This window comes from Ammospiza caudacuta, chromosome 4 (assembly GCF_027887145.1).
Source record: "Ammospiza caudacuta isolate bAmmCau1 chromosome 4, bAmmCau1.pri, whole genome shotgun sequence".
In the NCBI taxonomy this organism is placed as follows: Eukaryota; Metazoa; Chordata; class Aves; order Passeriformes; family Passerellidae; genus Ammospiza; species Ammospiza caudacuta.
In genome coordinates this window covers 27,450,725-27,522,813 of record NC_080596.1, presented here as the reverse complement: position 1 = coordinate 27,522,813, position 72,089 = coordinate 27,450,725, and the positions used below count along the sequence as shown (strand labels likewise).

Below are 72,089 nucleotides of genomic sequence, written 5' to 3'. Positions count from 1 at the left end.
ACACATTCCTTTGGGCTCCAAATCTCTTGGAGCTCTCCCCACAGCCTGGCTGCTGGAACACACCACGCTTGTTTGGCAGGCACCAAACTGAGCCTCAGTTTGTGCTGTAGCCCGAGAGGGGATTCAATAATGCTGAATTTAAAGTGATTAGAAACAGCACTGCTGTCACAAGGACACAAATACTGAATTACTGCATCTCTTTGAGATGGGCTGAATTATGAGTAGTGCTTCACTAACTGATTCATGCTGGAAACCCACATTTACAAATTACATTCACCAATAAACTCGGCTTTGGTGTGGCACAGAAGTTATTGCTGTTACCTGGGAAATGTTTTCTGCTTTGGCTTTTGTTCCTGGGCATGGTCCACACCAAACAATGAACTTCCCATATCAAACAGCTTTCCTGAAACATATGCTACCAGAAAGTTTGTCTGGAACTTGCAATGGCGGATGACTTTTTGACAGGTAATAGCAATTCAGATCAGATGCAGACAGATTTAGTACCTAGAAGCTCGCAGTTTATTAAGATCACCACTGATTTATTCAAGCACCCCCCTCTCTTTTCAGCACCATTGAGAAATGAATCACTTGGCTGTGGTGCTCAGGGCTTATCCAGCTGCTGATAGCATGAAATGCATTAGCTCAGCCCAACTTTGTCGACCTCTCAGCACTTCTGAAGGACCCATCACCACAGCACCCAGACACCACCAAACCTGACATCTGCATTTAGTGCACACCAGAGAAATCCAACCATTTGGAGCAGTTACATGCTTCAAACTCCTCAGGCTTTCTAAAGCACGTTGTCAGCACTGTTCATCACACCTATGGAAATTATGTTTCTGTGACACAGAAATATATTCCCAGTACAGCTGTTCTGGGCTGTGCCAGCTTTAGACAAGGAAACTTGCATTCCCCTCCTTAGGTTCCAGACAAAAGGACAGATCACGCCCAGATATCTGATTTTAAATCCAGGCTGGTTTGGATAATGTTATTGGCACATGGCACTTCCACCAGTCCTCAGTGAAGGGAGCAAAGATTCACTGTAGGTCCTGTACTCAGCTCTGGCTGTTCCCAGACAGATTTCCATCAAACCTTTTGGAAAGTTAGACATTCACTTTCTTTGCAACTCACATCTGTTCCTATAAAGAATTAGTTATGCATGGATAGCAGCCATATGACCTCCAGCTAATTTTCTTACACCTTTCCCAGACTAAACAGAGCTAGGGAAGTGTGGGACATGCTTGGAAAAGAGCCATAGAGGGCTGAGGTGAAATGAGCACGGCAAATGCAGACACTTAAAGCACTTCTGCCTGATTTAACCCAGAACTGGCATTGCAGTTATTTCAGAATGGCCACTGAAGTGGCTCAAGGAGAAGAATGGCAGAAGGTAACAGATGATATCATGCCTTGAAAATAACCTAAAGTCCCACACCTGCCAGCAGCTCCTCTGAGACCCCAGCATTCCCTCCTGCTGTGGGCACAAGCAGACAGCCAAAGCCAAGTGGGACAGAGCAGTGGTGCTGAGTCCTGTTCCACCTGCCAGTTCCTTCCAGCCCCCAGGGACTTTCTCAGCCAGATGCAATTCTGTGCACTTACTGTCAGAAGTAGGTACCATTAGGCTCATGTGGATACAAGTGTCTGCTCCAATTTGTCACTTAAAGTCTATTTGGGATGCTGCTCTTGCTTTAAGCCATTGAGTTTTTCTTTTATTATTCCATATGCCAGTAAGTGGAATAACTTCAAGCAGGAACCTGAAGGCTCCTTTGTCTCCTTTGGAGCAGGCAGCACGGCCTCTTGCTGAAAACAACAACCAGACTTGTTTTAGCAGTGACTCTCAGACTGGTTGGGCTCCCTGCTGGAGCGAGCAGTGCCCACACCAATGCTCCTCGTGTGCCTGCCCCGGTGAGTCACAGCCACATCAATGCCCACAGAAAATCCATGGCAGTCCTGCCACCACAGAGCTCTGGGTGCTGCCTTTCCCATCCTGCCCACCCCCCTCTTGCTGTCCCACACTGTGGATTGCAGTGCTGGGATTACTCCATGCCAGCACCCATTCCTGGATGACTGTGCCTCTGCCAGGCTCTGTGTCCCAGCACCCACTCCTGGGCTGACTGTGCCTCTCTCCCAGGCTCCGTGTCCCAGCACCCATTCCTGGGTGACTGTGTCTCTGCCAGGCTCTGTGTCCCAGCACCCACTCCTGGGCTGACTGTGCCTCTCTCCCAGGCTCTGTGTCCCAGGTCCTGCTGTGGCTGTTTGAGCCCCTGGTTCTGGTTCCTTGTAGCTGACAGGAAATACAGCTTTGCCAGCTGTGATCACTCCTCACTCTCCTGCACTGAGTGAGAGAGGAGAGGAAGGATATGATGTTTTTACCAATGTTCATCCTCTCTTTAATTACATGGGCTGCTGCAAAGGAGTCATTCTTCTGCCAGAATTTCCCACCCATGAATGTCTGTCTATCCTTTAATGACTTTAGATAGAAGACGTGGATTCCCTCTCTCGCTTATAAATAGTGGTTGAAATCTTTAGTAAGCCAATATATTAAGGAAAGAGGGCCCGCAGTGTTTCTGACAAAGCTGATTATAGAACATCAGAATGAGGATACACCTCTATTAAAAAAGTTTTATAGGGAGTGAAGATTTATAGAGGTGTTCTGCTGATTCATGAGGAGTAGATATGGAAATGCATCTCTGGCAGCCACTCAGTGATGAAATATGTAGCACATAATGCATTTGTCTGTAAGACAAATACGTGTGTTGGCTGATTAAAAAAGATATACAGACTTCTGCAAATAAAGAAGCAATTCTTCTCAGGAACAACCCAGCTAATTGTAAAACCAACAGGAAACAAAATGTGCCTGTTGAGTAACTACAATTTTTGCTAAACAGGAAACTTTCAGTATTAATTTCTAATGTGCTTCATATGCAACCTCAGTATGTGATGACCAGTGTAAACTCTGAATACTTGAAATGCACCACCCTGCTGGTTCTAGGCCACTTCCAGGGGTCTGTGTGGCACAGCAGGCACACACAGGTGGGTCAGGGCTTTTTCATTACTGTTTTTTAAAGTCACTGTTAGAATCTGTCAATGTAAGAAACAATTTCTTCAGCAAGAGCAGCTCAGCTTCAAGCATTCAACAAGTGATAAATGAAGCTTTTCCAAACCAGAATTGCCTACAGTGTTGATAAGGCAGTATGTGAATGCTGATGGATAAATGTCATCTGCCTGAGTATGCCAGATTTCAGCTTGTGCTCACATGGAAATGATTTGCATTTGTCCAGATGTGCTGATGTCACAGGCCTTTTGGAGAAGAAAATAGAAATGCTAAAAAACAGTTTCTCCCTATTTATGTTTTAAAATAAATTACTCAGTTGCTCTGTCAGGTTCAGAAACTTGAAGCAATTGATGCTGTTGGGGAATAATATCAGGATATAAATCATCAAGCTTGTAATGTAAAATTTCTGAAGTCCTTTGGCAAAAATAAGACCAAATTGTGTGATGGGTTCAGGCACAAACTCCTGAGAGATGAGGGCTTTGAAATCTGTAGATTTCCCTGAGACCTGGTGGTTCCAAACATTTTCTCCCAAGTTTAGCTCTGCTAAAAGGAGAGATAGTAGATCTGGATATGTCTTAATTCAAAAAGGAAGATGGGGTGATACCTCAGGACTGACAGTATTTTGGATTTTTCCCTGGTTCTGTCAGGTTAATGGAATGCACAATGTTCAAAGGATGTTCTGCTTTTCATAAATCTTTTTTGCATTTTCTCTTCCATCCCTTAAGAAAAAGGAAGGAGAAGATAAATGGCAAGAGGAAAGGAGCATTTGTTGCTTTGTGGTATACAAAAGAGAGGGGAAAAAAGAAGCGTAATGTGGAACACACAGAACATGGTTGTTACCAATTTCTGTGAAGTAGGAGCACTAATTTTAACAACTGCTACATGAACCCCTCTATGTTGTTCTCTTTGCTCATCCATAACCTCTTTTATCTTGTTAGGATGGGATATAAAAACACGTGGTGCTAACCAAAACTACAGAGCAGCAGAGCTGCTGCATTACACTGCAGTCACTTTCCAGTGAGGAACTCTGAGGTAGCTGCAGCCTTTCAGGGAAATTCCCAGTGGCAGAGCGGGCAGCAGAGCCTGTGCTCCTGTACTGGGGATCAGTGGTACTGCCCACAGGGAAGTACAGAGGGGACTCTTTGCTGCTCCTCACCTCTCAGACTGAGGGGACAGTGCTCAGCTTGGAGCCAGCCCGGGAGGCTGTGTGAGGACCATTCCTGCAGTGAGGCAGAGCAATCCCAGGGCAGTGCCAGCTTCTCCCAGGAGCTGCACCAAATCCCTGCTCTGAATATCCATGGGCACGGGACCAGGCACTGTTCTTTCAGCACAGGCAGCCATGAACTCAAGTTATGCATTATTCTGACCTTTCTCATCCTCTGACATCACATCTCCCCCTTCACGTGCCCAGGAAGCTCTTGCCTGACCCTCCCTCCCTCAGCCATGGGCCAGGGTCACCCTTTGAGCTGCACTGCCCTCGGCAGCTCCCCCTGAATTTGATCCCCAGTGTCCATTTTGTAAAGGTCACATCCAACAATCCTGTTCTCTTCTAAAACCATGGCAGAGTCCCCCTGCACAGTTGTTCACCCATGACTTCATTCAACCCTGGAACTCTCCTCTCCCTGCTCTTGGGCATGAAGGATCCTTAGGATCAAATCCCCCTGGGCAGTGTTTAAGTGGCAGCTCCTGCCCTAAGGAGGGCAGGACAGGACAGGGCAGAGGAGGACAGAGCAGGACCAAACCCCTTCGGTGCATGGGGGTTTCTGCATCTGATCAGAGAGGTCACACGAGTCGGGTGCAAATACACAAACCCCAGAATTCTCTCATACTGAGAATTGGCTGTTCACATGGTAATTCTTCCTCAGCCTCTCAGTAGTGGGGATTAGAGGCTGGGACTTCCTAACTGCACAAAACTAGCTTTGTTATACAAAATATTTTAGGTCCTTCATTTAATAAAGCTTTACTCTCTTGGTTCATCTACTCTGAGAACACTGCATCTGTTCCATATCCCTTGTTGGCATCCTCTAGATAACATGAAAATTCAGCAGCAGCAATTCCCTGTGTCACACTTAGGGTCTCCTTTCAATTAAAACATTAACACTGTGCCAAAACCCAACAGAAACCTGGAATAAGATTTCAGTGGCATGCTTCATTTTTTGCTACTGTGGGCCCTTGAATCCTGCCATGCTCCTGGAGCCATCCACAAGCACTGCCCAGGATGGAGCCTTGCTCAGTAACTGCATCCTCTTTTTTTACTTCTTTAGCCCTGCAGTGATTGGATGGAATTACCCAGCCTAATTATTATCCTGCAGGATATCCTACAGGAATCTCATCAGATAAAGAAATTGTTTTACACCATAAAACATTAACACAGCCCAAAATATCTGAGCCCAGGGCAGAGGTACAAAGCCAGCTGTGCCTGCACAGACTCAGAGGGCTTTGGTTACTCTGCTCTGCTGAGGAATAAACATTTTCAGTTGTATGACCTGAAATGGGGAACTAAGGGAAGGAGATGTTGATGCCACAGCCAATATGGATCAAAGCTGAACTCACCATTTGCATGATTCCCCTTACACATACAATAAGAACAATTGAAAGAATGAAATCCCAAGCTCTGAGGCATTGAGAGAAGGTGGTGTACAAAGGTTTCTGTATAATTCCAAATATTCCTTGTAATCAGGGTATAGTAAATAGTTGATTGAAAGCAACAGCTAAAACCTTTTGTTTTTCATAACCAAACCTTTTGTTATTCATACCAGAACTACGCCCAAGGGATCTGGTGTGCAGGTGAAAGATCAGCTCTAAGCCTGTTCTACTTGTCTTCCAGAGCTGACAATGTACAGAACACAGCTCTACAAATTAATGGGGCTGATCCTATTGCAGGCTCTCTCATCAAACTGCACATTAATTTCATAACAAGATGCTGCACCTTTGGTAAAACACAACATGCTTTTTATGTGACCACTTTTGTGTGCAATGCCAGAATTATTTGGAGAACAGCAAAAAGGTTTTTTTAGGGTAGAGAGAGGCTGAGAACAAATCTCTCTGATGTCACTCTTTTAGAAGTTGTCCTTCTGTCAGGTATGGTTAATGCTGGAATTTTGAGCACAATAGTTCACAGTGCTCTGATGGCTACCCAGAAAGGACCAGAAAACAGAGGTTTAGTGAAGTATTTGACCAGGCAGAACAAAAATAGCCAAAAGTATTCAATGTAACACCTCCACCCACAAAGAGAAATCCAGTGGATTTCTTATATATTTCTCATAAAATCATAGGAAGACACAAAGGAATGCAGAGACAATCACAGGCAGCTAAAACCCATCAGCCTCAGAGACAGAACCAAACCCAGTAATGTCTCTTCACCACCTCACCAGTGGACTTTGCCATCAAGTCCTAAATGGGGAAGATTTGAGAATAGGTTTAAGTTGAACAATCTGTACCACAAGGAAGAAAACCTAACCAAGGTTTGCAAAGAACATTTTTATATCCATAATTCTGTTCTAAATATCACTTCCCTTACAACTCTTACTTCACTGCAAAGTACATTTTTCTCAAGTGGAAATAAGAAATTAAATGGGTATTCTTACTGAGAAGATGGTTTGCTATCTGTTGAGAAATCTGGGCTATAATTTACAGAAAATAGGTTACCTAATAAAAACTCATTACAAAAGCAACAGGATTGGAAAGGACCAGGACAGGTCATTTCTCACAAGGAAGTGATCCATTACTGATTCCAATGATGTTAAAAAATCAACAGTTCCCTTATTTTTGCCCTTCCTAGGCTGACAGATTGGTAACACTTTTTTCTCCCACCTGTGCTTCCAGGCCCCAGCTGATGCTGAGGGAGTTTCCCTGTTTCCCTTGGAAGTGGCTCCCACTTTGGTGGCAGAGACTGGACCTCTTTGTAGGGAGAGGTCAGAGTTCAAGTATCTTGAATTCAAATGACCATTCTAAATCCAAACTTTTCCTATTTTGGTCATTCCAGTCTTTTCAGACTGATGGAGACCCTGGGTGCTAAAGATTGCCTTTGTTAGTAGAAGCAGACTCTATAAGCCATGGTGCTGTTAATATTTCCAGTTCTCTTGGCTTTCTTAATATCATTCAGCTATTTCTGTTCTCTATGGGTGCCTTACTCTGCTTGATTCTGTTTCACTTTGAACCTCCACTGATGCTGAGGGTTTCACACATTTTTTATCACACTGTGCAAAATGCTGCTGGAATCTTTGTGCAGACTCTCTGGTGACAGAAAAAGGTTATTATTGCCATCTCCCTTGTATTGTGTCTCCAGAAATCCGTGCACATGCTGTGTAGCCACCCATTCTGCACTGGAACCTGAAGAAATCATTTTGTTGTACTGACTACAAGAGCACTTTCTGAAAGAGGTGTCTTTCTAATTGTCCATTTTTAGAGCTGGTGCACGCATAATGCAGAGCCTCCAGGAGGGGTTGCAGTGATTTGCTCCAGTTATCTGTGCCTCAGCACTGGGGCTGCTGCCTGGCACAGAGGTGAAACCATCCAGGCTGAAAGGAAAAGGCTCTGTCAGGTTGGAATGTAGAGAGCAGAGAATTTCATTCACTGAGGGCAGGGATGGAAGAGCTGCATCCACACTCTCTTCCAGTCACTCTATTTCTCTGTTCCTGACATTCTCAAGGATCTTAAACCCACATGGAGCTTTTGTGACCCCAATCCTCCATCTATAGAGGCAGAGAACAAAGAGTGAGCTGGCTTTCCTCCCCTCTGAACAGTTTCCATACTTCCATTAATTCCATCTGCTTTCTCTCTGCTGTCCCACCTTCCCAACAATCTGTGCCAAGGATCAGCAACTGCCCAAATTAAATGGCCACTGAGTGCCATTACTCAGAAATATTTCTGTGTGAGCAGCAGGTTCACCCAGGGTACCCCAGCCAGCCCTGCAGCCATTCCCCACCGGCACACAAAGAGCAGCTGGATATTGAGACACATTTGTGATACCCATTACTGCCCAAAGGCTCACTTTGGAGAAGCTGGGGAGACTTGTGCCTTGCAAACAGGATTAAATGGAAATGATTAAATAAACCAGAAAAAGAAAAAGCCATCTAGTGAGTCTGTTGGCTTACTGTGCTCCATATTCCTAAAAACTCACTTTGCAGTCAGGAAGGACACAGGGGGTTTGAATCATTTTCTGCCTTTACACCTTCCCTACCACCAGAAGTAACACGGGGATGTTCTTCAATAAACAAATCTGCTCTTTACTCTCAAGGTTTGTGTACACTCTGAGTGCACTGGTGACATCAGATTTTTCACCAGGGAAATGAAAGAAACCAACAAAACCAACAGCCCACATTGCTGAAAACCCAAGAAGCTAAGCTGGTCACGTCTCTGAAATATGGTATGAGCAAAAAGAGAAATACAATAAAAATCCCCATCCAGCACAAACTGGGAAGTGATGGAACGAGGGCTTTCCTACTGAGTCTGTCTCCAGTCACCACCCTTCTGAGCATTGCCCATTATCCATTCTGCACCGAGGAGGCTCTCAGGCCAAAATTTAAAAGGTGACTGACAAACACAGGAGGCCAAAATGAAGCAAAAGAATCACAAGCAGAGCCTATGGAAGAAGCCTTCTGTAAAACATGAGGGAGCCCTGAGCCACATTGGATTAGTTTCCTCTTTTTTTCCTCTTTAATTCTCTTATAGTAGACAATATTTCCTATCCCCCCTCTCCTGAGTCTCTACAGCATGCAAGCTCTGTGTTGGGATGCAGACAGGCTGAGAAGTGCAGCTGTGCATTAGAGTTGCTGAAGCTGGGAGGCACATTCTCAGTGAGTAAAAAGCACACTTCCATAAATGACACACAAAAACTGCCTTCCCAAACCTCACCACGCATGAAACAGATCCCTGGATCAGTCCCATCTCCAGCCCTGCCCATTGCTGTGCAGGCCTGTTGGCAGTACAGCTGGGGACACAGCTGGGACACAAGGGACACTGTTCCCATGGTCCCACAAAGGCCCCAGGGATGCAGGCTCAATGTTTGTCACATTCTGCACAAGCCTGGGGAAAAACCTCGAGCCCATTACCTTCACTCTTCCAGGTGCTGTCAGGCGGTTAGAGCAGGGCAAAGCTTCCTTCCACCTGCAGGAGCAGCCAAATCTCTTTGGGAGAGCAATCCCATCTCCACAGGCACCTCCTGCCTCTGGATTCTGTGTATCCTTCCTTCCAGCAGTGAAATACCTGCAAGGGACACAAACAGCAATTACCTCTTCTGCAGGAAAAGCCCATCCTGCCCCTCCAAACCAACCTGTCCCTTGCTCATGGTTTAGCTACTGTTACTATTTCCATTAGAGATTACCAATGTTTCCAGTAGAGATGGGCTGGAGACAAACCAGGATCTAATTATTAATTATATTTTGACCTGTAGGCCCAGATGGGCAGGAAAAAATGCTCACTCAAGAGGAGTTTTTCCTTAACTCCAGCAGACCCTGGATTTTCCACTGAATGTTTTCATTTTCAGCTGCAATCACCAGAAATAACATTAATGACTTTTAGAGGCAGGGCAAGTGTCCAGCTTACATGCTTATGCTAAGAAAAGACTGAGAAAAATCATGGCAAAGCTTGATAACCTGAGGGGAGAAAAAAGCGAACAAGCTCAGGGGTGAGATCTAAATCAAATATAAAGCAATCCAAATTTTCCATTAAAGCCACTGTGGAACTGGGCATTTCGCAAAGGTCTTGATTGAAAACCATGGCAGAGTTAATGGGTTTGACTCAAATGATCCTCAGCACTTCAATAAGGAGCAAGGAGAAAGGAGGCCCATGAAAGCAGAACTTGAAACATCAATGCAAAACCATACAACAGAAAGGAAACCATTTCAATTGCTCTAGGAAGGACTATAAATTGCCTTGTTCTCAAAACTAGAGGGAGACTCAAGAGTGCAAAATCTCATTAGAATTTCAGCACTGGATTTCTTTTATAAATGGCATATCAGTAAGATTTACCAATATTGTCTCAATATACTGAAAGCTTTATTATTTATACTTTGCCAAGTAGCATTTTTCTAATTCTTTACTTTTAATAAAAAACAGTAGAGATGTGTGCTGAATCGAACGCTAATTAGCACATTCATATCTGTCAAAAATTCAATAACTTTTGTACTCATTTTTGGGTTCTTTTGTGGTCAGTTTAATTAAATTTTTCAGTTTAATTAAATTATCAAATTTGTTGATAAAATAAAGGAGGATATAAAAAAATTAATAGCTTAGGCTAGGTTTTTCAAAGGCAATTAGTAGTTAGAGCCCATTAAACTAAGGAGGGAATCAGATCAATAATTTCTAGGGCTTTTTTAATGCTTCCCTTGAAATTTTAGTATAATCAGGAAAGGACAAAGAGCAGTCATGATCCAAGAGAATTTCCTGGGATCCAGGGACAAAAAATATTGTTGAGGTGCTGAGAAACAGGAGTTCAGAGCTGCTGAGGCTGTTGACAGCTTCTTACAGTGGGTGCTCTGTTTCAGAAGCTGGGATTTCAAGAGGAGGCAAAGTGGGTCATAAATGCTACTGAGAGCTGAAAATTAGGAGATGAAAACCACTCCAGAGCATTGAAGTGTGGTAGGTCTGATTACAGCAATCAAAATGCTGTCCCATTTTGCTACAGTTTGTCTTGAACAGCAAGGTTAAGGAAAAAAAGCCCAAAAAAGAAAAGCCATGTGATCCTAAACTGTGAGTATGCATGAATGTTACAGCCCTGCCAGGGACTGCATAGGCAGCTGGCCCCAAAGGTAACGTGGGATTTATCTGGGTTTGTGCGGGCAGCCAAAGCCACTCCTGCTGCTTCAGCAGGCCCTTCCCTCCTGCCCATGCTCTGAATCCCTGTGGGTTTGGCACTGAGCCCTGATTGCTTCCCACCAAACATCTGCACAACCAGTTCCATCCCTGACATCACCCCGAGGTGCCTCTGTGTGTGCACTGGCCTGGCCTGCCTTGGCACGTGGCCAGGGGGACAGAAAAGGGACATTTGTCCCCTCATGACCCTGGGCAAGCAGAGTGTGCTCAGAGCACCTGGGCACGGCCCCCAGTGGGAAACCTCCTGGCTGAAGACAGCTCCAAGGATCACTGCATAAACCTCTGCAGCTGCCCTGCAGAGTGCAAACAGCCCCACAAACACACAGTGACAGTGACAGCTCATCCAACCAGCCCCCACTGGCTCTCCTGGAGCAGCAGAGGACAAGAGAACAAACAGCAGGTAACAAAGGTTGGGTCCTGCCCACCTTGAGCCCAAGTGACTCCCAAGGGCTGCTGCCAGACACGAGTCCTCTCCTCCTCCTGCCAGCTGACTCTGCAAGCTCATCCCAGTTCATCTGGGAGCCGCTGTGCTCATGAACCGGAGAGGGCTTCCACAATGAATCAAGTGGGAGATATTAAAGGCACTAGAGAGCAAACAAACAAACCCACAAAGAAAAGAAAGAAACCTGAGTACCAATAGCAGTACCCAGTGCAGATTAAAAATACAAACAAACAAAATAACTTCATGTGGTTTAAATCCTAATCCTCAGGGATGAGTTGAGCACCAAGGTGCACAGGCCTTGTTTATTACCAGTGAGCTGAGAACTGAGAACACCCTTCCATTTCTTTGAGCAGCATCATATAAAGCCTATTTTCAAGAGTGAAATGAATAATGGGATTGAGATAAACTCTGTGCAAGGGGAGGTACTGGGCAGTGCTTCTGAGTGCCACAGTCTGGGAGAATCCATGGAGGCATTTCCATTCACATACCAGAAAGCACAGAGAGCATCAGCAGTTGCTGTAATCCCCTCTCCCACAATGACCATCACTGCTGTCCTCTGTGCTCTCCCCTGCTCACACTGCCTCCCTTCCCTTCCCTGCTGGAAATATTCCATCACACAGCTCCCTTAGGTGCACAGCAAGCAGGGATGTTTCCATTTTGTACTTTGTTGCAGCCATTTTTTCATAGAAATCCTTTCTTTGGGATTTGTTCATCTTCCGGGAAGCTGAGGCCCCAGAAGAAGAATGTAAACAATTGTTATCAGCTGGTGTGGAATGCAACAGGTGCAGCGGTGATTGGGCTTCTGTGAGTGTTTGGATTTGCTGACCACTCACAGGACAGTTGTCCTTGCTTTCTGCTGGACACAGAACTTTGTTATTCATTCTTTTCTATGCTATTCTTAGCTTAGCAAGCTCTGCAACTTCTCTCTTTATTCCTTTTAGTATAGTAATAATGTATTATATATCACATATCAATAAATCCAGCCTTCTGATCATGAACCAAGATTCTCATCCACTTCTCTCACCCTGAAGACCTCATCAGGGTGCTGTAATAGTACTTTAGGAATTTCTGCAGGTTTAACAGTTTTAAAACAGACATGAAGCTGCTCTTTGTGTTTTTTCTTCAGCTGTGAAAAGTCTTTAAATGCCCCAATGTGCACCATGTGACCCACTGAGCTCAGTTCTTTAGTGGCACAGGCCCTTAAATGTGAACTCAACAGATACTTTAGGCGAGGTGTCAGCAGTGCATAAGCAACAAGCTGACATAAATCCTGAGGAATTTAACTTATAAAAAACTTTAATTCCTTCTTTACTCCAGAAGGATCTCTTGAACCTTTGCACCAGCTTTACATGGCTCCTTAAGCTACATCAGCAGGATGTGCAGCAGCTTACAGCAATTAAGTCACAAGCAAATGTATGTAAAAACAGTGTAAGGACATTTCAAAAAATGGACTTTGCAGAAAATCACTACATTTTCACTGGGGTGCATCACCCAGCATCACCATCAAATGTATTACACTAAACCAGCTGTAGCAAAAGGAATCAAACCCAACCACCACCAGGGAAAGCAATTCTATTCATCATGAACCCACAGGGCCATTTTAAACAGCTTTTCCCAAACAGCTTCCACAGTCCTTAGAGTCCCATTTGGATCTCAGCTCTGTCACTCTGCACTTCCATCTCTGTATTCTCAAAATAATAAGAATAAAATTCTAATTCCTGGGGGGAAAAGGGGATTTTTGTTTCACCCAGGCTGTGAGTAGCATTATCCCAACCTGAGGTGAAAACACCAACGAATCAACATTTCCTTAACTGACTTCACTGTAATCCTGGTATTGCACTGACCCCTGAGGAAGGGAACCTTTTTCACTGGCTTCAGCAGCAGCAGCAGCAGCACAGGAGCACCTCTTGGTGTCTCTCATGAAGTGGAGAGAGACTTCCTGCAGGTTTTCAAGCACAGAGTTGAGGTCTGCCTTTAAGAGCAATAATTACAGATGGATGAGTATTTCTTCCTGAGGCATACAGCATTTTACAATGGAACTTCATGAAGTAGCTCTAAGGTATTTCCTGCAACATATTTCAATAAAAGAAAACTTAAGCCACTAAAGGTGTCTCATGTAAGCATTGAGGATTTAAGGAATCACTCAATAGCATGAAGCTATTAACCATCCTGGAGAATTAAAATGTGCCCCTATGTGATGAACCAAAAGCAGCAAGTCATTTCAAGTCTGCAGGATTGATTTTATACATGTGACTGAAATCTAATTACAGAAACATCAAACTGTGCTGTAACCTAGCCCAGACTTCAAGACCATGAGCACACCTCTGCAACAGCTTTTATTTGGTCTATTTGTTACCTCCTGGCAATGGTTTGAGCCAGGGAGGTTATAATGTGGTAGTTACCCCCAGGTAAAGGCACAGCATAATGAAATTAGCCATTTTTTAGTTTTATTTCATTGCAATATTCTGCTGTACTGAAATATTAGGAGGATCAGCATGACTTAATAGAATTTTGCTCAAGCACAGCTTATTGCATAAGAGCAGTAGCAAGCAAAGAGCCCTGATACCAGACTAAAGTGGGCACAGGTTATCTCTGGGTGTCAGGTATTAATTGGGAAAAGTTATAATAGGAAAGACTTAGAAAATTTAAAACATTTTCTCTCTGAAACATGTCACTGGAATGTTCTCTGCTAAAAGCAGCTGCAACACTGTGAGATTAAATAAAACACAAAAGGGATAAAAGAATTACCAGGTTTCTACAATCAAAGTCCAACGGCCACAGGCACCAGGGCTGGCACAGGAAATCCCCTCCCACAGCTCCAAGGACAGGCTCATCTCCCCTGCAGTGCACCCCCTGCATTTCCCCTCACTCTGTTCCCCCCCTTGTGAGCACCTTTTGCTCGGACATGGAAGGCACCATCTGATCTGTCCTTCTGCACTGGGAGCTGCTCTGTCTCATGGCTGGGACAGCAGCAGCTTCTCTGCTTAACAGCTTTTCAACTCTGTTTCTACCATTTTTCCATCTACCTTTCCTGCATCGTGAGATTTCCAGTACAAACAGGACTCCTGCTGGCTACTGGAAAAGTGAAATATCATTAAATAATTTTGCTGGATAGCAATCAACCACACTTCTCTCACCTGTCACTCTTCAAACATGCAAGTAAAGTAGAAGTATTTGGAACAGAGATCCCTTGTTTTTATTTTCTTTTTTCCCCCCTTTCTCTTCATTGTGCTTTATTGATAGGTGAAAGGCTAATTCAGTCTCAAGACTGTTGTGTCCACCCCAACTATTTCATTGCAATAAATGACATTGCTGTGAATACATTTTAATTAGTCATTTCATAGTTGGAATTGTGCAATTGGAATAGTGTAGGCATGAGGAGCTATTGAAATAGTATAAAAAGGCATAACGATTTTCAAAAGCTCTGTGGGAATAACACAGGTAAAAAAATCCCCTGCTGGCACCTGTTTTCTGTGTCCAGTGTATCATTAGCACCTCACATTCTCTCTGTATTCAGCAAAGGCTAGATCACAGGTGCTGCAGGATGCTCCCACAGTGCTGGAGATTTTTCCTTCTCTGTTTGCTGTTCCTTGCTGAGGTCATTATAATGAAGACCAGATTTTTACTTAATTTGAAAATTTTGTTCTAATTGACTGAAAGATGTTACAAAGAAAAATGGGAACAAACACCAGAGATTCAGAAGGATTTTCCTGACTCTCTGGGCCTGACCTGGGACTCTTTCATGCAATGTGGAGTAAGTGAAGTAGGGCCTAAGAATAAAAAAATCAAACCCTTGTCATGCCTGTTACTGCTGAAGGCTGGCAAGGGCTCTGAGGAGTGAGCAGAAGAAAAATCTTGAAAGAAGCACCAGCTCATTTCAGATCTGAACTCGAACTTGCAAGCAAGATGCTGGGCTAGAGGAACTTGGTATAAAATGAAGGCTTTGAAACTTGACTAATTCAGAAAACCAGACTTTTCAAATCCTGTAAAATTAACAGATTACAAAAGCAATTCACTGAACCTGCCATGCCTTTCACCGTGTATCTCACTGCAAAGGCTGACAGCGTCTCTGCTTCTCCTCTTGCAATGCAGATTTGGCCTCGGCCTTACTCATCCCTCTTTGGTGTTCAATTGTTCCACCATTTCTCCTGCCTGGCTCTTAAATTTCTCCAATCCTACTCATCAGCTGAGAGGAGCAGGACTGACAGAGGAGGAGCTTGCTTGGGAGTGACCTCCTCAGCACCCCTCCCTGGCAGCAGACTGCTGGAATTATTTACCTGGGCATGGCTCTGGGCAGGAAGGTGCTGTCACCGAGAGCACCAAACAAACAGGAGTCCTGTTTGCAGAGAAATCTCAGGATAAATTATGTCCAGGTGTCATGGGATCTCCTGCCTGAATCCATCAATACTAAGGGCTTTGGAAGAGGAAGGGAAGGTTCAAAGATGGGGACTGGGAGTTCAGAAAGCAGCCAGGGTACCTGAAATGCAGCAGCCCTAAAATCTGGGGTCAAAAGCAGGGGAAAAGGCAAAAATCATAAAATAGTCCCAAGTATGAACACTTAGTCAGTGATGCAAGATATGAAGACTGTGAGTATTTGCCTGTGCTTTTCTACAGAATGCTTGGGAGGAAGTCTGAGCAGCCTGCACAGACTTGAAAGGAACATGGAGTAAAGCAATTCAACAGCAGAGAGTTTAAAAACTAGAGAGGGGTGGATGAAGAGTTAAGACATAAAGTCACTGTGCAAGGACCTTGCCAACTCTGCATTGGATGCTTTCTTGGCTATCTCAGTTCTAAAAGGAAGAGAAGCTCACTTAAGTTGCAATATGGAATAGAGTCCAGTCTGATTTGTACAGATAAAGCTCCCAAATGCTGTGTATCACTGAGGAAATCAAAACACAAAACCAAGTTCTTCTGGGAATAAAAAAGACTGAAATCAAGTAATAAAAAAAAATTATCCCCACCTGCTGCCTTGCAGTTGGTGGAAATTGAACATCTTGGATGCATCTGTCCACCCTGGACAAATAATTGCTGTCTACCATCCTAGGGGAAAGCCAGGAAAGCAGGGGAGGGAGATCATAATCCTCAGAGCATTCCCCTCCTTTTCATGGAGTGTACTCAACAAAGCTGTGATCACTTAGAACCCCTGATGAGATGCCTCCCCCTGTGACCAAAGCTCAGTTTTTCCCAGATATGGCCATCTTAAAAAGAGCAAGGAAATTGTCTACTCCATTTATATTGCTGAAGTCTGAGTGAGAACAGGTCCTTCCAGCTGTTCAAGGAAAGGCAGAAGGATGCACCACGTGCTCCCCACCCCCCTCTTTGCTTCACTGGGCTCTCTGTGCACCTCAGTAAGAAAAGAGGCTGAGTTCTATTCCTTCCTCATGTTCCAGAGGGGAGCAAGCACCCAGGACTGCACAGCAGCCTTACAGAGATTGCACTCTGCTCCTACAGAACAACCCCCCTTTCTCCTGGTACTTCCTGAATGGAGGAATGAGATGTGGGTGCTGTGTGGTTGAACAGAGGGAAAACACTGCTGAGACACTCAATATTAGCACTACACTTTCTGGGTCTCCAAATTAGGATGCAAAAGAAGGATGCAGTCCCTGCCTTAGCCAATGTAAAGGGAACATTTTTGCATATTTTTGATATGTGATCTTATCAGCAGACAGCTTTTTCTTTTCAGTAAAATAAATCCTTGTAATTCCACAGTACAGAAATCTGGCAGTACAGAAAGGAATCTTTATGATGGCTGAAAGTCTTTGCACAGCACATATTGCAGCTTAGGATAATTATTTATTACTGGTGCTACCATTTCTGAGCTGAGCCTTTAATGCACTTGTGGCTAGTGGGCAGAAAATGAGCAATCTCTGGTGACAACAGCAGAAATGCACTTCTTCCCATGGCAAGTAACTTTTTCAAGTTGCTGTCAGGCTGTAATATTTTTCTCCTCCATGCAAGAGTATTAAAATGAAAACTCTGGATATATAAATCAGAGTAGGGTAAGTGCACTCCTGTGCCAAGAGGGAACCAAATGAATCCTGGGCATGTTAAAGCTGAGAGGGGCCTCCTAGATCATCTTGGTATGCCTCCCTTCCCCTGGCCATGAACAGCTGCTGCTGCCACTGGAGCAGAATCCTAAACAGCCCAGGGATGGGGAAGGAATGCCAGGCTCTTCCCTCCAGCTGCTCATTAGTGCATTAACATTTTCTACAAGCTATTTAATACAACAGTCTACTTCCTATTTACTTTTCTATGCCTCTCTGCTTTCTCCTGGACCTTTATCAATTACTCACATCATCACCTCTACAGTCACAGTGAACTTTCCCTACATAGGTTACTGTCAGACTGACCTTCCCTCAAGAGAGCCTTTTTCTCCTAAAGCATAAAAAGAACTTCCTTTGTTCTGGTTTCCGTCCATTACATCTTTTAAATACCCAATATATCCTCAGCATCTTTAGAGTCCCTACAGTGCAGGTATTTATAGACAAGCACATCCCTCCCTCTCTGCTCCAGTATGGAGGCACAGAAGTGACAGCCACGTGACAAACAGCCAAGCTGAGGAACCACGTGGGAGCCTTTCAGAGCCACGAAGAGGAATTACCAATCCCCAGTGGCAGCATGTGTGCACACACACAGGTGTGCCAAGGCAGAAGCAAAGAGAGCAGGGAGTTGCTGCATGACCAATATTCCTCCTTCAGGAATGGCTCTCCTAAGGTGCTTTCAGAGCAATCAGATGGATCTGTTGGGATAAATTTCATTTATTTCCTCTTCACAGAAACTATCACTCTGGGAGTGAAGTAAGTCACATGAGGGGACCCCATCCATCTCTTTGCCATTAGGCCCTGCAGAATAAAGCCTCATGTTTCCTCAATTTAGCTGCCCAACCTTTAAACAACAGGGTCTCCTTGCCTGCCTGCATTAGCACCTGAGGTTTAGCTATGCCATGCTTCCTTACTGGCTGGATCAGGAGCAGAGACCTGCCAGTGCCCGGCAGGAGCTTTCCCTCCTGGTCTTTGCCTTTCCCTCTACGTCTTCTCCAGCTGCAGCACCCAAGTAATCCACCATCACTTCCCTTACATGGAATTCATCATCCAAACATGGCCCTCCTTCCTCCTGGTGTAATGGTACCTGTGCTTTCCCTAAAACGGCTTTGCAGAGCCCTTTGTCATCTTGAAAGAAATCTACCACAACATTTTACACTCACAGCTGACTGCATTTCCTGGCTTTCCAAAGGGAAAACTTTTTACCATGTTCCTTCTCTCACCAATATCCTTGTTACAGCTTTTAAATATCTTCAGACCCTTTACCTGGCATTACCTTTCTGCCTCCTGAACACCAGAGTACCTGCCTAGCAGGTTTTTTTTTGAAATTAACACTTTTAATGCTGGTAGTATAAGCTTAGTAACAGATAAAACTCACCAAAACATGTTGGAAAAACAAAAAAAGTTCAGTAGGTTTGGAAGAAAAGGCTAGCTGAATCCTCATAGTAACCAATTTAAATATTGCTAAATATAAAGTTCTATCCACTATAAAAACTTCAGAGGATGGTCTCCCATTGGGTTTCAGTTTAGTTCAGGTCTGTCATTTTCAAAGACTTCTTTTGCTATAGTTCAAAGCTCCATAAAGTAGGTGCAGAGATGGCAGCATAGCAACCACCACAAAGTGAGTTTAAATACAGAGAAAATGAGCTTTTAGCTTTCTAATAGCAGAGCTTTCATATTCCTATCTTCTTGCTGGCTTTGAAAAACCTGTTTCTATTTCAGTGACTTGGTTCATTCTATCAGTACAGAAAGCTGCATGGCATTACTGAACTGCAATTAAATGAACCTGCTTTATGTGAATATTCTTTGGTCATGGACAAACAGAAAACCGAATTGTCAATGGTGAGGAACTAATTTCATTTTTAAATCAAATTATCATTTCCTTGAAGCAGAAGAAGGGTGGTTTTTTTGCATGAAGTAGAATTTGTTCCCCGAGTGGGCGCAAGAATAAATCTACTTTTTCCTGCTGACTCAGGAAAACCAAATAAACCCAAACATTCACCACTGTGATTTTAAAAATCAGTTTTGAGGTTATATATTTGCCCTATCTGCACAATAATGTGAACTCTGTCAGAACAGCTGAAGGACCAAGAGTTCAGAGTTTTGGCACCTTGGTGACTTTTCCTGTTCACCTGAACTGAGTTTAAAACTGACTGGCCTTGGATTTCCACCTTTGTTTGAAAAGATCTTGGTGACTGGAAGATGGATGTGAAATGCTGATTTAAAGAGCATCTCCAGCTGGTAACATCTGCACGCCCATGCAGGCACACAGCCTGAAAAACAGTGGATAATAATCAATGAACACTTTTAAACTCCAATTTTGCATCTTTGTTAGGCTTGAAGCCTTTTGCCTTCTCCATTATTTTTTTAATGAGGGTGATTTTTCCTGCTGATGTATTAACTGCAATGGACACAAGATCCCATGGGAGGTATCTCACACCAGGCACACTCTCCAGCCTGGATTTATCCTGGAATGAAATGATTTCTACCCCACAGCAATCTCCCTATCCCCACACTGCAGTTACTGACAGGGTATCTTTGGTCAGTGCATTTTCACCTGCTCTCCCTCCTGGGCAGTCAGCCCCACACACACACACAGGAAGACACTAAACCTCTAATAGCCAAACTTGGTTCCAACCACACCAGTGCCGATTGTGCAGCTGGGTGTGATCATCTGGGAATGCCAGAGGTGGCACAGACGTGTCCAGGGCACCTGGATCTTGTTAGTCCTACTGCGGTGCCTGGGAAAGGCAAGGGTTGGATGGCAGGGCCACGAGGCAGGATGGAGAGCTGCTGGAGTGCCCTCAAATGAGCTTCCACCTCCAGGCTTGTGCACAACGGAATAATTCCCTACTCTTACACCCTGAACACAAATCTTCACTTCCTCTCCTGCCTGTTCCATACCCAGTTTTCCACAAAAAGTTAACGTGAGAAGTTCTTCAAGAGAACCCCACCACTGAGAAGCAGCAAACTGCTACCACTTAGACATAAAACCTCAAAACTTGTAACTCCAGTCCATCTTTTGCATGACTAAGCTTCTAGGATGCACTTTACTAGGGAGTTTTCCATTTCTAACCCAAACACCAAGCTTTCCTCTTCCAACAATAACTCTGCTGGCGGCATTTCAGTAGTTCTAGAAGCGGTGTTGTAATTCTTCTCACCAACGTGTGCAAAGCCTCTCAAACTACAGAGCTTTACAAAGAACCTAAAATTCTTACATCAGGGGATTACTCAAACACCCGAGGTTATGCAAATTTGCTGTAATTATGCAGAGCAGAGCTATGGAGAACATACTCATGTCCTTACTCCACGCCTCATTCCTGTTTGATTGGAGACAGATCCACTGCCATAATCAGGGCTCGTATTTATGACTGACATCAGCTTTCAATATATGCTGCTTACTCATCTTCATTTTCCATAAGCATTCTGCATTGGAATGTCATTCCCAGTGACTTACTAGCAGCAAAATAACAGCAACACAAAGAACAGCTGTGTTGGATAGTTATTGATTATTGAAAAATGTGTTATTAAAAATGTCAAGTGCTCATGTCATTCTAGAAAGCCTCAAATAAATTTATCAGAGCTCCCTTGTAACTGTTCTTTTGGGTCTAATGTAAGTATTCTTGTATTCACCAATAAAGGGGTGAGTTGGGAAGTGTTGCTTTTCCCTACTCTGTGCTCCATATTAAATCAGGATCATACAGATTGATGGCTACAAATGCCATAAGGTGTCATCAACTCACTTTTAAATAATCCCTGAATGTGTGAATTAATGAGATGCAAACTGCACAGAAGTGCAGAAAAACCCACTCTGCCAAATCTCACATTAGTTAAGAGCTGGAAATTGTCATTTACAGAGCACAGACCCCTGCATTAACTGTGAGTTTCCTGTAATTCTTCTCTTTCATTGCATCCACCCATTTTGGGACCCTGGCTAGTAGAGCCAGCCACATCCTGCTCTTTCCCACTCTCTCCAGATTCCTGAAGTAGCAGAGAGCAGAAAATGAGACGTATGGCCCCAGAGAGGAGGCCCTGGCTGCCAGCACAGACTGCCACATCAGCAACAGGAGAGCTCCTAGGGATGCATGTGGATGCCCAGGAGGTGACCTGGCTTCAGGTAAAAAACCTGGATGGAAAACTGAATTCAGAGTAAAAACCCAAACTCACTCATACACCCAACTATTTCATAGCCCATATTCATGTCCTGGACAAAAGCTTGGGGTTTTTTCTACTCCTTTTTGTATCTCTGGTTTCTGCTTCTGTTGGTTACTTTTCTTTCCTATTCTGTGAAGAATTCCAAGATGCCAGCAACAAGAAGCTGCTGTGAGGCTCCCTGGAGCCTCACACTGGGAAACAGTCAGTGAAACAAGGAGTGCCAGGGATTTCAGCCTCACTGACTGAGCTCCAGGGCTGAGTACAACATTTACAGCAGGGCTTGTCCTCAGTGTCACTGCTGGAATAGAGATGTAATAAAAATAATTTAACCCACCTCTGTACTTCCACAGCTTAGGCAGGTTAACTTAGGAGAGATTTCAGACAGTAAATAAGTATAGGAGAGAAATTTAGGATATGAACTTGTTTTAAAGGGGCATGGATCTTGCAGTGTTCCAACTACCCAGCGGGTTGAGACAGATGGAAATCAGAGCCTTGTGCTGAACAACACAACAAAACCAGAGAAGCACAAAAGAAAAGCATCACTATAACTGTGCCCATGTGTCCCACAAGAAGGAAACAGGGGATACAATCAGAAATGCAGAGGATTTCATGTGCCCCAGACACATCTCTACAAACCCTGTGTCCACAACAGACATCACAAACTTGGATCCTTTTTCTTATGGGTTTGTCTAAGCACCTGTATTAAAGGAGGGCTCACACTTGCCGTGACCTGGTTACTGAACAGAACACTGTAAGCCAAAATGGGACTTTTCCCCCTACAACCTACAATTAGGGAATCTACAAAATAATTTCCTTCACGTCTATCGAGGCTCTGTGATGTGGTTTGGCGTGCATTACTGCATGTGTTAGTCACAGCCTGGCTGAAGGGAAATGCACCATCAAATTTACTGTAACAGCGATTTTCCTTAAGGTACCTCAGCACTGATGAATTGGCAGACCCCTAATACAGGGCTGAAAGCCATCTGTGATACAACATTGCCCTCTATGGGAGCCCAAGGTGTAACAGATTTACAACAGAAACACGGCGCTGTTGCTCTCTGGTCCTGCTCATTTTTTTAGCATAGTATCTACTTTCCTAAAACACTTCTCTTGAACATAAAAGCTTTATGCCACCAGGAGAAATCAACCTACTATCCTCTCATGATGTAATTTTTTTCTTTCAAGCCTACCCTTCCAATTGTAACAGATATCTCCATTACTAGTATTTAGCTTTCATGTGATAATTTCAGTTCACAAAAGCCCTGCGCCAAGTGTGTCAGCATTTCTGTCACACAAAGACCATGAAAAAGCAAATATTAAACCCAAGTGCACACAAGGCAGTAGCCTCAGCACTGGTACGAACAGGCAAACAACATGTGGAGTATTTCTGAAGTGCCCCAAACTCTTCAGGGAGCCAAGATGCAACTCCAGAATATCATTACAGATATTTTAAAATGTAACCTGCTAAACATTAGAGCCACAAGTAAAGCAGGAATGAGCATGATAAAGAAGTACAATGGTTAAGTGTCAAGTTCTTATTCTCTTGGAGTGCTCTCTGGATTATTCCACCCATATTTTCCTTTGCTTATTTTAATTAAGTCACCTTTGTTTTCTTTCCTGAGAAAAATATATTTTAAAAAGAAACCTCAGTCAAAAGATGGCTGGAGGGCAATGATCACTGGGCCTTGTTCACACTGAACTGTATTGCATATCCAAAACAAAAATCCAACCATTCCTTCTGGCACCATCCTGACATTTTAGGGTTAGTGCTGCAAGTCTGTAAGCAATTCCTACCTCCAGCAAAGGGAATTAATAGCAGTGAGACATTAAAAGCATTTCTTTAGCTTATTAACTCTGTTCTAGCAGATGTTGCAGAGATTTCACATCTCTAGAGAAGGCCAGTTCAAAGGAGGTATAACATCATGATCTTGATTTCCCTTGTCAGACTAGAGCATTTTCAAGTCTTTAGCCTCCCACTTGCTGAACCCAGGTCTGTGTGGGTTTTTTTAATTTTATTTTGAAGCATAGCCTAGTCACATCAGTCTAAAAAGACCTTAGGGCACACTTCCATTTCCCATTTCAGGATTTCCCACCCTACTGGAGCATGAGCATGAGGCCTCCTCCTACAACACCAGATAAATAAGAAAAATTATAAAAGGATGACCTAAAAAACTAAAATTTGCTAGGAGGTAAAACAAAACCCTGAACAACAGGATCATTTATTACAGCAATTCCAGAATACCAGTTTGGGAGTGTGTCAGTAATGGATTTTTCACTTTGAGGGTTTTTTGTTTTAAATTATGGGATATAAAAAGCTTTGCTTGAGTGAGCTAACCTAGAAAAGAGTCATCCTTAGAATGCAATGGAAGCTTGATATCTAGATGGCAAGGACAGAAGAGCAAAAAGAGAAAGATAAATGTTCTTTGTAGTTCCTCCTTTGAAACTACCATTCCTCTCCTATTGAGATGCTAAAGCAACACCCCCCACCAAGGCAAGCCACCCAAAAGAGTGCTAGATAGAAATTCAGAATCAATTCTCCATCTATGTCAACATTCAAATTAGAAAAATTGAGCCATTAAAAGCATCGGTGCTGGAAGAAAATTAAAATCATGCACATCCATCCCAAACATTTCTTACAACTACTGTCTCTAATAATTACAATGGAATTGGAATTCCTACTGAAACAGCTGCTATAGAAAAATAATAATATTTTACCTAAACAGCAATGCCACCAGAATTACATGGCAACAGCACACCAACGTAGAAACCACGTCAGTATTTGATGAGGAAAACACACTGGCATCACAAGTCATGGATGGCCATTTGAACTCAATTCAAAAGGAACAGAGAAATATTAAAACCTATTCTCTTTCCTCTGGCTATAGAAGGGGTCACAGCTGCTCTCCCCAAGTGGAGGCAAAGGGAGCAAACCCATCCTCCCTCCTCTGCTGCAAGGATGGGTTTTACAGAGCCAGAGTAAACAGAGAATGAGAAGCCAGGGCAGGGTGGGCTTCCTTCATGAGGAAGGAACCACAAAGGAAGGGATTCCCTCTTCCTCCTTGGATGCTGGTGGCGTAAGAACTCCCCTTACTAAACCTGGCCAAGGGAGATCATGCTGATGCCCCACAGCTACAGACTCTTACTAATGGCTGGGTTTTCATCTCCCACATGTCAATATCAGTACCAGGCACAAACAACAGAATCATGTGGACAGGCTCTCCCTTGAGCAGAGCTCTGCACAAAACCTCCCCTGCTGAAGGACTATCCACAGCTACTTATTCCAGCCCACACTCTGCCAGGCTCCATTGAAAGGACTGCATTTAGCTTTTAGTGTATAAATAAGTGTTCTGATAAATAATTAATAGTAGCTGCTGGCCGTAAAAGAAGCGGCTGTTTGGAAAGTTAAAGCAGTCTGTCACAGACATTTTTTCACAGAAATCCTTTCTTTCAGATTTCTGCATTTTCTGGGAAGCTGAGGGCCCCCAGAAAGAGAATGTAAACAATTGTTATCAGCTGCTGTGGAATGCAATGGGATGCACCTTGATTGGCTCATGTTCCCATGTTTATAATTAAGGGTCAATCACAAGGAACAAATTAGGGACAGAGTCCCTAGACACAACTTTGTTATAGATTCCTTCTTTCTATTCTTAGCTTTAGCAGCCTCTGCAACTTCTCTCTTTATTCCTTATGACTTTAGTATAGTCATAATGTATTATATATCATATATCAATAAATCCAGCCTTCTGATCAAGAAACAAGATTCTCGTCTTTCTCTCACCCCCAGCGACCCCATGCAGGGCGCTGTAATAGCAGTCTGCCATGAAATATGCACCCACCACCTCTGTGCTCTACTTCCAGGGGCTGTTCCAGCCAACATCTTGTCCTGCAGCCCACCAGGCCCACCCCGGCCTCGCTACCCCATGCTGCTCTCCATGCAACCATCATCCAGGACCTGGGCCTGCACGGTGCCATCCAGAGAGTCCTCTTTGGGAACAACCTGACCTTCTGGCTCCACAAGCTCATCTTCATCAACACCATCTCCTTCCCGTCAGGGGAAAATCTGACACTCTCCCTGGAGAGGTACATTCCCGTGGACATCGACGTCTTCATGGGGAAGGAGGGAATGTCAACAATGTGAAGGTAAGGCAAGAACTGGGGGATACCATCCCAGACATGGGTGCGTGCTAATGGGGGTTTAAAAGGAGGCAAAGCTTGAAAAAGCTGAGCAGCTCTTTTTCCTGGTAAGAGCTGGAAGTGCACAAGTGCAGCCAGCAGATACATAAACCACAGCCTGAGATTAAAAGCCATTTTTCCCACATACATACAGAGATGCACTCATGGATGTGTATATGCAGGGGCATACACATGTTGCACATATATAATATCGTGCACATATATAATATCTTCTAGAGGCCTGTTCTGTATTATTTCTCTCTCTATTGCTGTCAGCCAGAAGAGTACAAGATGGTTGCCTTTTAAAACCTCACCATCATTGCATTTAAAAAAACCAAAAAGAGCAAAAGGAAAAAGAGAGCCTGAAGAAGTCACAGCCCCAGCATGACTTTTAAGAGTTAGCAGGATAATTTTCATTACCAGACTAGCAGGTAAGCATTTAAAGTTAACAGTTACAGGGTGGAAGCACAGCATGCACTTGAGCAAGTGACATAACCATCTGACAGAGTGAAAGGCCCACAGGCTACTCACTGGGGCCTCTTCCACGCTTATTTTCCTGATTTGTTATATCTGGGGATACCATTAAATTTGTTCAGGGTAATTCTCAAAGGTGGGTGCAGCTTGGAAAGAATAGACAGAACTCAACAGCATGACAGTTATTTCTTGCCATTTTCCACATGTGGGAATCATAGTCAGAGATTAATTGAATCCCTAAGCATGCAATATCACATTCTCCAGCATTTATTCTGGAGGGTTTTTCCTGCAAATACCCAATGCTTTCAGGAACAATAAGCAAGCCTTTTGTTTTTAAAAGGAGATTTCTATTTCATTTCTAAACCCTTATTTGCATTTCTAAAATTTCTATATTCATCTGCCTCCTCTCCAGACCACTGGGGTAGCCAAATACCCAGCAAGAGCAGTAGTCTCACATACAACTGAAACAATTTTGTACATCAGAACACTTGGGGTAATCCCATTAGCCACACCAGGTGTATGAATGCTCATCAGAGCTGATTCTGAGCACCAAGCACTTGGGAGTGCCTGGTGCCTTTGAGATCTGAGCACTGTGCACAAGCCCAGCAATCAAGTGCTCTCTCTCTGGAAATACCCAGGGAAATGCTCTGAGCAAGGGCTCGTACACAAGAGGAAACTCACTCCAAAGGCACTTGTGAAGCAAGTTTTTCAGCAATAGCTTCCTGCCTGCACCTTTTTGAGAGTGTCTTTCTGACATGGTTTGCTGCACTAAGGAAGCCTTCATGTTGCTGTTCCACAGCAGTTCAAGGGCCCCCACTGCCAGCAGAGCAGTGTCCACACAGGGACACTTGGAGATTCAGAGCTGAGCTCTCACTGCAATCACCTCATTATGCAGGAAAAAACCCAAGTCACCCCCATTACTGTCCAGCAGTCAACAACATTGCCAGGCAAACCTTTCCAGCTGTGCTTGGCACAGCAGCCACACTTCCGTGCTCATTATAGGAGACACAGCAGAAAACTCCACATCCAGGGGCTGCGGTAAGAGCTGGATGCTGTTAAAAGCATTCAGAATCATATTTATGTGCAGCATGCCTTTATCCATCTGAAAACCAACCTGCCCACACTGCTGAATATCTAGACAATAACAAGGAAAAACATCTGCCTGGGATTCAGACCTTTTTCATTTCTTTTTCTTCAAGCAATGCATGGTGAGCCTTCTTTCGTTCATTATGTTTGAGTCAGGGTACAAAAGGAAGCTTTCATTTTTCCCACATTTCTGCAGTGCCCAATTAGCAGCCCACTTTCCTCACAAAAACACCAGAAGTGCCACTCACAGGATAAATCCCCTCCTCACCTCACACAAGTAATCACACCACAAACACCAACCACAGGCAGAAATCTTCTGCAGGCACAGGCTCAGAACCAACCTTCCCCTCAAGCTCTCTTTTGGGGACAATAAAAAGTTTATCTCCCATTTTTAGGTGAATGTTTCACACATAAATCCACCCTGCAACTTGAGCACTCACAGATACTCTGTCCTCAACATTATGGATTTAATTTCAAACCTGGCAGAGATTTGTTCCTCGGGGTATCTCACAAACACTTGCTATACAACACAAATCAGTCTGTTCCTACAGACTGGACATTCCCAGCTTACATTAACCCACAGAACAGAATCCTGTTAATCAGCAGCATAACACTGAAAGCAGAGTGCACTTTGGTTAGCTTACAGAAAAGGGTAATTACAGCCAGTTAGAGAACAATCTCCCAAGTCACTGGGGAAGGAGGCAATTAAGAACCAGCAGAGCTGCCTTCACCATGTAAGGCACAGCAGCTTTGCTTGAGAGGCAAAAATAACTACTTAGGAGGCTGATATTTCAGTGATGGCAATCCTTGCCCTGCCTTTGGGAGGAAGGGCTGTGGCTGCTCACAGAGAGCGGAGGTTTAGGGACTCTCTGCTAGGCTCTCCAAAGGTGCCATGCCCACCCAAATCCCTCAGGAATGCTTTAATACCCATCCAGTATCCTGATAACAATATTGGCATGTAACAGTAATCAAACAAGTCAGCCTGTGCCTGTGTAATGACTTTCTGCAACCCAAAAGTTCTTATTCCCTCACAAAGCTAATTCTCAATTAGGTGCCTCAGGGAGATATATATATATATATATATATATAGACACACACACACACTTTTATAAAGGGTGGCATCAGCTACAGAAACAGAGATTAGAGAACAGGGTTATTATGGGCTCTGTTTACCACAGAAGATCTCCTAGTCCCTGGTGTTGAAGAAGTTGTGCAAGATCATGTCTGGCTAAGTAATTTACAGGAAATCAGCAGAGCCACAGAAAGCTGTTTTTCCCAGCTTTGTGGAGTTCTATCTTGAGCCTAGCAAGCCTTTGCAAATGAATTTCTCCCTTTCCTGCCTGCCAATATATTATCTCAATGCTTGATCTTTCAAGGCAAAAGAATTCTTCAGTTAATTTGCAGAAATAGTGAATTTGTGCTCTTGTAAATGATCCTGCTTCCCAGCCACATGAGTCCAGTATCACTGGCATCAGTGATTTGGCAAAAAAACTCCTGGAAATGTTTTTTTATGCTGTCTCTGGGAGAGCCACACAGAAAAAACACAAAGCTTACACCCTTAAAGTGTGCTTTTAACTGAGCACAAAGAGGTTTGCATTTCCCAAACAAGGAGTAAGAACTTGCTGAAGTATTGCTATTTTTCCTGTTGCCATAGTATGAGCCAGTGCAATACTTACTCACCCAGGAAGAGCTCCACGCAGCCACCAGAGTTTTCCAGCACCTTTCACAAATACACCTCCTACTGTTAACTCAAAAACCCTGCAAGACTACAGGGTAAGCTAAGGCATCTACCCTTCAATAAATAAAATAAACAACAAAAAACCCCACTCCAAATGAAACAAAAAGCTTTAGCTTTTTACTTACCCTCCTCTCAGCTCCAGGATTTAGACTGCAACAAACCTTCTTCTGGGTGGAGTCAGGAACCACCTGTTCCCCTGTCTTATCCCACTCTCCCAGCTGGAGCTGCTGAGATAATCAAGGAGAAACTACCTGTCCCAACCCCACCATATCCCAGAGCCCCCTTCCCTAAAAGCTCCATTTCCCCTTTTTGTAACCCCTCTAATTGTCACTACAGGGATGGGAGGATCCTGGGACTTTCTGAGCTGCAGTAAAGTGATGGAGCCATGCTTGGCAATGTCATTTGTTAGTGCTGACTGCAGGCCTCCCTTCTCCCTGCAGCCTGTCTGCCTTCCCCTGCTGCCTCCTCCTCTGAGCTCCACCTACCTCAGTGGAAATAACAATTTGTCTCTGACACACCCTCACTGCCACAGTCTGCACTTTGTCTTTGCCCTTCACCATCATTAAAATGCCTGGAACACTTAAAGCCTGTGATTTCTGGCTCATTTTAGTGTTTTCAAGACAAAAAATCATATTGCAGTTGCATCTTTCCTGGCAATTCTGAATTTAAAAGTACTGGCACAGCAGGGAGCTGAGCTCATCTGCTCCATCTCTCCAGCATATGATTATCCCTGGTTTTTGTGCAAGGACAGCTGCTTTCAGGTGGAACTACTGGAAATGTCTGGGCCACACCACCAGGTATGGCAGAATGGTCAGTCCTGAGATAAAACAGTCACCCTGATTCCCTTTCAATCATAATAAGCCCCTTCCAGTAAAGTAACCATGGCCATGGCAAGCCCAGGAAGAAGGTGAGCACAGGAACCCAGAGCAGACAGCCAGGCATTAGTCACTGAGGCTGGGTGCCACTTCTGTCACCTTCTGAAGCACTTGAGAGTGACACAATGAAGTGGAGTCTGCAGCTCCCATTTTTGGACAGTCTCAAAGTCCTTAAAAATTAATTCAAAAAGCAGCTGAGAGGCATTACATGAAAACTTTAATAATCTTTTTTTCAAAATGGGAGTGCCTGCTCCGTTCTGCTTCATCAGAGATGACAGTTAATTCAATATTTTCCTTGTTCAGATCTCTTAAATCACCCAATTCTTTCTGAAATTATTTGAGTGTTGAAAACTGCTCAAGTGCCTTGTCAAGACACATCAGACAGAATGTTTCATACTTCTTTTGTTTCAACAGGGCCTGTTCTTTCATTCAGAACTTCAGTAGCAGTGTAGTTTAAAACCACAGTTCCCTTGCCACCAGCAGAACCTGTATCCTTCTCCTTGGCAGCCTGATGGATTGACTGTCTATCCAAGGACCCTTCTGAATAGATTTGGGGTTCTCTCATCTGCCAGCTTCCCACTCAAAATTAGGGTGTCTTGACAGTGTTTCATAGAGTCTTGCCACAAAACACATTCTGGTGGCCCAAACTTTCTACCTCTTTAATTTATTAAACAATTATCTCCCTAGCAAGATTTTCCTCAATGTTTAAAAACTCACTTGGTACTCTTCTGTCCCAGGCAACACACTGTTTTTTGATCTGTAGGGTTCAATTTGGTATTGTTTGTACAAGCACCACAGAATTAATCTCAGAAGTTTGAGGGTTTTTCCCCCAAGGAAAAAAGTCTAACATTCCACAAAACAACAAATTAATTATTTAAAAAAAGTGAGAGAAATCATCCTTCATTCTGGCTATAAGAACTCAAGAGAACTTCATTTTGAAAAGCGTTTTAAAATTTGATGTTTTAAAAAATGTCACAATACATTTTATAATATAGAAATTCCAGGTCAAACTCAGATTTCTGGTGCTCACATACTGTGCCAAGCTGACTTGTATCACATTTCTCTTCTACACTTGTACTGATTTCCTGGATTTGTACTTATTTCTCAAATCCTTTCTCCAAACTAATTCTGAAGTCATAGGTTATATCAAAATGGAATATATTTCCACGATACACGTGGTACTCTATTTAATTTAGCCTCACTTAGGGAATCCATAGGAGCCCAAAACCACATCTGCTTAATATCAACCCCTCCAGAGACCTGCATTAACCTGAGCTTTAAAACAACACATATTAGTTTAAAAGGAGCCCTAGAAGCTGCTTCCTGCACAGAAAACAACCCTCTGAAATGATGGAATGGCCTTGTAGAAGGGCCAAGCAGTGCAGACTGCAAGAGCAGTCATAATTATTGCCTTAAAAGCACTTGAAGCAGCAATAAACACATTAGCAGGAGCCCATCCATAATGCAGCTCCTTCAGGAGCAGCGTTACTTAAGTGACTTTAAATAAGCCTTTGTCATCCAAATGGGAGCAGGAGGAACACTTGGAGCAAAAGCTCAATTCAGCACTCTTGCCATTATTCAAATGATGTGCAAGTGGCAGTGCACAGGAAAAGGGTGGGGACAGGGAGGGATGCACAAACAGGTGAGAAACAGAAAATCTCCCAGAGAAAACGAGAAATTTGAGACTTCAATTACTTAGCAATAATTAACCAGGAGTTTTCTGTCAACCTCTGTGTCACAATGAAGCATAAAACCAAATACTTGACTATGTCTGGTTTCAAATCCTTAGACATATCCATCCACCCCTATAGCTTTATATACATATCCTCACAGAAATGAAGTCTTAGGGCCTTTGTCTTTTCTGTGAATATGGCCAAAGATCCCTTCAGTTACTGCTTTTACTATCAGTGTTCTACACCTCCACCTGTCTTCTTTCGATCCAGGCACAAAAAAAACCCCAACAAAGTACTACAGAGTTTTTTTCACCTCATGGGAAATTCTAATATAAGACTATTTAGTAACTACTTAGTAATAACTTTGTCATTTTGTGTCAACAAATTTTCTAATGTTAAATATGGTAATTTATAACTTAAATAGTCACACACATTTTATAGAGAATATCTTAAGATATTAAGTTAAGTTAGTTAAGAATTTCTCTCCAAAAATGTCAGGGAGAAAACAAAACTATTTTTATTCAATTCCATTAAGAATTTAATTTTCAGTGTTTACCAGAAAATTAAAGGACAAGCTAATAAGAACTTCCTGCAAACCAGAGTATTAGTTAAAACACTTCATGGCTTTCTTTAGGAAACAAAGCCATTGATCAAGTATTTTTTTCCCCTTCAGAAGCACAAATTTTACATGTCCTTTACCAAGCCATGAAAATTTTCTCTAAATATTTGCAAGCCTTGCTCTTGTCTGTGTTTCTGTTCTTTCTGCTAATTACCAGCACTCTCTTAGTCTGCTGCTCCCATTTTTCATCCCGACAACACCCAAACACAAGTGGGATCTGTGATGTGGGACACACTCAGCTTCTCTGGCACATCACATGCCTGCTACTTTTAACACTTCTGACTGGAAAAGGATGAATCCCTTATGTCAGACTTGAATTTTTTAATTGATGCCATCATTTAATTGGAATTTTAGAATTTAGTTTTAAAAAAACACAAACTAAATCTATTAAAACTAATACCACCTTCCCAAAACTTTATAATCAAGATATGGAAAAATTCAAAGAGTTAGAGGTTAGGATTTTAATTTTCCCTCCTCCTACTTGTTTAGCCATTTATCCTTATACTTATAAATGGGTGGAAAATCCTTCCAAAATGGCAAAGTGACAAGGCAGAGGAAAATGCAGTTTACATTCCTGTTACTTGATCAACCTGGATTGCTCCACTGAAACAGCTTCCTGTGGCAAAATGTTGATTTATGAAATGTACAATGTTTCACTGGAATATGATTCAAACAAAATTGTGTTCTGCCAGCTCATCTGCTCTGGCAGACTAAAGGAAAAGGGGGCAGTTTGTAGAATATTTAAAAAAAAAATAAATTCCAAAGACGATAGTTAAATGTAGCCTTGGATTTGCTGCTCTTCCAGAAATTAAAAATTACAAGTAATTCACACTTTGCTGAGACACTCCTCTAATACAAGAATTTCCCAGGAAATGGATATTTCAGGTTTTTGCTGCCTCTTCATTTTACTTAAAAGACAGAATTATTAATGGAGCTTTTACATTACATATTAAATCTAAAATACATACACTGAGGCAATTCCTAAAAGCTGTCTCAATATTCCACTTGAACTGCTGGGATTGAATCAGACTCAATTAAATCCATTGGCTTCAGCACCTGTGTGTTTTTCACCCCAAAACATCAGCCCTTCAAGTAAAAAATGGTATAAAAAATGATGGAATTCACATTTTTGACAGCAGACTCTATTTGCCTGCCTGGCCCAAACCTGATGAAATATTGGCTCTTCAAGCTGTCAGTGATTCTTGATAGTACAAGTGCTTTTTTTGGTGGAGACCCAATTGTTTCTAGAGGGCAGGAGGCTGGACCTGGGGAAAAGCAGCCTGGTGAACAGCAGGACAGGGAGACAGGCTCAGGGGATGAGGATCAAAGTGCTTTGTCCATTTCCCAGTAATATTTAACCCCTGAGGGCCACAAGACTGGAGACCTCCTTTGTAATAATATTTACTGTAGGTTTTTCAACAAATTAGCACAAACGTTTGGGAATTAATTGAATATACATGCATAAATAAGCATTAATCTATATGAATCTATAATTAATAGATATTAAATACTCTATAATCTTATTGATTTACGAGTTCCAGGGACAAGTGTGAACTGCTGAGGCTATGCTCTGCATGGTTAATAGTAACAATAACAACAATAATAATAATAATGCATTACATTTAAAAAATAGGTTCAGCTGCAGAATGTGAATTCTTTAGTAAAAAGCTCTGCAGGTCTCTTCCTAGTAACATATCCCAAGACTTATGTGCATCATAAACAAACATGTCCGTGGTATTATAAAGTGTAATTCCTCTGTATTTGTTATTAGGAAAGGGAATATGTTTTCCCATATGCTTTCCCCTCCTATTTCTGCTGTAACTGGGCACAGCTCCCAGTACATTATCAGGAAACAAAACCCACCATCCCTGCTGTAAACATTGCAAGGTGAGTGTTAAAGACCAGAGGGAATTTTGGGCAGGAAACCTGTGCCTGGAAAGAGCCCACTATAGGATGGCTAAAACCACCTTTCTGCTCTTCAACTGCTCAAAGCCAGCTGAGATTGCACCCACAGAAATATTCTGGATTGTTCATTTCACTGGTGAGCTAACACACGGGCTGTGCAGAACCCCAGATGAGCAGAGAGGAGGTAAACAAGGGGAATGCACAGCTCAATAGAGAGCTTGAGGTATAAGGAAGGTTTTCCACAAAGGAAAAATAGCACCCAGCTTTTAGCTCTTTCTCATCTTACAGCTGCAAATTATTTCCAGGATCTGGATGTACACCTTGCCAAACAGTCCTGTTGGGCTAGCAGAGCATTACCCAAGCAAAGCCTGTCACAGCAATTCAGTATTTGTCATTTCCAAACAGCTATTCCCATATAAAATAAAATTATAGCATTACCTTCAGCTGTGAGAGTAATAGAATTTCTCATTTCCACTAGAAATGAGTGGGAATTTAGTGTAACAACTATAATTAAAAGCTTGATAGTTTGCTGAACATATTTTTCCCAGTTTAATGATCCTGTTTTACATGAATTCATACTTTACAATGCAAGTAGCTACAGTTTTCAATGGGAATATTTAGAGGGAAAAGTGCTGTCTTTAATGATTAAGATCAAAAGCAAGTAGATTTAAAAGTTAACTGCCCCCATAATGCCACTTTCTGGCTGCCACCAAAATCCATATGAATGGCTCTGAAACAGCAATCTGCTTTAAGCAAAAACCAAACCTTCCTCCCCGACCTTTCTGTCTCAATTTAGCACTCTTGGCATTATTCACAGGATGTGCATTGTCTTTTTTAAGACAATGCCATGCAAGTATTCTATGTGCGGGTGAGATCAGCTCTCCTCCCTGTTCCCAAGTGCTGGAGACCTAGTACCACAAGGGTTCACAACCAGGGTGCTCCTGTATATGAGAAGAGAGGAAAGCCAAGAGTTTCAACTGTTAGGAGACCTAGGAAAGGATGGCAAACTCTGATTTTTCACTGGGTTATTATTGCCATCAGCCATTATTACTCTTGAAAGACGCTGCTCCTCTAGGGTGCGCTCAGGGAGCTTGGGAGCAGCTGGCTGGCTGCGGGCACTCACACAGAATCACAGAATAACGAGGCTGGAACAGACCTCTAAGATCAGTCACACCTATGCCCTAACACCTCAACTAGACTATAGCACCAAGTGCCATGTCCAGTGTTTTTTTAAACACACCCAGAGATGGTGATTCTACCACTTCCCTGGAAGGAGCATTCCAGTGTACATAGAAAAAGGCTGGAAAAGCCAAGTAAAAGGGCTTCCTGTTAGCAGGAGTTTCCTCCCTAGGAAGTTACTGCATAGACAGAAGGATTCTATCACTTTTCCACAATTACACTGCACCACTTGAATTCCTCAAGGGTGCAGGTTTGAGTTTTTTGCCAGGTTCTATTCCAGAGTGATCTGAGGAACAGCAGTACTTCAGTTTTGATCTGAGTGTAATTTTCCCACATGTGGTGAGACTTTTGAACCTGAAACATAGACAAGGATCTGTGCATCAATTCCCAGAATGAATCCATTTTTGGTTTAACTGAAGTTTTCAGGGATCACCAGTCCCTGTCTGTGACCTGCAGGATTGGAGTTTTGTTCCCCAGAGAGGCACCTTCTACCTCAGCCTGGACCGCCCATCCTTGGCATCAAAATCACACAAAGTCATTCATTTGCCTTCTCTAAGGATTTGATAACCTCTACACTTCCCTCAGCCAGAGGTGTTTTGACCTTTAATTAAAAGAAAAATTTGCTGTCTTCCACTCAGAAGGCAGCAAATAACGAACTCATTAAAATGAAGTGACTGTTCAGGCCTTAAGAGCAGTAAGAGCCAAAGTCCCATTAGCAGCTAACAATCCAGAACATAGCACATAAATATACCTAATACGGCAGAGCAAAATGCCTTGGCGCATTAAATTTGAGCAGAATCAAATGTTTACAGTCAGTGATGTCTGGGACATGAAGTTTTAATGCACTTAATGAAGGAAAGCAAATTGCTTCTTATTAGGCATGAAATGTTCCTAAAGAAATCGCCCCAAAAAGTTTATTATGTAAATGAGGGATAGAATTAGAATTAACAAGGACATAGTAGAGAAATATCAACTTCTTCCTAATAGATGCACCAATTATGAAGAATAAAGACACAGCAAATTCAAATTTAGAAAAGGTAATTATATGGATTAATGTAAAAAGCTACTGAATGCAATATAATGAAGAATCTGTACCTTGTGAGTGTCAGAGAGAAGCTTCACTGACAAAGCAATGGATTAATTAATAAAGTTAAATCGGTGAGTTTTGAGATACCAGGCAATTAAGGGCTTACCTTAAAAAAAGCCCTGTCTTTGCTTAGCCAGGCACAGAGACATGCCCGTTTGTCCCTGCACAGTGTGCTCCACGGCTCCTTCCTTGGAAAGTGCTAATTAGTAAGCATGACCTATTCAGCTGTCCAAAAACAACCACCTGTGGGTTCAACAGGGAATGCTCGTTGAACTTCCACAGGCAGGCAGTGGGGACAGGGGTGGGATGGAGATCCCTGAGTCCCCAGGGAAGGGGGAAGCCAAGGACAGCAGGCAGAGTGGGAATAGCTGTGTGGCACCTGGCCTTGGAAAGGGATCAGCTTTCCAGCTGTTAAAATTCAATAGCCCTTCTCCACCCTGCAGAGCCTTCAGAATCAAATCAAATAAATACCTTCTGCCTCCCATGGAGCCTGTGCAAATTCTAGGAAGGTTTCTGGCCCTGGGTGCCAGGGATATGCAGCTTCTCCACTCTTTCATTAAAAATAGGGAAGGCAGACCCTAATAACCTAAAAAGTTGTTCCATATTAAGGGTGTGGAATACATGTGTGTCCTTCCTCCAAACAGACAAGCAGTGACAAAATAAGTTTGGACTGCCTTAGCTGACAATATCTTCTTAGCATTAAATAGAGGGGAGGTCATGACAACAAAATTGAGCTGCCTATTATATGACTATAATAGGTCTAGGTAAAAGTCCTTTCTGCCCACTTGTCTGTCAGACAAACTGCTTAGACAGAACTGACACCCGAGTTGGCTCAAAAAAAAAAGCCAAGTGCTTTCAAATGATTACCTGTGCAGCAAAGGCGTGCTGCTTGACCAACAATTAGATAAACACACACGAGAGACGCTAAAGATCCACGTTACCCATTTTAACAAATACCAGCCTGTCAGAGGTGCTGGTAATGTACATCTGCAGAAAGCAGGCAATACACACATAAATAAAATCTAACAACCAGCCACTTATCCCTGTGTGCCTAACATTACAATAAAACACTTCTTCCTCAAACTGGGAAAAACAGGAAAAAATAATTCAGGGTTGCACCCTTTTTCTCTATGTTGTTTAAATGGAAGCAATCTTGCATTGCTGAAATACTTTTACTTCTAAAGCACATGGTACTCTGCATCCTCCCACTCTCCAAGCAAAGAGCTCTGGCACTAAAACTTCAGAGGTGAGTGCCCAGCAGGTGATGATTACAGTGGCACAAAATGCACAAACCACAATATTAAATTATGAGCCCCGTTCAACCACCTTAAGAAATAAGAAGTCCCTCACAAACCACAGAACTAAAAGCACAAACCATACCCAATAAAGCTCCTGTCTGAGCACAAGAAACACTCTCAACACCTTTCCAGCAGATGCCCATGACCCACTGAAGGAAAGCAGCCTCCTCCCATCCCCTGACAGTGCAAGTCAGGGTCAGCTGTGCATGGGAACCATCAAGTGATCATAAACCTTTTGCTTAAAAATATAAGTTAATGAATTGAAATAAATCTGTTGATTTGACACTCCAGTCAGGCCCTTGCTACTAAGAGGGACACTCGCACTGTGCTTCCTGCTCTCCTCACCTGCTGCTCACCAAACCCAGCAAGAATCACTACAGAAACACATGAGTTTTATCAAGTAAAATAATGCTGTGTAAAACACACATGTAAGTAAAATAAGTATACATTCATTCAGATAAAGATTTTATCATCTTAGCTGCAACCAATTTTTTAAAAGCCTCCAACTCCTGTAAAACACAATTTGTCCTGAAAACAAAAAACAAACTTGCATTGTTCAGTGTCTGGGCCACAGCTTAACAAAACCTGCTTGAGACAAAACACTCACGTGCCTACTCAGAGTCCATGACAGACAATCACACACCCTCATAGAGCAATACCTTGTGTGACACCCCTGCAGGATTCTGCAATACTTACCATCAACACTTACCATCCCAACGCATCCAGCCTCCTGGCATTTGTTTCACCTCCGTTTCTCCCTCTGTACACACCTGTCAAATTTTGTCCAAACCAAAAGGTATGACACAAGTAAAAAAACCACACCGTTTGTGGAAGAAATCTTTATTGCACGTTTACAGCACATGTTGACCTTCACAAGTTTTCAGCTGACTGAATTCACCTTCTTTCTTCCTGTTGTTTATATGTTCTAAGCACGTTCCCACAATTACTTTTAAGTGTTCTTGAACACTGATGGCAATCCCAATTGCATTTCTCAGTGTTTAAATTAACATAATTAAAAATAGGAGTGACTGCACATGGTGTGCCTCATGGGCTGCCCAAGTAAACAGTGGTAGTGCAAATCCACTAGAGATTGCCATGCACAAACAGAAAACTCCACTAGAAATGCATATTATTTGCTCTTCAACAGACGTTAAACATTTTTGTTCTTGCAATATTGTGTCCAAATTACTGCCAGAGCACTTAGCTCATAGTAAGTATTTCTGCTACTCTGCCTCAAATATTTGGGCTACCCAGTGCAGTACTCTAGCACATCTAGGCCTACAATTTGTTTGCATTCTCCTTTACAACTACAAAAAATTTCAAGTCAGAACAAAAATCTTCATTCTTGCTGCCCCAAAGGGAAATCAGCACGAAATTCCTGACTTTAATTCTTAATTGAACAATGAAGACCATTCACGCTTTATAAAACCCCAGACAATGAACACGGACAAAAAAAACCTTACTCGATACTCCAAAGGAAACCCAAGACCATCTCTCCCTGTTTACAAACCTGGCTGAGTTCCACAGCTTTCACCAGTTACATGTGAGAAGCTTTTTCTCTCCTAAACATTTTCTATATTCACATAAACTAGCCAAAAGTCTCAGCTTGTCTTTTTGGGGTTTTTTTAAAGTTTTCCTTGTCTTAATCAACTCTTATGTAGTAAAACTCATAGAATTAACCAAACATATTTGTTATGCAGCCATGTGGCACAGAGCAACAAACCCCTCAGTAATGTGTCAGTCATTGTCACTAACCTTAATTTTTTTCCACAGGAAAGCGTTTGCAATCTGCTCACTGCACTGCTGCCTCCTCCAGCACCTCCTGTTCTGCCCTGCCCTTCCACAGGCCTCGAAGTGGGAAAAGCAGCTCCGTTTTCTCCTCAGAAGCAACACAACCACAGTCAGCATATTTTATTGCCTTCCCTTAATCACGCAGTCCCCAGAACCTGTTTCTCCCCCTGCAGCCCTCACGGCCTTGATGTCCCTTTCGGTCCCTCGGGAGCATTTTTTATTAAACAAACGGGCACCTTTTGCCACCTCCCAGCATTGGCACTAAGTTTTTTCAGGAACAGTACAGTTCACCAGCCGTGCCTTTCCGAAATGGCCAAAGCCCACCCCATTGCTGCCAGCCTCCCCTCACGGGTCAGGCGCGGCAAGGAGTACTCGCCACCTCCTCTCAGCTCACCCCTGGCCAACCCTCTTAGCTATTTCTTCCCTTTTTGCAAAGCCAAGACTACACCTGAGCCATGCCCCGAGCTGCAGCGCCTTTTCCTGCCCCCTCTCAGCGCACGGAGGGGACCGCTCGCCACCCGCCCCTCAGGAGCCCGCTCCGCCATCGCGCCGCCTCGCCGCCACAAAATGGCGCCGGCGGGGCCCCCTCACGGCGGCGGCGGCGGCGCCCCCTGGCGGAGGGACGAGGAGCAGCAGCTCCGGCTTGGCGCCAATCCCGCCCGGCGCGAGAGCGGGAAAAGCCTGGAGCGGCCCAACAGCGGCCTGAGGGCCCGAGGCGCGGGGGGAAAGCGGCTTCCCCCTCATGGCACCGCTCTGACAGCCGAGCAGCTCACTGCTGGAAACCCTTTTCCATCTAAATAACCGATAAACATACCGATAATAAACGGCCCTCAACAAAGTTTCAACATAGTCAGTGAGAAATGTAAACCCAGTGAAGAGAAGCCATACGACTGGACTTGTTCCATAAATTCACTTCAAAAGAAACAAAAAAAGGCAGGACACACAGAAGCCACAAGTTAATCCAAGTGACCAGTGATGGTGTTGCTTTACATCCCAATGACGCTGCTATGTAATAACAAAAAAACCCCAAAAAAACAAAAACAACAACAACAAAAAAACCCAACAAAACAAACTAAACACAGAAAATAAACCCCACCTCACAAAAAAACATAAAACAAACAAAAAAGAAAAAGGCACTTGGGGTTTTTCAAAGCACCATTTTGGCTACAAAACACACACTCCTATTGGGAAAAGGCCCCTCTGCCTTTTAGCCTCGGGGGAATTGCAGCCATGGCAGTACCACAGTTTTGCTCTCCTGTACCAAAGCACATCCATCGCTTTTTAAAGCCCTGACAAACCCCTCAGGGACAGACTCCTTCCTCACAGACACGGCTGGGCCAGCCTGGGGAGGTCAATAACAACATGCTGACAGTGCAGTATTCATCTCAGCACCAAGAGGAAAGGACAGATGGACTCGCTTTTCCTCTGAAGGAGAAGCGTGAGGTTGTACCAGGCAGCTTAAATCACAGAAAGGAAAAAGCAACAGAGAAGAGGGAAGGAGAGGAAGCAAAATTGACAAGGTAATTTACCATCTACTCTGTGTTTCAGGTAAAACACCCATCGCTCTCTAATAAAGCTTTCAAAATTTCCCAGATGCTCTCCAATGGAATCCTGGCATCAAGGGATTTTTATCCATCAACGCATTATTTTCTCTTGGTCTGCCATACATTAAGGACAAACTGGAACACGCTCTACCAAAGCTCCTGCCTCCTCTCCTAGGCATGGATGACACAACACAAAGTAACACTTTCCAACAGTAACAGCCTTCAAGAGACAAGAAGTAGCAGAGCAGTACTAAAAGCACCCAATCCCTTTCTCCTTGGATTAGGCAGATTTGTCTGCCAGCTGAGCTACTGTTGCCTGTAGCACACCACATTCTGGCTTGAATGCCATGGCTTCTATTTTTAGTATTATAATATATGTATTAAGATAGATGTGTTAACAAGATTTTTACACAATTGTTAAGAGTATAGGGCTTGCCATTCCCCATTGATTTCCACCAAGTACATTCAAAGTAGTACTTTCTTTATAGCTAAAGCTTCAGTTTTGTTACACTAACTTTAACTTCTAGATTAAATTTCAGATGGGTGCGCTGCAATCTCTCTCTCCTGCCTTCTCTGCTGATAGATCTCAGAATCTTTGTGGAAACAAAACCTTATTTTAAAAGCTACACCACCTACTGGGATTTGTTCTTAAGTATCTGCCTTCTGCCAGCCAACAGGTCACACTTTAGACACGGCTGTGATCTCATTAAACACCCCTGCTCTGCCTCACTTCAGCCAGGAATGCACTGAAGGGATAAAGACCACAGAAGTCTTCTTTAAAAATCATGCCATTTTTAACTATTGATGGATTTTCCAGGAAGTATCCATCAATAGTTAATATTAACTGCAAGATCCTGCTCTACAGAATAGGAAGCTGAGATATTTTTCAGCTTTATGGAATAAAGTTTTCCTGGTTTTTATTTTTAGACTAAAAGTACTAAATTCTCAACATAAAGAATGAATTCCTTAGAATGCACTTAGTACATCTCTTAAAAACTCCAGAAAATACACTAGCTTAAACAGTGTAATATACCTGCTCCTCCAGCCTTTTCCCAGTTCTGAAATAAGAAATTGGTGAAGAATTACTGAGGTGTTGAAACTTTAAACAGGTGTTGAAACTTACATTAGTATTGTGCATAGTACAAGTTGCTCAGCAATTTTCTGTTTTATTAAATTGCCTCTTTCAATAAGCAGAGGCTTCTGGAGTACTTTTCTTTTTGCAAATTTTGGGGAAAATGATCAGACAAGTTTCAGGAGGACAGAGTTTTAGCTCTTGATGTGAGCAGCTTTTTTCTTACCTATTTCTTGTCTACACTTTGTCTGTTACCTGTAAGCAATGAAAATTTTCTTATCTTAGACATTATCTAATAATTTTTAAAATAATCTAATAATAATTTGTATTTTTTACAATAAAGCACACTGCTTGGACCATAAGGCCTAATTTTGCTGGGAAAAAAAGATAACTAATAAACCGACAGCTTATGGCTTCAAGACCAATTGTTATTTGGTTACCTTTTCCATGTGAAAACTGATCATGTAAGAATTGCACAGAATACTTCTAAAGAGCTAATACTTCTCTAGAGTTAACTTTTTAAAACAAGAAAACTGCAACTTAAATTTTGTTGTTTTTCTATCCTTTGAATAGCATTACTTTTTTTTTTTTCCTTGAGTTTTCCTTTGAGGAATACAAAGTAACCACTGCTTTAATAAATTATTTTCCTGAAAACAAACTTCATTACTTAAGTTATTCCAGTCAGAAATACAGGAATAAAACACTTGTACACCGAGCCCCCTTGACTTGGATTATTCTCAGTTGCAGACTGGATGCAGAATAACTCATCTAAAAATGAAAATAATTCTTGATCTTGGTCTGATTCTGGCCTAGGGCAGGTGGTCACAGCCATTGAACTCACTCACTGATGGGAACTGTAATCAGCTTCCAGGGAAACTTCTGGTAATGGCAGTATTGGACCAGAAATAATTTTGGTTTTAATTAGTCCCTCATTTATCAGTCTAAAACTCAGCTGTCCTATCAAGAACTTTATTTTACTTGCTGTAATGTTATCAGACTGGTAGTTGCTCATATGTGGTTGTGGGGTGCCCTCTAGTGAAGAGAAGAGAGAACTTGCTTAAAAAGAACTGCACTATAAGGGCCGTAATTCAGGGTGAATTGTAACAGAAAATGAGACTAAAAATGAGACTAAAACCCATGAAAAACCAGTAGTGATGGAACGCACTGTTTTCACATACAAAAATAAATACACTTAAAGTTAGGCAATTCGTCTCCTGAGAGTTTTTGAGAACAGCTTGGTAACAACTCGATTTAGTAATTTTAGATTGACTGGCGTAACGTGAAACGTGTTAATATTCTTTACCAGGATCTGAGATCTGTGGGCGGATCCAGTTCAAAATCTCTGTGACTCCTTCAGCTGCAACACTGAGGTGTTCCTCTGCCCTGGGCAGTGCCTCAGCACAGTCAGACCACCAGGAATGGGGATGGATATCTGGGATGGGTGCCTGGCTGACTCACCTGGATTCAAGATTCTGGTTTGTAAACAAAGCACACATGGAATGGTAGCAGGCATTTCTAGATCCTGAGGGCCTTTTTGCATAGGAAAAAACCTAAGGAATTAGACTTAATTTTCTTGCAACTTAAAAAACAGTGATTGGTGTGTATATGATATGAAATAAAAGGAGAGAACCATGTCTCCTTCTTTATGTCAGATTAATTCAAATTCCCCTAGTCTCTTTTGGGTCTCCTGGAGTGGAATTTTTGCCTAAATTAGATGTGTGTTTTAGATGTGTGCATTAGATAAATGCAATAGCCTCTCTGCATTCACACTAAGGAGAAATAAACTGCCTCAGAATATATTTTATCTGTTCTACTTTAGCAGTCTGTCTTAAAGAAAGATAAATCCTTTCTCCAAGTGCCTCTTTCTGCTGTTGACTTAAGATATATTTCACAGCAGACGTTGGACCTCTGTCCAGATCAATCTGATACTTGGTGTACTCTAGTCCATAGTAAATGTGCCTGAGGGGAGTCCTGGTTTGTTGGGGCTTCCTATGTGTTAGGGGGTATTTTTTTCTCAAATCTTAACGAGGACCCCAGCTATAGGGACAGGAGGCTCTCACAGGTAAGGCTGTAATTGCTGGTGGGTGCAAGGGGAGTCTGGCGTATGGTCCATGTGAATTCAAACTACATTGGAAAGCTACACTGGAAAAATAATATGCCAATGCTTCAAGTGCTTTCAAACATTCTCAGATTCTAGCCCTTCAGAACAGTAATGACTGCTTTCCCATAGTGTACAGTAATATTTGTTTGCTTGACAATAACATCAAAAAACAGGCAAATACTTATGAAAAGGCAGCTTTTTTTTTTTTCCAGATGACACTCGGAAAACACTTAAATAACCTACAATCAAAATATTCTCATTGTTTTCCTCACTTATTGAAAGCAAACGGATTTTGTCAAACTTGCAGGACACCGCTTGGGAGAGTTAAGTTTAGTTCCTTTCACTTACTGTGTGTGGATGCTTGACAATCATTACAAATGAAGTGCTGCTTAACTATGTAATAAACCTTTCCCTTCTGTTTGCTCCTAATGTTTTTTTTTTAGCCTAATTTAAAACAAGTGCTCATGATTTCTTTTGGAGATTTTTGATAGTATTTGGTTGAGGGTTTTTTGGTGAAAATTGATGCTTTTAACAGAAGGCTTCAGCATTAAAGCATTTTTCTTTAGGGTATGCTAAGTTTAAGCAGGTAAACTGATTTCTTCAAGGGCTGCCAGGACAATTCAATGTGTGACACGCTGTGGCCTGGGTGTTAACATTGCTACACATTATCATGTTGCTGGACTATTTGAAGAGCAAGTGTGATTACTCATCCTGTTCGCAGCAGGTTTGCAAACCAGTCACAGACAAACAGAAACTCATGTCTTGTGCCAGTAAGAATTGTGCTGCATCTGGGACTCCTCAGCAAAACTGACTTTTCATAATTTCTGTTTGCACAAAGCTGCTGCCTTTTAGATTTGGGTTCTTACCAGGCCAAAACTGAGCAGAGCTTATGAGCATTTGCTCCATTTTGGTTGGTTTGTTTTCTTAGTAGACTCCAAAATTATGCTACATGAGATGATGGCATCTCAGTCAGCAGATGCCAGATAGAGCATCAGGAAGGGACAATGTAGGGATCACTCATGCATGGCACTGTTTGACTGGTTCAGGGCAGAATGAGCTGTGAACTACAGCTGTGCACAGCTGGAGTCAGCACCAGCTCCTTTCACTCCAGTCACAACCATCACTGCATTTAACACACAGCTGAGTGTGTGAAAGAAGGGGTTGTTTCCCAAAAGACCCAATTCCTCCATGCTTAGGCTATTCTAATGAAGGGCAGACCTCAGCCTGACTCACCAACCTTTCTTCTGGCTCAGATGTTAAGCAAAAAGTGTTAACAGTTTTGTTCCAATCATTATTCTAAAATTAAATAACCAGCCTTTCCACAAATTTGAAGGAACTGAATATATTGGTACCATAAGTTCAGTAAACTCAGAGCCACAGAATTTCCAGAAACAGAGTTTGAGTGGTGGCTTGTACCAAGAAAACACCACTGAACAGTTCTGTTTATCATAATGTTCACAACAACCTAAGATGAAACAAACTGGGGGATAACTAAATAAATATGCATTGAAGTGGAAACATCAATGAAAAAAGGTCACAAGAAGCCTTATTAATAAATGAAGACAATTTATTACTTCAAGTGTTAATGGTAAAAAAAATTCAGCACAGCTGTTGCATTTAAAAAAGTGAAACTACAATTAAGTACTATGTTCTAGTTTAATAAACAGATGAACCCAATGTTCTTCCAAACAGTTAAGCATTATACAGTACATCTTATGAAGACCCGTAAATTAAAGAACTACTTCTTAAATTTAGAGATTAAAAAAATTCTGCATTCACAACTTTAGCTTCTTTTTTCTCCCACGCCCATCAGGAGTGCCATCCATTTTGCGCTTCTGTGCCTGCAAGGTAAGATTTTGTAGTAAGGTGTTGTCATACAGAAAGGTTGTGAGCAAGCAATGTGTTTCAAAACAAAGCAGATGGAGAAGACTAACACCCTGGCAGCTTTAAAATATGACAAATTGCAAGTGTGGCATATAGTAAATATGCACATCTTTTCCGCTGTTTTTCATTCTCCAAATCTGGAAGAGCACGATTTCACAGAGGTAGAAAGTGTATAAAAACAAGTAAGGATGGTATAAAGCTTCCTATTATGAAAAGGTATTTCTAAATACCCATTTAAATACTCTGTGAACACGTCTAAGAAACTTAATATTCCATCACTATTAACCTTACTGATTTCTGCACATCTGTCAAGTAAGTTGTGCCTTTAAGTTTTTGCTTCAACAGCTCTAGGCAACAACCTGAACAAATGTAGGAAAATACATAAAGGTGATATTTTATTTACAAAATAGGCCTATTTGCATACTAGCAATACTTTGAATTTAGTCAGCAAAGAGCGCTGTGAAGCATTTGTGCTGTTTTCCCAAATCTAGCTCTACAGGCCCATCTGTAAATAGATCTGTGGATGATTTAGCAGATTCTATAAATCAAAATGCCAAATACATCCCTGATGTACTTACCAGGGTAAATCTATACAGTGTACCAACCCAGTGATCCAAAACATAACAAGTTTATCTGCTCCAAAGCATGTGAGCTACACTTAAGAACCTTTTTTCTTCTATTTGACATCCTCAACTGGACTAGCTGAACACTGACATGAACTTTAGGCAGCTTTTAACATTGCTCTCTAAGTTGCTGGTTTCAAATAACTTTAGATATCACTTGTCCTAGACACTTGGAAAAACGCTGTTGTCAAGTGAGCTTTTTCACAGAAATGCCTTTTAAATCTTACTGAAGATGGTTTTGGTCCACGTTTCTTCTTTTCTGCCTTTTCCTTTTCTTCCAGTTCCATGTTTTCTCTTTCAATGAGTGTGATTAAAGTATTACACCTCCTTTGTAGCTCCTGCATTACACAACATATTCAATCAGTACCTTAAGCAGCCACTTAATGTAAAAATCCTCTTAGAATATTAAAAATGCTGGTGAGTAGGTAAGTATTTTGCTGGATCTTGCCAGAATAACAAAGAAACAATTAAATGTTTCATGATACTTACTTCCTGGCAGGCTTCACAGAGATGGATTTGATTGCAGATGTTTGCTTTGCAAAAGACATTTATATTTAACTCAAATTGGAAAAGCGTACCTTAGAATTTTGAACTTCTCCTCTCATTTGCCATGGCTACATTTGACACCCGACAGTTGTCAGAAAGTTATAAAGAGGTAAAGCCTTGTTCCCATGCACCTACCTCAGTATTTCAGCAGCAATTTAATTAATTTAATTTAATATTGTGATAGGCATTCATGAACAAAAAAGAGCTATATATATATATACAGATAGATATATATATATATACCATTGCAGTTCTGGACTTGAGAAACCAGTCAAATCTGAATTGCGGCGAGTTTCGGATACATTGTCTTAATTCATCATAGACATTTTCTTTATCAAATCCTAGTTTGTGAAGCATACAGATTAGGAAGCGATCCTCCTCTTCGGTGTAATTCTTCCCTTTATTAGTACCATAGGATATTCTTAGTTGGTGGAAAGGGGCTTTATATCTCCCAATCTGAACAAAACAAATAAGACCACATAAAGCTAAGAGGTCAGAATTAGCATGGAAGTCTTTTGTATAAAAGCATTAAATCACATGAAGACAGAAAACTAGATGTTTAAGGATCTCCCATGCTAAGTCTTCAAAAGAAAATGACTGTAGGTTCAGAACAGTGCATTTATCAAAGCTATCTAAATGGGCAAATTCTGGTTTAGACAACAGACAGCTTTGTAATCTTTTGACTAATGGCAGACTTTCACTACACCTAAAAACAGGCAAGACTGGTCAGGATTCAAATGGCAATGATCCTTTTTGACAAAAATCTTTAGGAACTGGTAAAGTCAGAGTAAGAGTAAAAAGGTACATGACAGTTAGCACGTGGTTTGGCTGCCTTCTGGTTTATTGAGTCTGACACTTTTCCCTAGAAGACAACTAACTCACAAACCTGAAATGGGGAGAAAATTCCTACAAAGTGTCTTAATTAACTATAAATCTCTTCACTACCAAATACTACTTGGTGAAACACAAACAAGAACAAAAGCTTCCTCTGTTGGATTAGTCTTTTTTAAGTGCTCTCTAATCTCATGTTTCTAACTCCCTGTCTTCTGCTATCTCTGTTTCTACTTAACTCCATTTCTCTCCACCTGTTTTCCAATGTTCCTCTCTCCCCCATCACTCTACCCATTTCTCTCCCCACCTACCTCTCTTCCTCCATTTCTCTATCCCTCTCCATTTTTCTCTCCATCCCTCTATCTCCCCCATTTCTTCCTCTCTCCATCCCTCTCTCTCTGACTCCATCCCCCTCTCTCCATTTCTCTCTCTCTCTCTTAATTTCAGTTCCATGTGTCCAGAAGGAACTGTGCTCCTCCCCAAAGCCTGTACCATGTACAGGAGTTACACAGCACTCTGAACTGCGTGCTATAATACACAAGACTGTTACAAACACCAGGGTAGACCATAGCTAAGGGCGTCATCACAGCCCTTCCGTGGGATGGAAAAGCCACGGGAAGAAGTTGCTGAGTGTTATGCAAAGAGGCCAATGTCATGCCCAAGATGTCCTCATACATCAGCAGAACTGGCCAGACAGGGTCCTGCATCTCCCCTCACTGGCACCAGGAAAAAAAAGCAAGAAACTGAGCAAACCCACCTTTGTATCGAGAGCCTTTTTTATGCTGATTCGTCTCTGAATTCTGGCTTCTCCTCTTTCAATCTGAGCCATGATCTTCTCTATGTCTTGGAGTTCATTGCATCTTTCCCAGAACACAGCTAAGAAAGGAACAACTTCTTAGTATCTTATCATGCATTGTAAAAGTCAGAGGTTTAACCTTAAAAAAAGGATGTTAGCTGTTCCTTCCTTTTACCAGAGCTTACTGCTGTGTAACAACAGACATGCCTTGAGCTGGTAAGAAACCTTCCCTTCCAGCTACCATGTGCTGCACTAGTACAAATGCTATTTTGAAGAGGGTAGATACTGCAATCTTCAGTTTAAGTGAGGTACAATACAGGCCAGTAAGACTTTTGTGTGTCAGTCTCCTCAAAGGAAAAAAGCTTCTTCAAATGAAAATGGATGTAACAGAACACAGTTTTATCAAGAGAAGCAAGAGGGCAACTGAGTACCCGAAGACAAGCAAGTGCCTGAAAGCCAATTAAGTGTTTAAATAAGGGGTTTTTGAAGAAGATTTTTTCACATTTTCAACTTGCTCTATACCTTTAGAAATGTAGTGCCAGGACTTCGCAGCTACACTACAGTGGAAAAAAAAAATCTCTTCTAAAGAGAGGTTAAGTAGCCAAGTGGGCTCAGGTTACCAGTGGTCGCTGTAGGCTCAATCGTGATGTATTTACTGTGTTCTGCTCTCGAGGAGGAGGCAAAGGTTAACTTCTCATTAATGAATACAAGGAAAAGGGAAATCTCTTCAGCTAAGCAGTGTTTCTCAGCATCTCCTTTTGCAAAAATTAACAAGAACTGAAGACAGTGCTACCTAGTTAGATTCAGGATATAGTGAAGTGGCTCAGCAGGAGTTTACGTGTGCATTTTAGTACAGCTTTAGTTGTGCAGGTGGTAATGATGGTAAAAGACAGATCAGCAGATCCAAAATACATCAATATAATTCCACCCCCAAAATCTTAAACAGCAGTGTAAGAAATTCTCAGCAGTAGGATGTTACCGTGTTCTCAGGCAGTTCACACGAGCCAAGCAGAGTTAGATACTCTCAGAGCTGAGTACAGAATTAAGTTACCTGAATACTCAATGACTTCCTCTGGGGTTTTTCCTTCGACTTCTCGTGCTATATTTTCAATGTCATCACGGCCCCACTTCTCATTGGCTTTGATGAACTGGTTGAAATCTCTCTTATTCCAGTTAGTGAAGCCCTATACAGCAATCAAGAGGAAACATTGCACAGAGGTTCAGGATTTGTCCATCTCTGAATTTGATTCAACTGGTTTCTTGAAATTGTGCGTAACACTTCCATCATTCCAGTGTTAAACCTTTTCTTTCTCTGCAGTTGAATTTAGTAGAACTCTTTTTATACTGCAGTCACTGTAGTCTCTCTTTTTAAATACTGCAAAATGACTAGCACTAGTTCTTTATTTACCTAGTAATTTCTGATAAGTTTTCAGCTGAAAAATTAATCCCTCCTCCTAATAGTCTCTCTGTGGGATTACTTTCTAAGAAAAAAAAATTGCTCAAGTGAAAGCAGTGTAATGGCTTTTGTTTTTGTCAAAAAGGCCCCCCAGGTGCCTCACAGACACCCTCAGCCATTGCATCATTGCAGTGACCACTGCATGGCCACTTTCCCTCAGAAGGACTAAAGCCATCTTGTGATGGTGATTTTCAGCAGAGACACAAGTAGCACTGCTGAAGTCATGAGCTAAAGTAGGTTCATTTCATATTACCAGTAGCTTTTACAAGTAGTGGGAAGTAGCAAGTTGTGCCAGCCATGTTGTGATTTAGCCACAGCTTACTGGACTGTACTGATTCCTGACCTCTGTGATTCTGGTGTCTCCACAGTGAGCTGTTCCAGCTCATTACTACGCAAGCAAGAAATCCTGTCCTGTAATTCCGATCCCCTGCCAAAATACAATGTGTAAATAAAATATCCAAATAAGGCATATCAAGCATTCACCTGTTTTAAATTACTTAAATATACAGGCTTCCTAATTATATACCTATTCAGCTCACACCCTTCTTTTAGCAAGGGGAACTATCCACTACCAGATGTAGTTTAGGAAAACTGACTGTTCAGACTCCAAGATTCACTTCCATATGGGTGTGAAACTGAGGCAGAATATGTGCATTAAATAAGGTGGAATGCAGCACACCCAGCTCTGCAGCCATCCTGCAAGGTCTCATGGAAAGACATCACAGTCTATAGTCCATGCCAGACTAGGATTCAGGAGAATCCAAGCGCACTAACTTGGTGCACATTCCTCAAAGATATCCTGTGACATAGGCCTATGACAAACCTAATGCTAGAAACTCTTTTCAGTCTGAACCAAACTTTGCAGATGTGTTAACTACAGCACATGCCAATCAGTGACCAAGAAATGTTCCCATAATGCTGTGAAACATAAAACAAGCTTCGGCTGATTTCAGTGTCAGTGAAGACCCAACAATACCTGGGTTAGAAGTTTCTCTTTTTCTTCTAGTTCTTCATCATTAAGAGGTTCAGCCTCATCAATCTTAAGCTGCTCTTCCTTTTGTGCTTGGGCTGCATTTGGGAGATCAGGATTACGAGGTACCTGAAAGATTTTGCACTTTGTAAAACTGAATTTTTCACAGATAATTACTAATTGTCACCTTTCTGTTAATATAACCTAATAGTTTCTACAGCTGAACATGAATTTATTTCATTTAAATTACTGTGAAAGGCTGGAAAAGTACATATTCTCCTACTGTTGCATTAAACTGTTCCATTGCAAGAATTTAGAGAATAACACAGAAGGGACTGGAACTTAAAGATCACCTCTTTTCCAACCCCCTGCTATGGGCAGGCCACCTTCTGCTTAGATGAGGATGCTCAAAGGCTTGTCCAACGTGGCCTTGAACACTTCCAGGGAAGTGGAATGTGCATCATCCACAGCTTCTCTGGGCAAATTGTGCCAGTGCCTCACCACACTCACAGTGAAGAATTTCCTTCCAATATCCAACCTAAACCTGCCCTCTGTCAGTTTAAAGTCGCTCCCTTGTAAAAAGTCCCTTTTCAGCTTTCCTGTAAGCCCCCTCTAGGTACTGAAAGGCTGCAATCAGGTTGCTCCAGAGCCTTTGCTTCTCCAGAGTGAACAATCCCAACTCTCAGCCTTTCCTCTTAAGAGAGGTGCTCCATCCCTCTGGCCAAGGAAATTCTTCAATTACCTTGTAACCAATTGTTTTCCTGTAGTAGAGAATCTCTTTTTCCAATAGTTCAAACAGGCGAGGAGGAAAGAACTGGAAGTCCTGTACATTTGGCTGTTTTGGAGGCCGTGGAGCCTGAAACACAAAGTTTGCATTTGCTCCCTTTCACATCCAGAATCTGCTTTCTGGTAAGAAGTGATTTAAGTTTATGAGCAAACAAAAAGCATTATTATTACAGAAATGCACTCTCTTAGCTTGGGGGGAAAAAGTCACACCAAGCAAGACAACCAACCATCACAAAGAATTCTAAAAGTAAAAGAGCAGTGAGAGAAGGGGAAGAGAGGTGTTTTGGGAGGAGGAGGTGGCTGGTGAAAAAGTCACACGTGTTTAAAGCATCAATCTTCCACAGGAAAATTTACAGCTGCTTAAATAAGAACCAGAAAAATCTTGATCTTAGCCTCCCTAACAACTTACAAGTTTCATACTATTCTTATTTTATCTCACAGAAGTTTGTCTCAAGTCTTCTGGAAATTTTTTTCTAAATTTAGATAGTCTCTCCACTTCATAAAAGTGAACAGAGCAGTTTTTATGACTTAAGACCTATTTGTTGCTTAGAGCTTTAGCCATTTACCATGCATATTTAAAAAATTTATTTCTTTTGATTACTCAACTCACCTTGGGTGCTTTTGGTTCACTGACTCGAAGAGCCTCTCTGAAGTAAGCATCCACAGCATAATTGGCTTTTCTTTCTCTTTTAGGTGGTTCAATCCACTCTGTAAATGCCAACTGTAAAAACAAACCCCATCACCCCCAAAACCAAAAATTAAGTCTTGCAAGATCACGAGACCAGCTACAAGTTTTATGTAAAATTAGATCTACATCTACTTCATTATAAGTGTTGTAAGTGTTATTTAAACTACTTTCATAGATGACACTGTATTTTACCCAATACCTCTTAAATAAGTATGATTAAAACATGCAATTCAGTGCATTCCTCCAAAAGAAACTTAAAACATTACCTTCTGTTTTTCTCTGTAGTCTTCCCCTTCAAAATTATACACGCTAGATTCAGTATCCATAGTAAAATTCCTAAGGGAGCTTTCACCCATCTTTGAAAGTTTTTCGTTCATTTCCGCAGTCTTGGACAGGGGATACAGAAAAGAATAGTAGCCATTTGGATGGTACTTCATTATTTAACATCTCATTCCCAGATAGAACGGGAGCCATTTTGGAAGGCATGTCATTATTAAACACCTCATTCCAGAAAGGAGCCACTCTGAAAGGTACTTCATTTTAAAACATCCCATTGCCAGAAAGAAGAGGAGCCATTCTAGAAAGTACTTGACTATAAAACATCTTATGGACAACATCAGAAAAAACAAGCACAACTGAGTAACACAAAAACCCTCTACAGCAAAAACCCCTTTTCTCTCCAGCTTGGAACCAAGTTATCATCCAGAGACTCACTATCTTGCCATCACATTTAAATCTACAGGTGAGCTTCCCCTTTTCAAACCTTCTCACCTTCTTTGCCCCTCTTTCCAAAATGTGATCAATATCTTCATCTGTAATCTCACTATCCTTTGAAGCAAACACGTGTGTTGCTCCATGTCTGATCATTTGCAGCATTTCATCCTTTCCAAGTTTATTCAGGTTTTGATCCACCAATCTTCCTAAAGATAAAAATGCTTGAGGATAGCAACTCACTAAAGAGTTTATGTTATGGAAGGAGCAATACAGGATGTTCTCCCCCTTATATTTCCACATACAAGCTACATATTACTGATTCCAAGCAAGTCAACTAAGGTTACCTTACTTTTCTCCACCTATTAGAGAAAGGAAAGGCATTCATTTAAATTTAAAGAAGAAACTGAGTGCTTTAAAAAGCCAAATCTGATTATATCCCACTAGGCAGGTAAGCAAAAAGTTAGTGAGGAAATGCCTACTCCTACAGTAAAACAAATTTTCAAGTGGATGAGGCCTTTGCACACTCCCTTCAGAGTTCAGCTGAGGCAAAAGCAACATTCCCACTGGTTCTTACTGGCTGATTCCACCATGATTTACAATGGGAGAAGAAGGGAATTTCACCCTAGATACAAAGTGCCATTATGTACTTGCCTTGCTGGATGACGATGGAATCCAGGCGCAGTTTCATTTCTGCCCGCTCCACTATCCTCTCCTCCACGGTATTGTCTGTGATGAACCTGAACACCCGCACAGTCTTGGTCTGCCCAATTCTGTGCGCTCGATCCTGCCCAAAACAGTGACAAAACATTCAGCACTTGCCTTCCAGCATGACTACATAACTGGGTTTAAGATTTTCATTATTTCCAGCACACAAATTTACAAAACAGAACAGCACAGGTCACTACAATGTTTACAGCTATCCATGGCTACCCAAGTTATTACATTTTTATCTACATTGCAAGTTTGGGTTTTTTTTTTCAATAACATTGACAGTGAGTCTGTCTCTATGTGTCATAGCTAAAAAACAGCAGGATTTGGGGTTTTTCATTAAATCACATAGATGAGAAGACTTGGATGCTTCTGACCTCTAGAAGCAACCTTCTGTAGAATCAAAGCATGAAGAAATCATCTCTCTGCTGACCAAAGCTGCCTTTCTCAAAATCCTTCAGTAGTGCCACGAATAGTTCAAGAAAAATACAATACCCTACCTCTCCTGACTAGTGAAACATGAACCACTGGAAGAATCAGTATTCTCAACATACACCTGTAGTGGTAGCTGGTACTGCCTCATTTGAGCTATTAGACACCAGTTCCATCATTCTTTTGAAGTGATTTTTGCTAGAGTACTTGAGACCCACAGGTTAACTGAAATAATTAAAGACATTTCCAAGACTTGTCTCTGAAAAGCCTCGTTTGTCAAAAAAACCCAAAAAACCAAAAATCCACTGGCAGTTTTTAGATAGCTTTGCTTTCTTAGGTGCTCACTAATGTCTTTGACATGTATCCAGGATGGAGATGCATCCACATCGACTTTACAAAACCCCTAAGGATAGTGGCTAAAATCAGATCCTTTCATTACCATCACCATAAAAGCAGTTTTTGAAAAGTTTAATTCAACTTTCCTTTATCTTATTTTCAAGATCGCAGGGGAAAAACAGTGAAAACACATTCACCTCCACTCCCCACAACAGTAAAGCTTTAAAGCTTCATAGTTTTGGGATTAACAACCTAGATTTAATTCATTTTACTTACTCAAGTAGGCTATTTGCATTAAACAATACTAAGAGGTGTAGCATACACCCAGCATTTCCCACTACTTAAAACACTGTATAACCCAAATGTGACCAAGGACACAGTGGAAGCTGCACTTGAACTGAAAATTAGTCTTACAAATCCTGCTCCTGTGCTAAAATGGGAAAATACCAGTTTATTTTGGAAGTACACATTTCTAGCAAAGTTCTGTGAGAAAAAGAAAAAAAAAACGTAATTTCCATCTGACATCTCACCATAGCCTGGAGATCTACTTGTGGATTCCAGTCTGAATCATAGAGAATTACAACATCAGCAGTAGCCAGATTGATTCCAAGACCTCCTGCTCGTGTACTCAACATGAACACAAATTTTGAGCTGTCAGGATCATTGAATGCATTAATTGAAGCCTAAATAAATGAAAAGAATGTATCAGTTAAACAAAATGTTTTACAAACAGTATTTTTACATAAATACAATCTTTAAAGCTGTAAATACCTGTCGCTCATTGTGAGGAGTTTGTCCATCCAGTCTGCAATATTCGTAATTTCTCCACATACAGTAATCTTCCAAAATATCTAGAACTCTTGTCATCTGACTGAAGATTAGAACTCTTGAGCCTGTTTGGGTAAAAAGGTTTCTTATGCTTTCACCAAAACATAAGATTAAACAAACTCTCCAAGTCTGCACTACCAGAAAAGGAAGGAGGGCAATTCCATGTACGAAGAAGAAAATTTGTTTGAATTTCAGACTCAAACTACAATGCAGGGCTGCAGCTGCTGCTGCCACAGCACATTCATGCCATAGGACACTTTTGTCTTTCCCTGATATGTCACTGTCTAATTAATGGCTGGCTTCTCCTTTTCATTTTGTGGTGTACTCCTTAAGAAAAGTTCCCAGACATGGCAGAGTAAGATGGTAACACAAATATAAAAACATCATCAAGTATAAATAATAAAATTTTGAAGTATTTGTTTGTTTTGGATTTAAGATCTCTAGAAATAAAGTGAATTCTTCTTAAGTACTTGTCAGTTTACTTACCTGCCAAGAACAACTTAAAAAAAAAGTAAATGTTCAGTACTTTATGCATATACACCCAACCATTTCCAGTCTACTGGAGAAATTTAAGTAAAACACAGGATATAACAAAGTTTCTACTTCCTTATGGTCCTTTGGACTCAAGGGTTAAGTCTTGAGTCCAAACTCAAGAACTGAACTCTCTTGTTTAGGATGCTAATTTGATTTGAGACCAGTCCAGTATTAACTACAACACCTCATAAATAAACTTGATATCAGGAAGAAACCAAGATCAAAAAAGCACAGTAACCACTGAATTGTTTGGTTTTTAGTCTTGAGTTATACAGCCACAGCTACCTGGATGATACCTAGATACAAAGTACAGTTTACTTCTGTACTACAGAAGGTTGAGGTTGAGACGTGGTTTTGTTTTACTGTAAAGTGTCCCCACTCACAAACCTACCTCCAACTTCTTTAGCAAGGTCACTACTGTAAGCATACTCAAAAAATACTGAGTTAAAATTTTATTCCAGTGTCAAAACTCTATTGCAAGTGAGTTTTACAGTAATCCATTTCAAAGCTAACTTTTCAATTTCAAAATAACTTTAAAACAACTCAAGGGTTCCCCTATGTCTGAGTGTTTATAGAATACACAGAAAAACCTCAGGTACTGTTCAAAATCACATCCAGCAAGAAAGACCAACATTTCACACAGGATTTGACTTGAACTATGTATGAGGACTCTGAATCTGAAATGGTCCTTCATGGCAAATCAAAGGTGTGGCTAAAATACTACAAAATTATATTTCAGATAGCTAATAAGACTATGAAAGAAAATCTAAAGCCCCGATCAAATGATGTTTTTGTGGTGTGAACTTAGCTGGGATGAAAAAATAGGAAAAAAAAAAAAGAAATCAAAACACTTCAGCACAAAAAGCCATTATGGACTATTGATCCAAGCTGGTATCATACTAGAAACCCACAATAATCCTGGTTAAAGTCTGCTGGGTTTTGCTCAGAATACACAAAAACATTACTGAACCAAAAAACTCTCAAAACCCCAGAAAAGAGACACATACCTTGTTCTTTCAACTTAGGTAGCAATTTGTCCAGAACTACCATTTTGCCACTGTTGGTGACCAAATGCATGTCTGTTGTATAAGGTGGGCCAGGCTCTGCTCCATCAAAGAGGTAAGGGTGATTGCAGCATTTCCGCAGCTGCATCAGGATGTTCAGCAGTCTCATCTTGTCCAGCTTCCCAGCTGAGTTCAGGATATCTATATCCTTCATCAGGATTCGGGTGTACCTACAGCAGGGAAAGAAAAACCCTTCTGTTCACCCTAAAATGAAGTCTAAAGTGAAGCTGGGGGATGATTTACAAGCTGCATCTTTTGCTGGTGCAGGGGGAGGAGGAGGAAAGGTTTGAATACGTGTAAGCCAGGAAAAGCCTGTGGGAGACAGAACCTGGCCTCAGCATCATGGCAGCCATGGGACATGGTTTGGGTGTCATTCTTTTGCCTCTGGGCAAGTCAGAAATGTAGCACAGACTCACAGAATCGATTGGGTTGGAAGAGAACTCTGAGATCATCAGTTCCAACCTTAGGCTAAACACCACCATCCACTGGGTGCCACGTCCAGCTGCTTCCTAAATACCTCCAGAGATGGTGAATCCATCACCTTTCTGAGCAGTCTATTCCAATGCTTGACAACCCTTTCCATTAAGAGATTCCTCCTGATGTTTGACCTGAACCTCCCTTGGTGTAGTTTGATATCATTTCTTCTTGCTCTGTTGCCTGGGAGAAGAGGCTGATGACCCCCTCAGCTACACCCTCCCATCCAGGAGCTGTGCAGAGCAAAAATGTTCCTCCTGAACCTCCTTTCCTTCAAGCAAGAAGTTAAGCAACTTTTCCTAAGTCTTTAGACTACAAATACTGTCTTAAAGCTCAGTCTACCCTTCATTTAATCAGGTAAATCTCCCTGACATGCATGGTTCTGTCACAGCAGTGTCAGAAAGAAACAGGTAAAAATACCAGAGAGAATAAATTGAGTTCTACACAGCATTCAAGTCACAGACAGCACATTCCTTCTGAGGCTTAACCACAGCCCAGTCAAGCACATGCATTAATTACCATTCTCGCTGCATTTTGCTGAGGCCCACATAAATTTTAACTTCCTTCTTTGGAGGCAAGCTTTTCTCCACATCAGCCTTGATGCGACGCAGAAGGAATGGTCGTAGCACCTGAAAGAGGTTCATCATTAAATGCATTTTGGAAACTGAAACACTGATCAGGTCAATGGACAAATCAAAGAGCAGATATTCTCTATCACAGATACATGATCTAGTGTTAAGACAATTTGAAAAAAAAAAAAAGCAACCTATATGGAGAAATTATTTGCTATACATGGGATATACATGTGCTTTATTTGAGAGACTCAAAGATTAGGTCAAAATGATCTTTCATATGGTTCTGTGTCCTTTGACTTCATTTTGCTTGACTGAAAATTTGTGGAATAATCTCTCTCATCCTCATAGTCTATCATAAGAAGCATTAGAAGAACTGCTTGGGATTTAACTTAGGTAAACGTAACCCTTGCATAAAAGGCAAAAGGACTCACCATATGAAGGCGCTCCACTAGTTTTTGATCCCCTAGACAGTTGTTGGTATCAAACCACGAATCAAAATCCTGTATCAACAAAATCATTGGTTTAGAAGAGGCTTCCTTTCAAGGTACAATAGCATCACAATGGTGAACAAATACAACTCTCATATGGCCAGGAAGTAAAAGAACAAATTACCTTATTTGGCCTATTTTATGAAAAGCTTTGTAACAAACATTTCTAACTCAATCTATCACTTATAAGTAACTGACACCACTAACTATACATATCCAGGTCTACTTTAAAATTGGAAAAACCAGCAAAATTAATTTGATTCAGAAACAAAAGACTTACTTCAGCTGAGTTAAAGACATCTGGCAAAAGGAAGTTGAGAAGTGCCCAGAGCTCATGTAAATTGTTCTGAAGTGGAGTTCCAGTTAATAGCAGCCGGTTGGTAGTCTTGAATTCCCTTACAATTTCTGATAACTGAAGGACATTGAGACATCACCAAATATTAAACATATATCTATAAACATTACTAGTCTCTACACCACCACCTAAATAACCCACACAGATATCTTTCTTAGTGTAAAATAAATTACCTTTGATTTTTCATTTTTAATCCTGTGGGCCTCATCTATAACAAGGTATCTCCAGTTGAACTTTTTGAATACTGACTTCTCTTTGATAAGCATTTCATATGACGTTACACAGACATCCCATTCTCCAGGCAGCAACACATCTCTCACAAAGGCAGCCTAGGTAACAAGGTGACAGCTGGTTACTGAGGCTTTGTCAAATTTAAAGCAAAAAGAACACAGCAGCCCTGTTACAAGTTTCCTGTTTTAAGTCTCATGAAGGCAGTGTTTTGTCTTCATAAAAGGAGACTACAAATCTTTGAACAAGCAATTATGAACATAAAGTGATGAAGCATTATCCGGACAACACACATATGAATTCTAAGCTGGTTATACTCCAAGTAGGCAGCATTGTAGGTCTTAAAGCACTACAAATGCAAGTAACGTCCCTCCCCAGGAAGCAAAGGGGAAGGACCGCTGGATTTACACAGGAACACACAGGAAAAACTGCCATATCCAAACTTACTCGCTGGTCTTTGTCACCAATCAAACAAACTGCTCGAAGTGTTGGTACCCATCTCTTGAATTCATTCATCCAGTTCTGCAGAGTGGACTTAGGAACTAACACCATGTGAGGTCCAGGAATGTTTCTGTAGTGTTTCATATAGCCAAGAAGAGAAATTGTTTGCAGTGTCTTCCCAAGACCCTGTAAGACACGTTAATGTGTTAGAAAAAAGAAAACCTCTCAGAAAACACCTTTGAAAATGAAAACCCAAGAGTGAGCTCTGAGCTCAGCATGGAAGCCACAGAAACATGAATGAATGAGGGAGCTACAAAAAGGGTATCAAAACACTGGTTAGGAAAAGCTTGCAGGGCTTTCCCTATTTCATAATAACAAAGTAGCAAGAGTATCACTTTGAAACCCTGGATTATGAAGTTAGAATTTTGCCTTATCTTTCAAGTAAGACAACTTGTTAAAAGTACAAGGAAACATTATTTCCTAAAACTTTATTTTGTAGACTATGGCGGACTCAGGTTATTTAGAGGTCAAACTTTAAAAATTTGACTTAGGTATTCTCTTAAACTTGACATAAAAGTGAATAAATTAGGAACCCTTAGGAATTTTTAATTTATTCAGTTACTGAGGTATTAATATTAATAACACTATCACCATAATATTATAGATTGTCATATTTTGTATAGATTATGTTATTAATGCTTCATAATCGTAAATATGTTCTAATTAATTTTTAAAGTGTAAAAAAACTGCATATCTCAAAGAAGAAAACAAATACTGAAAGTCTGGTATAACATGGTATCTTCAACATATAATTTTAACTAAAACAAAACTGAGGAAGAACTGAAAAAAACAGATCATTCCTATACTTTAAGTAATTCAAAAATATGATTCAAATGCATGGGAATTAAAAACCCCAAATGCCATCAGCACAAGTAATTTCTGTTTCTAAAGTTCGAGTCTCTCTCTTCAAAAAAAACAAAATCCACCAGGTACAAGAAGTGGAAAAGTGTTCATAGGCTGTGTCAGATGTGTTAATAACTTCAAAAAAATTAATACCTAAGAAAAAACAACAACAACAAAAAAATTAATATCTTTAACACAAAATGGATATTGGAATACCACAAATCCAAGGACTCACAAAGCCTCCAAGGTGTTTTTGTTAAAACCCTCTCCATTCAGCAAAAAAAAAATCTATTCATAAGCATGTATGTTTAAAAAGACCTCGATGTATTTAAAAGTGAACCATGTTACTAAACAGTAATTTAAACTCTTTTGTCTCTAACTTATCTTCTAGTTTTATTACACAGAAATTACAAGATACAGGAAATGCAATACACTGAAATGTTAGAATTTTGTTCCTTCTTTTCTACTCCTTATGAAAAAGAGATACATCTCAAATTATTAAGGGGACAAAACCACCTGCCTTTGAAACTACTACAACAACTTCTTCATTCATCCCTTATCTTTTGGGGAAAAAGAATAAAAAACACACAGTTGGCCAGTGCCAACTGAAATGCCCATGGTCATGATGTATGAGAAATTTTAACACAGCTGCCTAGGTACACCTATCTTTGCATCATTTTTTCAAGAAAATTCCCACTGCTGTAGCTGTTCTGTGGACATCAGTCCATAGAGGACACTCATATCCTAATATCTACACATGGCCCTAACAACAGGAAGTGTTTCCATATTTGATGCTCTTTTCATATCTGACACTCTCCTCACAAGGGCAGCTGAAGAATAGCATAACAAAACACCTGCAATTTAGACAGAAAACAAAGGACATGTCATTCTGTGGAACAAGTCCCCTCCACCAACTTGATGTTCCTAAAGGCTGATGGATTCCCTTCCCATATTTTTGAAACCTGCCTGCATGATTTACTTAAAATACCTTTGACACTCTCAAAATTATTGACTTTAAACACAGTAGAAAAATAAAACTGGCAAACTATATATTGCATTTTGTGTTAATAAAATTCCCATATATATACACACACTGATGGACTAAAATGGCATTGTACTGCATGTGTTCTGGAGTGATCCTAAACACAGGCCCTGTGCATACCATTTCATCTGCCAGAATGCCATTGATGCCATTTTCATACAGAGAAATGAGCCAGTTCAGGCCTCGGATCTGGTAATCACGCAGCTTTCCCCATTTCACATCTAAAAGACATCAAAGAATAGATTCAAAGGTACACAAAAACTTCGGAAAGAACTTTACCACCTGTTGGCTGCTAACTGACAGTGATTACCAAAAAGACAGAACAAATTCAAGTAATAAATTCAAGGACAATGCAGAGTGGAGACAGCAAGATATTAATTTTGTTTCTGCAAGTTGCTGCAACAGCTTTGTTTTCTGCAAGGACCCAAAGCACACAGAAATTCTAAATCCATCATCACTGTCAAAATGAGAACACAGTCAAACATTAAAACAACAGAATACTGAATACCATTAAATGAATTGGAAGCTGTTAGGTGCTTTATATCAGAATATAGATTACATATGTAAAAATAATAAGATGACAAACTTAAAAACTCTTTCTTATTAACTGAAACATAGCAACTGGATTGCTAAGGGACAAGACTCACTGGACCATCTTTCTGGACCACAACGAAAATAAGCAGTTCCTCAATAATACATTTTGTACCATTAGCTCAGTGCTCAGTTCCTCCCTCTCCTGTCCCCCCAAATTATTTCACTATCCTTGGAGAGTATGCAAATCAAGTTCATTTTAAACATTTTGAAGAAAAAGAACAGGGGAAAAAAAAAAAAAAGGAAGGAAACACACATGATGGAGATTCTTCAAATCGAGTGCAGACATTTGTTGTCTTGGAGCTTTCTGTTAACAGCTCCTCATCCTCTTCCTGCTCTGTTCTACGGTGCCGATAGCTGGAAAAGTCCAAGAATGCAGTAAGTTTTTGGACAAATTTAAAAGACATCAAGTTGCTGCAAAATTAAATCTAAAGTAAACTAATGTATATACTGCAATACAGAATGCAAACACTCAAAGAAATTTCTAGCAACATTCTTCCCTAGAATTCATGTTCAGCAGGCTCAAATATCAGCCCAAAGTGACTGGACAGGGATCAGTACTGGCCTTTAACTACAAGACAGGGAACAACACTGCATTTAAGGTCTGCTGCACCTGCCAAACACTGCAGCCACACAAGCTGCAATGAAGGCAATCCAAATTTCTAGACTTACAATTTTCAAGCTGCCTGCAAGGTGTTGCACAGCGATGTTCTCCATGAGCTCTTACAATTTAGAGCCATGACTGCCTTACTTTTCTGCCCCTGCTTTTCTTCATGCTGGAAAGCAGCAACACAAATCTCTTGTAACTCCTTGAATTCTTAAGCAATCATGAACTTACAGATGGGCAGTTGAAAATATAAGGCACACACACAGACACAGGACAACAGCTTAGCAAGTTCAACTTCCACTTTTAAAGTACAATAAAATCTTATTTATAGTACGTGTCATCACTCACTCGCCAGCTGACAGTAAATTCTGTTTCTCATCCTTCTTTATTCGTGGACGTCCAGGTTTCATTTTTAAAGGTGAAGTTGGAGTTTTCTGAGCAGCAGGCTGAATGAAATGAGCAAAGAGCTCAGTCTGCTTCAACAGATACTCAAATCTGTTTGCTCTGTCTGTTTGCTGGTGACAAAGGAAAATTAAATGGAACAAGTGAGACATTCCAGTATGTATTAATTCAAAAGAAAAACAAACAAATACTTTTTCAATATAGATTCACATTCCTTTATACACATCACTACAACACCAAAGAAGAGATGAGTAACATCAATGTACCTGCTGCTGACAGATTCAATACTCTTTTGTGGGGCCAAGACTCATCTTTGCTACGCAGCAAGATCCAAGCTGTGAGACAGACCTGTGGCCAAACTGGCTTTGGCACAAAGATTGCCCAAGCCTCACTAGATAAGGCCAGACTCCCTGAAACAACTTTATTCAATCAAAAGTGATAGTCCCACTCCCAAGAAATTTTCCCCCACACATCACACACAGGATTCTTCACTGTACTAATTAATTTCTAACCAAACTGTCAACAACTGCTCCCTACTGCACTGATGACCTGCCTGCTCAGCGAGATACAGCACCTCCCTGTGCTGTCAGATAAGCAACAGGGCTGGCATCAAAGGGGACAGTGAGGACAGGACAGCTCATGGCCACAAGCCAGAACATGTTTCAGCAGCAGAGACCTCAGATATGCTCAGCCTAACTCATCAGGCTGCCCCTTTGATAGGAGTTGCTGTTTCTGCTGCGCAAGAAAAATGAGAGCAGACAATATTAGTATCTGAAAGGTTCAGCTTCGTTGAGACAGGTTCCATTTGGAATCAACACACCCTGCCAATGCTACACCAAACATTGAACAGACAAACAAGCCAAAACCAGCTTCAAGGCCAACAGTAACCACTCTGACACTCTGCCACAGCATAACCTGGTAATTAGCAATTTGCAGCACAGCTATAGGAAGTCAGTTTTCTTAGTAAAAAGGAACATATGTTCCAGGCTTCTCCAAGAGCAATGTCAGCTCTGTGAGTGTTTTCCTTCTTAGTGAGAGCAGATCCTGCACTATGGAAGAGACAGGAAGACAAAATATTAAGAGTATAAAGAGACCACAAAAGAGACCTCCATGTACCACAGAGGACTCAGACTCACTCTAAGGGTGTTTTAAGCTTGAATGACACAGCTACAATCCACATCCACTGTATTGAAGTTTTCCTGTCTATTCTTCATAGGTTTTGTTTCTTTACTTTGTAAGATTCTGGGGTTTAAATAGGTAAGATCTCACTACCATCCAAATTGCTGACCCTTTTTCTTTTTTTTTTTTTTACTGGCTGTACAAAACAGAAGTAGAAGAGATGCAGACTGCATTGCAGAAGGTTCCTCATTCTAAAACTTAAGTAAGGAATCTTCTGCAAGTTTTGGCCCTGCACACACAAGCCCACACTTTCTTTCACTGCACTTGAGGAAGTTCTTTTAAGGGACTAACAGACATTATCTATGTCTCTAAGACAGCACACAGAAAAAACCAGGCTGTACTCTGCAACCCTGAGCTATTCTTACACCAACAGAGACACCCTTCCCATTTTCTTTATCAATGCATCTCCAAAACACAAGTGCCCTTGTTACTGTGTCTGTCTAGAAATTAAGGAGACAATTCCAAGTTCACTTCCTTCAGTGTGCCACAAAGTAGCACAAAGAAATATGCAGAAGATGATGGGGATATTTTCAGTGGAAAGAATAAATAACACAGGAAGCAGCAAATATTAAAAATCAGTTTCAATTTCCTATGAAGAAATTTCACATGGAGTCACAAATTACAAACAGGAAAAAGGCAAACAGGGAGGAACCAAAAAAGAAACTGAAATGAGATGGTCAAGAATGGGCAACTCCATCTCTTCCATTATAAAAATGATGAAAAAATAAAAACCAATGAAAATAACAAATTTTCTCCTTTCTAACCTGTGAAGCGCTGAATCAGCAGCCATCTTCAAAAACCTGAAGACTCTAAAGCTTCACAAAGAGATTCCTAGAGAATCTTTCCATTTCTGGCTGAGAAGCTGAATGCTCAACTCTTTATAATCCCCCTTGCCTACAGGATGGACTGCTCTACAGGTAGCTTTAAAATGCTGGAAAGGAGAATGGTCCCAGGAGTGCTTTTCTGCATATCTTTTGTTTCAAGATACTTAAATATTTTTTTTAAGACCTAGACAAATCTTTATAAAATCCATTTAAGATATTTCAAACAGTATCATTTTACTTGTTTTAAATAAGTGCATAAGTACTGAACAGCTGTACACAGTCCCAAATATTACATACCATTTTCTCTTCATATGTAGGATCAGTTTCCTGGATTTCTTTTTGCTTTGCCAAAGATGCGTCATCAAAAGACTCCTGAGATGAAAAAGAATTAAGAAGAAATATTTCTGGAAAAGGGAATCTAAAGGAGAACAAGCTTGTTTCACATTGTATCAAAGCAGCAAAAGCTGGCTGTGGCACCTGGTGGTGGATAGACAGTAGTCAGCTCTTATTTCCTACACAATTACCTGGAGATGGATCCAAGATCCCTGCCACGGGGTGAGGGACAGAGCTGGGTCTCTAATCTGATTTAGCTCCATCATTAAGGCATCACATCAATGTGAATGAGGGAGGCAGCTGTGGTCCAGGAGATCAGCATGCCACTGCCAGGGTGCTGAGCCAACCCTCCTGAAGCTGCCTCTGAGGTGCACTGTCAAAGTACCAGCTCCAGGCCTCAAGTGAGGGTAATTTCAAGGGTTTTGCCAGACTACCCCAATCCCTCATCTCTCTGTACTAAAGGAACAAATCTAAACAAGAATCCACACTGCACTTTTGTCCTGAAAGCTGAGGAGGAGTTTAGGAAACTGTATTTTTCTCCTATGTAGGTTAATAAATTAAATAATGTTTATTACCCATGGTACTACTAACAACAGTTCAACTGGCTGGCGGGGAGAGGGCAGTCCTCCCTCATTCCCTCCCTGCCAAATCCTTAACATACTGCCTTCAATTACCAATTCTTTTGGATCAAGGCTTTTTTATCCTTGTCTCTTCTGCCATTAGGTTAACACTTTCCACATCATCTCCCATACGCATTTTCACCTTCTGTTGTTAAAACTAAAAGCAGTGAGATGATCCTTCCCCGATAAACAATGCTAAGGTAACATATTACAAAATAACTCTTGAACGGGTGAGAAAATGAAACAAATGAGAAGCTTTCAAGTGTTTATTAACCGTCTGTTTATCTGAGCCAAGTAAGAATGGGGCTAAATTCAATCTTTACTGGCAAATACAGAACAACGGAGCAGGTAAAGTAAGAAACAGATGAAACAAAGGCTGGCAAGAAACAGGATGTTTGTCAGTGGGTAGTTCCTCTGGCAGGTAAAGCATGTGGAAACAGAAAAATCCTAACACAAATGTTTAATTCACTAGTCAAAATATAAAGAACTGAGCATAAGAAGTTATGGCTAAAGCTCTTCTGGAGTCACAACCAAATCCTTTTATCCCTCACCGGACTGAGGAGGACCGTTGGAACTTGTGTTCCAATTCCCCTTTCTCCCACAATGCCGAACCTGGAAAGCACAGCAGCACAGCAGCGCGCCCGTTCGAGCCCATCATCTGCTACACACATGACAAAACCTTGCAATTTAGCTGGAGACCAGGGAAAGGCAGGCCTTCAAATGCTCACGGCTCCAAGGCATTCCAACCCAAACTTCACTGGATGCCAGGAAATCCCTTCCCAAGGTAAAAAAGGAACGGACCTGGCAGCACAGCGAGCCCTCGCACACAAGCGCCTCCAGAGCACGCGTTTCTCAGCCTGCATATGCTAAACTCCAGCCTGGAACTGCCCCATTTCTACAGGTTCGAGCAAGATTTATTTCCCACAGTACTTTGGCTACTTGTTCATCCGAAAAACACGGCATTTGCAAATTTATTTGGAACAAGTAGGTTGAACAGCCCAGAGTGACTCAGGGTACAAAACACCCAGCGCTGAAAGCAGGACCGACCAGTTTCCTGCTATCATTAAAGAAACAACGCTGCGATAGAATTAGCATCTCCAGGCAATCACTTCCAACCCCTTGAAATTTCTGGAATATATGCACCTGTTGCCAAAACAACCCCTCCCACAACCCTCACACCGTCTTCCTCCCCCTCAAAAGAAAAAAAAAATAGAAAAAAGTTTTGAAGCATTTCAGCAGACAAGCGTCCCTCACGCTTTTAGCCGCCGGGCTAGCTCGCCGCTGGAGCAGGAAGTGCAAAGGCTGGGCAGGGTCTCGGGGAGGCAGGGGCAGACAGAAAGCCTGGGGTGCGCGGGGGGTCCCGCCGCCCGGTTCGGAACACAAGCAAGCGGCGTGACCCGGCCGCAGGGCTCCCGTGCCCGTGTCCCAGCGGCGGGACGAGCGCGGCTCTCAGGCGCCCTGCGCGGCGGGGAGGGGGCGCGGAGGGTCGGGACGCCCCCAGACACCCGCACCCCGCCGGGCCGCGCTCCCGCCGACAGGGAGGGCACAAGGGAGGGCGGCGGGACAGGAGCGCGGCCCGGCTTTGCCAGGTGCGGCCCCGCGGCCGCTCCTCCATTGTCTCCCGCGGCCCCACGCGGCCGGGGTGTCCCACCTGCCGCCGGGGGAGCGGGGGGACCCCGCCGGGCCAAGCCGACTCACCTCCATCTTGATGTCGCCCCCGGCCAGGCCGGCGGCGCAGGGCGGCCCCGTCCCGGCGGCCTCGCTGGTGTTGGCGCCCGGTGGCAGCGGCGGCGCAGGCGGCTCGTTCGGCTGCGGCGGCGGCTGCCCGGCGGACATGATCCCAGCCGTGAGGAAACGGCGCTCCGCCGAGGCTCGGGCTGGCGTCCGGCGGGCTGCACGCTGCGGGCAGGCGCGGGCGAACACTGGGATCCCAGCAGAGGAGGAGGAAGAAGCGGCGGCCTGCGGTTCCCGGAGCGCGGCCGGCGGACGGAGCGAGGCCCGGCCCGGCCCGTCCCGGCGGGAGCCGCCAAGCAGCGCCGCGAGCCCGCGCTCGCGAGACTTCCTCCCCCCGCGCGGCGGGGACGGCGGGGAGCGAGCAGCGCGCGGTGCACGCCGCCGCCGCTGGGGGCGCTGCGGGGCTCGTCCGGTGCGCGCGCTGCCGGGAGCTCCGGGGCGGAGCGCGCTGGGATCGGCTGGGATCCCACCGAGACTGCGGGGGCTCTGGGGCCGGGCAGGGAGCGCTCCGGGATCGGCCGGGATCCCACCGAGACTGCGGGGGCTCTGGGGCCGGGCAGGGAGCGCTCCGGGATCGGCCGGGATCCCACCGAGACTGCGGGGGCTCTGGGGCCGGGCACGGAGCGCTCCGGGATCGGCCGGGATCCCACCGAGACTGCGGGGGCTCTGGGGCCGGGCACGGAGCGCTCCGGGATCGGCCGGGATCCCACCGAGACTGCGGGGGCTCTGGGGCCGGGCACGGAGCGGAATTCGTCTCTGTAACTGCGGAGTCCTCGCCACCCTGCGATTTAGGGCTGGACAAACAACATCAGGTCAAATGTGGGCAGGCATGAGGTTTCATACCCTGCGTAAGATCACGGCATATTCCGAGTTGGAAGGGACCCGCAAGGATCATCGATCCAGCTCCTGGCCCTGCACAGGACATGCCCAGGAGTCACCCCCTGTGCCTGTCAGCATTGTCCAAACGCTTCCTGAGCTCGGTGCTGTGACCACTTTCCTGGGGAGCCTGTTCGTGCAGGCCCAGCCTCCCTATAGGGGAAGGATAATCCAACCTGTGAAAAATTCCTATTATATGATTGGCTTTTCGCAAATATTAAAATGAATATTATATGTGTTATGTTAGAACAGCATAGCATTAAAATAAAAACGATGTGATGTAAGATATTTTCTAACTAGCTCAAGGAATGGATAAGATAATCAAGAAATACTTTGCACAGAAATAACAGTAACAAGACATTAAAATCCCAAAGAGAAGAATTATTGCCTCCTTATCGGGAAGGACCAGGCTTCTACCTCCTTTCACACTGCATGGAGCCAAACCATGATTTACAAGATGAAGGGCAGGGGGGGGGGGGGGGTTTGAAATAAACAGAAATTGTTTGAAAGGAATGTTTCCATCATGTATGAGATACAGGAATATGCAACAGGCTCTTGCTTTTAAGGGTTAATCCTTTGTTAGCGGACATGCTTTTATTAGGAAAGCATCTGAATGTTCGTAATATTTTGCTTTTTTATTGTCCAAATTCTTATGACTGTAATTTGTATTATTTTTATAACCATTTTATTACTATTAAACTTTTAAAAATTTTAAACCAAGTGATTGGCATAAAGAAGTCCATGACAGAGGTTACTGATGTGATGAACACCTACATTATGGTCAAGTACACAATAAAGCAAGAAATCCTCCCTCAGCCAGTACCCAACAGTAGAGACAACTAATTACTAACATGCTTATGAAGTTGGTAAAGAGCTGTTTAATTACAGATTTCTGTCAAATCTCTCGGGTGACACATCTTGCAATTTTGTCGCTTAGTTGAGCAATCATAACTTTAATTAATATTCTTTAAATGACTTCTTGTTAAACAAGAAATTGAAACACCACAAGTAAAACCAACTCTGATACTATTAGCTGTGTAGCAATTATGCTAATAGGCATTGCTGAACATGTATCAAAACTGTACATCTTCCCAAAATTTGGGAAACAAAAGGACATTCATTTGGGTTCAAGAAGGTAAGAGAGGGGTGAGAACTTGGTTTCTGTTCAGATCTTAGGAGGGGATTTATGCTTTTTTAGTTTACAATGCCAAAACAAGATGCTACCCACGTGAGATAAGATACTGCCAGTATTTCTACTTCCTCACAAGGCTGATGTTGAGCTGGACTATCCCACCAAGAGTAAATACAATTAGACTTATTTCAAAGCCATCACTTCTGCCACTGTCACTTTTCTTCTAGCCTCAGATTAACAGTCCTGCAGGCAAGAGCTGGTGTAAACACACACACACACCAGTCAAAGAAGCCATTAAACTCATGCTACCTCTGTTAAACAAACAAACAAACCCCTCAAAAGAAAACAAAAACCCCAAACCCTCTGCCCATCAGCACAGGTCACTGTCATCAGCCTCATCCTAACTGTCAACACACTGATTTCCAGTATTAAAAAAACCCATCCCCCACCAAAAAACCCCAACACATGCAAACGATACCATGTATTAATTTCAGCAGATTCCTTCATGCAATGGAAACTTTTTAGAGTTTAACATATTTAGGCGTATAAATTTCATCCATGTGCTCTTTAAATTTTGAATACCATGAAGATGACATTGAGATTGTTTAAATTACAGTGTAGCCATCCTGGTAAAATTACACTTCCACAGAAAATAAACAGCCCAGACTATCTGCTGTGCTTAAACAAACTGTAAGCCTGCTCTGTGTGTATCTTCAAAAAGAAGACTACAGAAATAGTGACATGTGAAGACCAAAAGTCTTTCAAATTGTGCCCAACCACAAACCAGTGAATATTTGGTAACAGCAACATGGCATGCAGATAGCATGTCAGACTCTGCTTGTGTCCTGTTTAAAACAAGCCCTTTGATCAATAAAATTTACCCATGCAAAAAAAAATGACCCCATATGGAGTCAACTGCTGATACTCATTACAGAAATCCTCGAAGAATGGAGATTCTGTAACAAGCAGCATTTTCACAGAAAAAACCCCAGAATTAATAAAATGCTTTTAGATTTTATTTCTTTGCTGCTATGACTGAAAAGGCTCCACCAAAAGGCAAACATATAGACATTTTCAATATGTAAAATACATTTTAGTACAAAAAGTAATGCACAAACTTTATTAAACACACACAGATCCTTCCCTCTTCAAAACTGCGGGTTCTCCTCCCTCTCAGCAACCAGGTTCTGCCCTGGCCCTGTTTCCTTTCATGAACCTCACTCCCCACCTTACAGAACTGCAACCAGAGTGAGACAGGGCAAGGAAAAATTCTTTGCAAAACTTACCTCCACTATTGGCACAGCAGTTAAACCATCTGAGCTACACAATCACAGAATTAACTAGGTTGGAAAAGACCTTTGAGATCATCAAGATTTCCTCCTGCAGCTGTTATTCTTAGAGCAAAAAGGGACTTGAAGAGTTGGATACAGACCTTCTGTGAAATATAGGGATAAATCTGAAGAAGAGGTTTTTAAAGCAGGACATAATACTTTAATTTTTATATTTTAACTACATTATCCCTTCAGTAATAGCTCTAGTTGGATTCCACATATACACAAGTACCTATCTGCCTCTACACCCAAATTTGATACATTGATGCCTCTGCCATGGCATCTTAACCTGATTTTCATGGTTATCTTGCTTTTCTTATGCTGCTATGTTTCTCCTCGGTTGTCATCTGGGCCAGTTTTCCCCACAGTGTTTAGATACTTAAATAGTCATGAAAGACTTTGAAAAATACTTTGACATTTAACATTGATAAATATCTACTTACCTGTAACTATAGTATCAGAACAGATAGGACATACAGGGGCTTCCAACATAGCTTTTATTGGAAAAATGATGGACCCTCATGTGTGCTGTGGAATGGGTGTTTTCTGCCACAGGTATTTCCTGAGCCTTTGGTTTTAGACATGGATATGCTTTTTGCAGTAGCCTATAGTCAATGCTTTGGAGTTACTGCTTTGTA

General features: G+C 42.0%; 1 protein-coding gene across 1 annotated transcript; it reads right to left on the bottom strand.

The window, feature by feature from the left end:
• Nucleotides 1-45,757: 45,757 nt before the first annotated feature.
• On the bottom strand, nt 45,758-68,379 carry SMARCA5 (SWI/SNF related, matrix associated, actin dependent regulator of chromatin, subfamily a, member 5). Its single transcript, XM_058804365.1, has 24 exons — nt 68,077-68,379; nt 65,723-65,797; nt 63,369-63,535; nt 62,670-62,770; nt 61,943-62,043; nt 59,884-60,063; nt 59,382-59,537; nt 59,134-59,265; nt 58,797-58,865; nt 58,310-58,419; nt 57,260-57,486; nt 55,662-55,783; nt 55,421-55,573; nt 54,062-54,198; nt 53,472-53,616; nt 52,967-53,086; nt 52,623-52,733; nt 51,969-52,082; nt 51,233-51,355; nt 49,852-49,984; nt 48,762-48,880; nt 47,417-47,629; nt 46,855-46,965; nt 45,758-45,961 (listed from the first exon to the last, which is right to left on the bottom strand). Exons 1-24 carry the CDS (start codon nt 68,212-68,214, stop codon nt 45,896-45,898), a joined length of 3,123 nt encoding a protein of 1,040 aa, XP_058660348.1. The 5' UTR covers nt 68,215-68,379; the 3' UTR covers nt 45,758-45,895.
• Nucleotides 68,380-72,089: the final 3,710 nt, after the last annotated feature.

Excerpts from the sequence above, each read along its gene's own strand:
- SMARCA5 (XM_058804365.1), bottom strand. The coding sequence starts at position 68,214 with ATGTCCGCCGGGCAGCCGCCGCCGCAGCCGAACGAGCCGCCTGCGCCG. Across the intron at positions 59,266-59,381 it reads TTAAAAATGAAAAATCAAAG|TTATCAGAAATTGTAAGGGA; the intron begins GTAATTTATTTT and ends AATGTCCTTCAG. Across the intron at positions 58,866-59,133 it reads ATGTCTTTAACTCAGCTGAA|GATTTTGATTCGTGGTTTGA; the intron begins GTAAGTCTTTTG and ends TTGTTGATACAG.